This window comes from Haliotis asinina, chromosome 12 (genome assembly GCF_037392515.1).
Source record: "Haliotis asinina isolate JCU_RB_2024 chromosome 12, JCU_Hal_asi_v2, whole genome shotgun sequence".
In the NCBI taxonomy this organism is placed as follows: Eukaryota; Metazoa; Mollusca; class Gastropoda; order Lepetellida; family Haliotidae; genus Haliotis; species Haliotis asinina.
The window spans coordinates 13997268-14069356 of NC_090291.1; the positions used below are offsets into that span (position 1 = coordinate 13997268).

Consider the following 72089-nt stretch of genomic DNA (forward strand, 5'->3'; position numbering starts at 1 on the left):
TCTAAAGCCACTGTCATTGACAAAGAGAGAGAAGTGAAGGGTACTGAATACATGTGGGATCAGACACTGAAAACCTGTAAGCGGGACATCTTGAGAAAGAGGGAGGAATACGATCGAAACTACAGGCAAGAGTCAGAGATGGATTGAGAACAAATCGAGTGTCTGTTTGATGTATGGAAGCCATTTCATACCTAGTTTATTCAAAGTATGTTTCTCAATGCAGAACTACATAATCTTTGCACTGTAATGAATTGGATGTATAGTACATTGTTGTATCTGTTTACACATGACTGTACCACAGTGTGTAGGCTATTTAACCTGCAACCTGACTGAGAAAATTTGAATCCATTTTCGAGACACCATTTATTTATTTTGTTTAAACATATATAACTGTAGTTGTCGTTCAGTAGTGTGCGTATTTTTACCACGACAAGAAATATTAAAATCATCCACGAAAAGTGATCCATCTATTGAATCATTTAAAACCTTTGATAAACTGTTGATCTTAATACTAAACAGTGTGACAGACAAAATACTGCCTTGTGGGACACCCTGACCCTGATTATAATGGTCAAATCAGGTTGAACCCACTCGGACTTGAAACTGTCTATCGTTTAAAAATTTGATATAAATTGAGGCAAACGGCCCCTTAATCCAAAATCTTCTAAGTCTCTTAAAATACCATATTTCCACGTCGTATCGTATGCTTTTTCCAGATCGACACTGCATGTTGTTTATTAATGATGGCATTTTTAACAAAAGATTCTAAACGTATTAAATAATCAATAGTACTTCTGTTTTTACGGAAACCACATTGTATATCAGTGATTAGATTATTGATTCCCAAGTACCAAACTAATCGGTTATTGATCATGCGTTCCATGGTTTTGCAAACACAGCTAGTGAATGAAATTGGTCGAAATTGGAAGGATCGGTATGGTCACGTCCGGGTTTAGGAATTTGAACAATTATAGCATCACGCCATGAAGCAGGAAATTCACCAGATGTCCAAATACTATCAAAAATATTTAAAAGGGTCTCTAAACACGATCCCGGCAAGTGCTTCAAAAGTTGATAATGTATGTTATCAGCTCCTGTAGCAGTATCGTGAGCCTTGTCAAGAGCTGTATGAAGCTCATGTATCGAAAACGTTTCGTTGTAATCTTCCCCATTATCTGAACGGAAATTAATAACCTTCTTTTCTTGCTGATTTTGGTATTTTTGAAATTGGAGTACATAATTTGATGAGGAACAATGTTTTACCAATGTCTCACCATGTTTATTCGCTATGTCTGATTTATTACTCAATACATGGTTCCCATCTTGGAGATGGTGAATGATAGATTTAGAACCCTTACCCTTGATTTTCTGGATCACATTCCACACCTTTGATATCGGTGTGCGTGAATTTAATTTTGATACATAGGTTCGCCAAGAAAGTACGCCTTGCTTTTAGCATTTAAAATTTTGAATTTGTCTAAATCACAGGCAAAGTGTAGCGCAAAATGGGTTGCGCAGCAGAACGAAACTGACCAGTCTTCGTATATGCGAGCGAAGCGAGCAAAGGTTGGCAACAAACTTCCCTGGCTTCGGTCCGAAAAATATTTTTCATGTCAAAATAAAATATCGCCACCATCAAATATAGACACACATTTACTCACACGGTTGTGCCCTCAGATTTCCAACCTCATACCTAACAATTACTCACGTGAAATATATTTTAATCAACGTTTTAAGCGCCGCTGGTGCTCTCACAGAGCGTTCTTCGCCTCCATTACCCCTGCCAGCTTCCGGTTCAGCGGAATGAAGGAACAAGAATAAGCAGAAATTAAGAGGACACATCATATTGACCAAATTTCTCATTAAACTGTTCCAGATTATTTATCTGATATGTTGTGGTTATTGTTAGAATTTTAATAACAGTTATTCTAAAAAGGCTCACTCCTGACGTAGCGAGTGGACGAATGCAAGGGAGGTAATTGCGCAAGTAGTTATTTTTGAGGGAAGTACAAACACAGTAAAATGTGGCCATACGCTGGGACAGATGCCGTCAGCTGGTACGTAATATGAAGTAAAATTAAACATTTCTTTTCTTGTTAAGAAAAAGTGTTCCATGTGATCTAAGTACCGATTTGACGAGAAGCTATTCTTTTCATTTCTTGATCAATTCTTATCAATACAAAATAGTTCCATTACAAAGCAAAAGATCGTTTTCACTGTAAACGAAAACCGTGACACCTCACGACAAATCCACTTGATGACTTGAAATTTAAAAACAAAACATCCATACCTCAAAGTAAATGTGTTTCCTGTCCCGCATCGTCCTGTTATAAGGAGATTGTGGCCTGCCTCAGCAACAGCAATGCAGTTCCTTTGCTCCTCATTCATGGTTAATATGCACGACGACTGTCATCTGCGAACTTTGCGGAGGACATGCGACTCGACAAGTGTTTTCAGAGTTACCTAACCTGTTCCTTCATTCCGCTGAACCGGAAGCTGGCAGGGGTAATGGAGGCGAAGAACGCTCTGTGAGAGCACCAGCGGCGCTTAAAACGTTGATTAAAATATATTTCACGTGAGTAATTGTTAAGTATGAGGTTGGAAATCTAAGAGCACAAACGTGTGAGTAAATTGGTTGTAAACCATGGTTGTCGCACATGTGGAACTGCAGAGGACTTTGGTATACACTCGTCAGCAATATTATTCAATTCATCGGGAAAAAAACATTGTATGGCATCAGGAATATCATTAAAAAGTTCAGGTTTTAGTTTGTCTGCACAGAGTTTTTCATATAAAGGCCAATTAGCTTTTTTAAAATTCCATCTTAATGATGGTGTAACATCAGATGGCATCACAGGGTTTAATATTGTTGGGAAATGGTCACTGCCACAGAGATCGTCGTGGACTGACCATTCAAATTCACTTAATAGGTTGGGATCAGTAATAGACAAATCAAGAGCTGAATATGTACCTGTGCCAGGATGGAAATACGTATTTGAGCCGTCATTATAAATGCATAAATCATTATTTGAAATAATTTCCTCTAGTAATTTACCTTTGGTGTTTGCATTAGTGCCACCCCATAGCGAACTGTGGCCATTTAAATCGCCCATGATTATACAGGGTTTAGGTAGTTGATCATACAGATCTTGCAGATCAGTTGTACAGCCAATGAAGGCGGAATATATAAAGAGCATAAAGTAAAAGCAACTTGTAATGTAAGTCGAACTGAAACAACTTGAAGATTTGTTTTTAGTGGAACTGAGCTATGGATAATATTGTTCCTCACCAGGATTGATGAACCACAAGAAGCTCTATCACCCGGAGGAGAAAAAGAGTGGTATGCATTGAAGTGACGGAGCTCGGAAGTGTATAGTAATGAGCACTGTCAAGGTCATAGTTTTCAAGACACATATCTCTGAACTCTTCAACCACATCGGCCAAAAGTAAAACGTCACTTTTCATGTACAAATCACAGTACTCCCCCATATTTTCAAAATGAAATTTGGACCATACTAGCTGGGCATGAACATAATCTTCATAGGATAATGAACTCTGAGTCAATCGATTGTAAAAATTCATCTTGTTTGGGAAGATGATTCAGCATGAATTTTGATTCGTCATTCATGAAGTCATATGGATACACCCGTTTCTTCAAAAGTAATTTTCTTTGTTCATTTTTGTCAAATTCCCTAAACAAATGTTTGAAATTAGCGCCACATTTATTCAAATTAATAACCTTTGTCTCGTCAATTTCGTCAGAACAATCATTGACCATATTGTTCACCAAGATGTCTAGAGAGGTTTGAAGAAATTTGAAAGAATCAATAAACCTCAGCTTGCCTAAAGAGAAAGAAATGTATTTCTCCAACTTCTGAACAATGCACTGAAGTTTTCCTTTGTAAGTTTTATCTAAATGCTTTAGCAACAGGTGAGAATCATAATTAGTTATTTATGAAAGATAACCGGCAAATGGAATTCATCTTTCTCTTGACCGTTATCGTGACGTTTCTTCTGTTTACGCTTTTTAAACTTGAGCTGAAGATTACACGTTTGATGGGCAGCACCTCGGTAATTACGGGTTTTCATGATCATGATCCGTCACTTTGATCGAATTTGTGAATAGTTTGATGACAGATGTGACATGTATCAGCGGCCTGAAATGCCTTCTCATCAGCCTGTGACACATCTATAGGAAATGATTCACTCAATTTTTCACGTATAGCCTTTTCCTCTTTCAACAAACAATCAATGAAGTGCGCAATGACATTTGGACCCCTGTACTCTACAGACTGTTGGTAATTGTCTGGATCAGAGGACACGACTTTGTAACAAAAGCCGGACGGTTCATGTTTTTGATAGAGAGAGAGTTAAAGGTAGATTTTTTTACCTAACACTCCCTAACCGTTTTGGTGATCGATTCGAAATCAGCATAAATGACAAAGGGTACTCTGACCTGATTTTGAACGTTTTTGAATTTAACCCATGCTTTTCCCCCCTCGGGCATTTTGATTTTTCGCATTTTATGGTCACAGCAAAAGGTTGCATGGTTTTCTAATAAATCCTTTCGGGTGAAGACAATGTCTGCAATAAAATGCAGTTCTTCAATGCTTTGTTCTGTCTCCGATCAGTCTACTGAAGTTTCTGATTACACAAAAATGTATCTTTTCCTCCTGACTCAACAGTAATAGCTCTACAGTTTTGTTACTCATGAAGTTACTCACATGTAATAAGAACACTCCATCCTTCTCATCATAGCCGTACACACTGGCGGAAATATTGTTTTGTTTTTTCAAATGTTGAAATTTGAGAAAGTGGGACCACACATGTTCAATTCTGATTCATAAACAACATATCTTGACAATCTGTTGGCATTGTCCTTGAATGATAACGGGTGCAAAGTTGCAAGGATAGACCACATGAAACATTTTTGGTCATTGTTTTGAATATTCAGAATAGCCTTTTTATTTTTCAAGTAATTTGGTAAAGGAATGTAGCTGGATGCCGACAGGGGAACATACTCTCTCAGCTGTGTTTACTTCCAGGTGTATAATATGGTCTAGGATCAGCCTGAAATTCTTAAGCAGACGAATACAACTTTTGGAAACCCTCGGCTAACTGTCCACCGATTTCTGCTAAGTTTGTTACCCCAGAATGTGTTGTTTTCAGAACGGGCTCAGCCAAACCTTTTCGTCATATCTGATGTATCCAAGCTTGAGTGAGAGGAACCATTTCATACCTTATTTCTCCAACAAAAACGCATGAAGAATATCGATAATATTTGTCTCTTCATCTGCGAGATATTTCAGAATGTCTTTATCGTTTGTGTGGTTTGGAGTAAGTGAGGTCGTCCTCAGCGTTCCCCGTAATGCTGACATTTGACCTCCTCCGTACTGCTTAACGTGCCTGGCTTGATACCTTTCCCGCCGCCTTACACACGAGTCGCATTCGTGAACATTGTTACAGAAAAAACGTTCACCCAAAGGCCTCCGACAGCTTTTACATTCCCTTCCATTATGGGAACAATATTCACAAAATAGTTTCCTCGGCAGTAGGCATTTGAAGTGACCACACCAATTACAGGTGTCAAAACGTGCTGGAGGTGGAATTCCTTCTGACTGCAGACATGGACGTTTAGCTGCAGGCTCTGATGAAGTCTGTTTTCTCTTCAAAGTGGACTGCTGAACATGACGCAAAAGTGATTTATTCTGTGTGAATGTTCTATTACACAGATGACAATGGTGCAGCATGGAATGTGTAGGTTGCTGTTGAGTACATTGCACTGACGTTTTCACACTTCCTGTGTCCAACAGTTCAATGCGTTTTCAGTTCAATTCGGGATCTTTGCACAGTGGTGATTTGAAGCCCATATTTCCAGCTCTTGTAAGGATTTCACATTGTTGAGGAAATCTCGCTTCTCCTCCGTCTGAAATAAATGTAAATCTTTATAAAAAAAAACAACAAACCTTACTCAAACCAATATTATGTAAGTACATTTGAAATATAGAAATTATAGTACTAAGGGATGTAAATATTCAAACAATACAATAAATATGTGTATTCTTACATGCAGTTTAAACTAATCGTAGGAAATAGACTGGCTCTTACCGTTAGGTGAAAGGTATCAGTTGTTTCTGTGAGAGAGCTCTTCAAAAACATCCGAACTGTTTAGCTGTTGGTTACGGAATGGAAGTTTAATCTTACGCCAACACTCGTGGTAAGGGACGAGCTCATGTTATGTAGTTTATATTTGCACACGTCAAATGTAATTTTAAAGATTTAACATTGAGCGGCATAGCTTAAAGAATAAACAAGAAGCAGTATTTTACCCCCTCCCCTTACCAATGTTATCGTCATACTTAGTTCCGACATGTCTCACCTGTTCAAACCAGACCATCGCACATCAATTCAAATTAGGAAATGCATTATAATCTAACACTAATGAGTGAGTCATGTCATAATGAGAATTCCCTTAGAAACTAGGAGCAGGTTTTCTGTGACTCTATTCAAAGATGCATTGCAAACATCAGAGACCGGGTTCTCGCACCGTTTGAACGGGGACACTCTCTCATTTACCATGACCAACCCATCTCGAAGTAGGCTATGGGAACGACCTCCGTATGAGAAATCAACACTTCCATTATTCTCATACAGTCGGGTTTAGAACCAACAGTCAGCCTCCCTAGCCGGTGCCGACAGACCTTATTAAATCATAATCAAATTACCTTGAAGTAAGATACAGTGATTTCCCTTAAACTATCACTTCATTCATTTACTTTTCATAAAAATGTTATTTAGAAAACAAAAACCTGTAAGACATCACCTTAGGCCAAATAGGAAATACATTTTAATCTAACATAATCTAACAGTCACGTCATAATGAGAATTCCCCTAGTCACTGAGAGCTGGTTTCAGGAACTCTATTCAAGATGCATTGCGGACATCAATAGACCAGGTTCTCGCATCATTGGAATGGGGACACTTTCTCATTTACCATGACTTACCCAATTCGAAAAAAATAATTCTCACCCACTAGCAATATATAGTAGCTAAGTGGGAATGTATAACTTAATACATTAGTTTTAAAGCAAAGGAGATAATTCATTCATACCAAGCCGTAACACTACACCTGTCTCTCGCTAACAGTAGGAGAGAAGCTGAGAGCGACAATAAGAATCCCGAGAGCTTGAACAAAAACGTGTCCTGCTCGAACGGCGTCAGCTGATGAAATGACAAACAAGGCACGTTTCCTGATGCAATGTCAGTGCAACAAGTTCACTTCTTACATCCTGCTCGGTGCACGTCTTCAGCTGGAGTGATTTGAAAAGAGCATTACCTTTCACAAAAGCCCTCGAAGGGAAGGTTCATTTCAGCCAGAGGGGTAGCGAGTGTAAGCCTAGTCACCTTAAATGGGTCAATGAATCACCCCTTTGTCATTAACTCGGCCAACCGTTACTCAAAGCTCCGCTCGGTGGAGCCAGTCGGGGCGAGGGTTTTACGCCTCAGCAATTCACTGTCTCTCTGTATATCGGTTTACGAGTTTACGTAAATTATGCTCAATGTTTAATAAGTTTGTAATTTAGTGTGTGAAGATGTATTCATGCATGTGTATTATAGCTTAGTTTATCTTGGACTGATGACAAATAAATTAAAGCAAAGTGAGTTAGCTGTAAGTGAAAGGGTGTGGGCGGTAAGTTTGAAATACACATACATCTTCAACATGTCTCAACTTGTCTAAACCAGATGATCGCTCGTCAATTTCAAATTCAAACAGCTTATTGTCACCTACTTTTTAAAGTACACAAACGTTGTGTTGTAATAATAGTGTATTCATTTTTAACTAATTGTCTTCTCGTGTAAATGTCGATGCTTCTGTGGCTTAGAGAAACTCACTTATGCAGTCTACGACAATACAAAAATCACAATTGACTGATTTTGTAGTCACACTTTTTTAACAGCCACTGGGTACGAGAGGCAAAGCGTAGAGTTATACCATTTTGCCATAACCCTCTATAGCTATTAAACATACACAGGCATATTAGCATGGTCTGACTGTACACCGACAATTGCCTGGCCTGATCTAGATCATGCGTGTAACAAACGGAATACCTAGGCTAGCAGCGGAGTTAGAGATGTTGAAGTTCGTTTCAGTATGACGTTTTCATTAGGCCCTATGACTTTCGATGTATCTAGACTGAGAAGAATATCTCGAAAATCTCCATCAGTTATTGTGATAGATGACATTGGATGACCGATTTCATGCGGTCCAGAATCGGACAGATCGGCGTAAGGATTAGCAACTTGGAATTGTTCAGAGAAAAACAATACTTTCAGAGAACCTACGCATGGTTTGTTTGCCAAGTTTAATCGGTTAGAAAATTTAAAAAGCGAAAGTAAGTTGTGATTGGTTCGCTCAAATTCCCAGCGTAGACACGTGATTGGATAAAAAGCCAGCCAAGGGAGGTAATAAATATATCGGCCGTAGATGCATCCAGGGTATAGTGGAGACTTTTCGGGACGTATACCCTGGAGATATCGAGGATGAGGTTCTATATGTCATTTGAAAATGTTGTTTTTCAAAAGCTTAATGAAGCCACAAAATCAGGTCTAAGTGTTCAGTCACATTTATTATAGATTTTGCCGTTTACAGACATTTTATTACTAGGTGTCAGACTGATTTTGAACAGGTCATGATGACTGTTCAGGTATTACTGGGTTGCTATCTTTTTGAACGGGTCTCTGGCATGGCAAGTCTGTTTTCAAAACTACATCATGAAGCGGGTTTAATTCAACGCTTAATGGGATTAGGGAAATTTATGCAGAGTTAAGTCGATTGCACACCAAGCAGAAGTGATCACTATTACCGTTTGATGGAAAGGCACTGGCATCTTATGCTCCCTACCTACATCAGTAAGCTTCATCCTGACTGCGACTGACAGTGGCAATATCCAAGTGAGGGTTTCTGTGAAACCGTTGATGTGTGGTACTTCCTCAAACCCATCGGGAAAAAGAGTCTGGCGTCTTTCATGTAAAATGTGAGTAAGCGTTGTGGGCTTTCCCAAACTTACACTAACCACTGCATCAGGGAGACGGGCGACCATCCTCACACGGGACATGTTTGCAAGTGCACAGGTCATGACCATGACTGGTCATCAAAGCGGTAGTATCCTTGCTTTTCAGCGAGTATGTAATCGGCCAAAAATGCAGACGAGTCATGGATGATGCCATCCTTCGAATTCAACTAAGGCGTCGACTTCTGACACAAATGCCGACAAAGCCGTAACAAGTTCAAGGGCGGGGGAGACGTCGTTGTTGCCGATAATTCAGGGTACCCTCCAGGAAGGCAACCAGCGTGCTTTCACAGAGGGCCTGGATCTAAACGAGGTGTTCTGAGACTTCTAAGTACCTAACAATCAAGCCAATTTCAGTAATGAACCACACGTCGTTAATGTTTCAGAACTGCACCATTCAGAACGTTAACGTGATAGTACGGAAATGAACACAGTTCGGCAAATAGCTGGTAATGTCAGCTGATCTTTGTTTTGGTGTTGTTTTCCTTTGTGAATACTGAAATCAAAAGGAATGTTCGAATCCTTTGCGTGGATGGGGCTTGTATATCATCCAGTGTCTATAAAACTGTTTCTTCTGCTTGTCAACTTGTATGACTTGTTCTATTGTTAATATGTATTATCAACGTTTTATGTTGTTTATGAAGCGGAAATACAGTCAATATTTCTCCCCGTCGTTGCTGATACTTCAAATCTCAGAGTTCGGCAAATTGTCCAACCAGTCGGTAGGGAAAATATCGCTAGGCCTAATGTAACAACATGAAACATTCGTATACTATTTCAGCGCTGTTTCAAAACATTTCCTTTGACATATTTGGAGGAAATTAGATTGTATAATAAGATGATTATATTAAAATGTTAATATTAGTTTATTAGATGTTTACTCTGACAAACGACTGACGTTTTAGTGATCTTCGTCATAAATTGTATTATTTATTAGTTCCTAAAGAGAATGTTTGGTTTTACATCCACGGTTGGCTGCAATACTGCCGATGTTACTTAGAGCTATTCACTCACTCACTCATACCCAGCTATTGATCAAAAACATGCAGCAGGTTTTCCTTCCAGCTGTAAGAAACATCTGCTTCCTCTGTAAAACCATACCGCTGCCTGCATCTTTGCCACTCTGGACTTGGTGTCATGGCTTTCTTCACACGCTGAAAAGATTAACGCATTCTACACTTATTCACATCATTATATATCATTATAGCTCGAAAATATTCGAAGGTTCTGTCTGATCTATAAATCAAGTCCACCCTATATTATTATTTACGATTAGATAGGAGAGATTCTACAATGGAAGAGAGGAACATGTGTTTGTTATTTCAGTCTTACAGAGCACTGTTTATCACAAACCTCAGCAAAGGAGCCTCTCTGCATCACGATATATATCACCATAGTAACCGGAATAGGAACTACTGGCAGTACAGCAATGCACCAACCAATGGTGACGGCGATTGGTGGGTACTCATAGCCAGCATATGTTGGTGGTTTGTAGGATGCGATGGTTAGTATCATAGATGCCTGTGTAAAACAAAACGCATTATATATAATTCAGCACAGAAACACTAATCCATGATATCTGCATGCAGAATTGTTATAATGAAAAATCAGGTCTCAAAGTGTCGCTGAGGGGTCCATACATGGATCTTGTGGGAGTAGCTATTGGCGTTTTCGTGTTATGAAGTTTATATGATAATTCATGATGCTGAGGGTTTTTTCTTCGGGGTTGTTATAGTGAGAAATATAGAAATGTCTTTGCCTAAAGTCCTTACAATATTTGTAATTATTTGGTTGTGTCGGTCTGAATCGGAGAAGCAACAAAGAAGTTGATACTCTTTGTGATCAATCTGAATCCCTGTACTATTCTTCCACTGGGGAAAGGTATTACACACCAGCAACAGGACAGGAACAACGATGAAGCACATCAGCTTGAAGACAACTGGAAGCCGTTTTCCTAGCATAGCCTCAACGTCAACTGAGAAACGTTTCACACCTTGTACGTGAAAAAAGACACATGTTGGGCGCATATCTTACAACTGCACACAAAACTAAATTTGTGTTCCCAAAATTTCGGATTCTAAGCAGTTATCGTAGATGAATAAACAAAACCTATTCTGTGTTAAGTAACATTAGATAAACGAAAACAACAGTGTAAATAGCAACATAAAATCTGCATATAATGTCTGTGTAATAAAAATGTAACAACGTGACTATTTTGGGAGGTGGAAGGTAATTTGATGACAATTGACATATCTTAGGAAGCTCGTTGGATATAGAGATAACTGGGAATTTAGACAATCGAAAGGTCCCAGAGAGGCATTGACCTCCAGTATTGTCCGATATGGGACAAACAAAACATCGGTTGAAATAATGTTTGCAACATCTTCAAATCCTCTAACAATGGGGCTCATGCTTCTCCTTTATGAGATAGCGCGACCTTCTTAACGCTCAAGTTTGTGTGTTTGAACATGCCCCGAAACTAGGTTCATGTGAACGTTTGCACATTATATTGTCTTTTTATAGGATATGCCTTCATAAAAGCCCGTGAAGTGTTTGCTCGACTCCATCCTTTTTCATAAGCCAATAAATAGATACGTGTACTATGAAACGAAGGATATTCTTTACAGAAAAGAAACGTTGTGAACAGGCTTGACAAGTGGCACATGATGGCTTCTGCGTGTGAAAATAAAGATACAAAAGGAATATGTTCCACAAACCATACAGCCATCCAACAACCAGACATTCCAAAACGGCCACCATTAAGCACGCCACTGCACCCACATACCAGTCTACTAACTGGAACATGTACACCCCGGCCTGAAATGTAAAAGAGTTGGCGATCCAGATACACTACAGTACTTAACAGTTTCATTGGTGGTTAGTCTGATGATCTAGCTTCAAATGCTTGCGATCTATTACCTGTTGTGATGATATATTTTGATTTTCACACTAGTTCTACGATTATGTCTGTGATATTCTAGTTATTTTTACTGTCGTCACTGACAGGTTTTTAAGATTTACGTAAACATATTGGGAAATTTAACACTTGCTTTGGCCACGATATGGCGAATGAGTGAGTTTAAATTTACAAATTTACAACTTCTGGCACTAATTCGGGAATATCGTGACTAAAACAATATATAATTAACAATATTTAAGTTAATTATACAGTCCTGTCAACGAAGGACAGTGAAACAACTCGAATATCACAGATATATATGTAAAACTAGTAATTAAATATAAAACATTTTAACTAAAGGGAACAACACAATATGAAAAAAGGCTATAAACAGATCGCCAAGAATTGAAGTAAGATGAGCATACTCGGAACCATGGAGACTTACAGACTGACAAAAACTTTCCTACCTGCATATAATTTATCGCCGCGCAGCGTAAAACTAAACTCACTAACTTTCGAGAAATGATTAAATGCGATGCTCACATTAGTGGTGAAGATGAGACCAGATAGGAAAACTGCACCCATAAACACGGCAGCCATGACAGTTGGAAGATGCATCTTGTGAAATCGTTTTGGCAGAATGTCCTCCACACACCCAGTTGCTGCCTCGACAGCTCCAAACTGTTCGTATATAAAGGTTGCTCGAAGAGGACATTAACATACAAGTAATAATAACATTTTTTAAATTGCCTTTGGTGTCGATGTCTCTGTCAACTAAGGGCCCTGCAAAACATAAGTATTCGTACTAATTATGGACGTAATGTGGATTGTGGTTATTAAATGTGAACTAGCATTCCCGACTATATTCTGGTCTATTTGACTGACTTTGACAGGCCCGAAACCGCTGTTGTTCACTCTTGATTTAGTTGACGAGGGAAGACAGTGAGAAAAAATGTTCCTCTTTCACTGAAGACATGCCACAGATATTCTTTTTATGTCAATTCCCAATTCCCTCGCGATACGTCCCCATGGACCCTGGTGTGGTGATCTTCCTTCTGGCGCTTTCTGATATGGATTTGTGCTCTTTTATGATATTTCCTTATAATAACATGCTGATTTTACATTACAATTTTGGGATACGGTGGCTTTATTTGACATCGACGACAGGCTTTAATATTCAAAATGTATTCACCTGGAATTAATAAATTGTTCTTGTCAGATATGGATGAAGTATAGCCGATGTGTTGCTGAAAATAACTTACTAAAAAATCGCAAAGAAACACATGAATCAGAGAGAGACTTTTTCAGTTACTTAAGATCAAACAGGCATGAGTTAGGAAATATGCATTATGTCACAATGGACCGTCAGCAGTTACAATATCACAAGTAATTACATTCAAAATATACATACGGCCTTCTGAACCACTCCCGTGAAGATATTCAAAATATATTCTATACCGTTGTGAAATAATCTACAAACATCTACATCAGTAACCTAAGCTGGTCTGCGTGATTCAGTAACAGGTTAGTCTAATAATATACCATGGTGTCGAAGCCCATCATCAGAACTACTAAGAAGAATAGCACCGACCACAACTGAGGAACAGGAAGAAGTGAAACTGCCTCGGGGTACACAACAAATGCAATGCCTGGACCTGCAAAATAGTGTCATGAGGCAAGTGTTATCACATCAACAATAGTCAGCATGATGGAAAGAATCAGAAAAAGTAAATGCACGGGTGATTTTGAGAATATTGGACTCAAAAACAATACAAACATACAATCTCTCTACAAAATGTCATCTCTGATTGTAAACAGATTTAGCGCTAACACGCCTCAGTTTCATGCTTTTCCTCTTCACGTCATCGTGTAAATATGCAAAGCTAAATGCACGTGCAGGTAAATGAGAAGACATGCTCTATCGATCACTGTGAAATGGCAAACGTTATGTTTAATTTTGTCATTCGCCTGGGAAAGAGGAAATCACCATGCCACGTGTGCCCCCAATTGAAACATCGTCATATGCAGCCTTGAAACTGGGACTCACTGTCTGCAGTTGCCATACATTTCAACGTTCATCAAAGCACTTTATCTTTAGAGTCGTTTTCGTTTCCCATTTTAATGTTTCATTACATTTCATGCGTGTTACGCACCTGAAGTGATGACGTCAGCAACAGGAACATCAACATTGTGAGCAAGGAAACCGACCGTTGCGAACACAATAAAACCGGCATAAACACTTGTAAACTCGCCTAATAAAATAACCAATATAGAATCTCTGAAAGCAAGAAAAACAAATTGCGCAAACTAGTAGTACTTATCATCATGAATACTACTACTTGATTGACTGTGTTTCTATTGCGGGCTCTTTTCTGGTATGCTACAGGGTTAATTACGGTCCTAAAGGGTGTGAAATTAGATGCAAATTGATAATATTATTTTCTAGTTGAGAGACATCGTTCGATGTCCAGTCAAGCTCAGCAGCCTGGGCTTCCTATACATCCAAATGTCGAGTGCAGATAGAGTATGGTCTCTTTAAGTCAGTGAAGAATGTTGTTTTTTTCAATGTATTGTATCTGCTGACCGGAAACAAATACAGTCAGTGTCAAAAATGAGTTCACACTCGCATAAGTTGAGTCTATTCAATATTGAAGCACAAGGAGAAGCTACTACCTGTCTTAAATTTCTTCCAAACCTTGCGAAAGTTGATAGCGATGTTTGCCCACGAAACCATAAAAAAATCGTCAAAGGTTGTGACCCCTTTTCTGTGCAAAATATTTTTTTTGCGAATTCACTTTTGGCCACTGACTGTAGTCCCACCGGGAATACAGAACAGAATACCACAGGCAAACTATACAGTTTCAACTATTGTTTTCTACACTACGCACGTTTGCACATATGCGTAAGTATGGACACCATACATTGTTAAGAGAGATTGTTTTCTGTAATTTGTATTGATACTGAATATGTTATAGTTATGATTGTGTCACACAATGTTTAGAATTTTGAGTGATAGCTGTTATGGGTCTCATTTCATATCACCGGTAATTGTGTTTTAGCACCACGCCTTTAAGGTAGCGCTTTAGAGACACCTCCCTTTGGTGTGTTTTGACTTGCTGATCACGGAGGTTCCATACTTCGCTGGAATGCTCAGGAATCAGTGACTGTGTATATAGAAGGCTGGATGTTGTGTTGACACCCATACATACTGACTTATACAGAGAGTTATACAGGAGTTGTGTCATCATCGGCCAAACTACATCTGTCTTCCTCTTCATCTGATTATTAACATCGACCTACATCTAGGACAGGCCGTTTGCTGTGTAACATTTAGTAGAACTATTTCTGACTGAAAATTATGACTTTAGTGAGTTGATATAATGTTGTTTAATTCTGCCTCATTGTACCAGAAACCTCTATTGTCATTCTTTGTATCTTGCTCTTAGGTCAATATATATTACTGAATATTTTAGGACCCGTGAAGGTACGGGGTAGAATAGGTCTTCAGCAACCCATGCTTGCCATAATAGACTATGCTTGTCATAAGAGGCGACTAACGGGATCGGGTGGTCAGGCCCGCTGACTTGGTTGTCATCGGTTCCCAATTGCGCGGATTGGTGCCCATGATTTGATTATTTACAGACTGCCACCATATAGCTGGAATATTGCTGAGTGCGGCGTAAAACTAAACACACTCACTCATTGAATAGTGTAGACTTGCCAGTGTTATACTTTGCTGGTTATTAGGGGATTCCTTATATCGTTTGTCATTGCAAATGTTTAACCGTAACATTATCCATGGAGGACGTGATCCCGTAGATCTAGTGTTTGTCACTTTTCAATGCATTCTCTCGATGTTTGGAAGTTTGATTCTTAAACAGAGTGTGTTTAAAGTGGGCGTGTTTGATGTGTTTCAGCACGTATTTCTCGATCCCTAGTCCAACGTCATACTATGGATGCCCATATTGAGGGAAACCTCATGTCATGTCAGATGTGACCTGTTCGACCTGTTTGATGAAGGATTCAAAGTCGAAGTAGATGATGTAACGTACAGGCATTTGATGTTGGTAGTTGACGAATTTTAAGATGTTGTCGTTATCCTTGGACATGTCGAATCGAAAGGCGATCTGTCCCACTCCATGTTTGATTCAAGTAGGTTGGCTCACGTGAAGCCAAGCAGGAACCATTCGCAAAAAAGATTCATTCTGCTGTGGTTCAACTGGTCATATGACAGTTGACTTCAAACTTTTGATCTCCGCATAGTGATAATTGTTGTCTTCTTTATTGAGAAATAAACTGATTCTGCACAAATCGAGCTGATTGATTTGGTGCATGATGGTCTTATTGCCTTCGTGACCAAACTCATTGATGGCTAAAGGTTTTTGCTTTTCAGATCCCGTCCAGTAGGAGATGGGTGTGACGCATTCTACACCTGTGAAGTCAAACCCAGATGTCTACATCTTGGGGAACGTCTGCATGCATTACCTTTCGTTATCTGAGAGGCAGCTATGACTGTGACCACTGTGCGATAATTAGTAACATCATCGTCTTTGGTTTTGGGATTGATCATAGCTTTTTTCTTCTGGTAAACGTGCAAGTAGTTTGTACTTCACTAACTTGAGATACACAGTGTTGATGTCGGTCACCACTCATCCAGAGCCCAGGTGGGTATTTGTTTCCAATGATGTATCATTTGTAACATGGTATAGATGTTTGAAGGGATAAGAGTTGGATCGGGTTTTGAATTGGTGTTTGCCTGTGAAATATGTTTTGATGTTTTCAGTGCTGCCATCTGACTGAGGTTTGGGGGAGTGACATTTTGATACTGAGCTGATTTTTGATACATTTACGATCATCCAACTCGTCGATCTTGCTAGCGACCAGTGGTTTAAGGTCATTGACGTTGATGTTAGACTGAACAGTTTTCTGCCAGCCTTTCCAATATTTACCCACGAGATGCTTTGTGGGTATGAATTGCAGTTTGACCACCTTGATGTCTTCCAACAACGTTAGCAGTTGAGCTTTCTCATGCCAGAATAACAGATCATGAGTAACTGACATGACCTTCGCACACAGTAGGCAGGCATGTGACAATATTCAGCCGTTTCCACATGTTGTGGGCTTGCCAAGCAATACCCAATTGCAATAGTCAGTTCCACATGTCGACATGTTGGGCACCAGATGCAAAGTCAAATCTCTAAATGACTGTTTAAACACCCATCCGAAATTCTAGTCCATGAGGAAGGGATCTGGGAATTTGGTTGTAAAACTGGTTTGGGTGTCTTCTCGTCAGCCTGTCTGTCGATGTGCTGTGGTCCCAGGTCTTGTAGACCCGTGAAGGTCCCGGGGTAGAATAGGCCTTCAGCAACTCATGCTTGCCACAAAAGACGACTATGCTTGTCGCAAGAGGCGACTAAGGGGATCCAGTGGTCAGGCTCGCTGACTTGGTTGACACATGTCATAGGTTCCCAGTTGCGCAGATCGATGCTCATGATGTTGATCACTGGATTGTCTGGTCCAGACTCGATTATTTACAGACCGCCGCCATATAGGTGGAATATTGCTGAGTGCGGCGTAAAACTAACCTCACTCACTCACTGACTCCAGGTCTTGTAGACGACCTTCCAGAGAAACACGGCAGATAGGAAAAGTTAGGTCCACTTTTGGGTTGATTCAAGCATCTGTTGTACCTCCTGTAGATCCAGATACAACTCTGTTCCTCCCTGATACTTTCTATTTTCCCTCCAAGTTCCTCGTAGTCATCGTCCAGCCTAGACAAGATTTCAATCAACACTGTCACGGTTTGCTCAACAGTAGCTGACAGCAGTTTGTTCCATGCAAGCCCAGAGTCTCCCCAAGCAGTCCTGGATGGCCGGTAACGTTGGCAGTTCTGCAGCAAGCAGTGGTGCTGGAGTTAAGAGCTACCTCGCAGGAAACGTCAACCGTTCTTTGATGGATTTACAGCATTTTGTATATCTTCTTCATCTGTATTCCACATTTTGAGTGACGATACATTTAACTCACTCACTCATTCCACATTTTGCATAGATGACTGGAACCAATTTGGATTGTTTAATTTCTTGTGCCGAAAATTTTTTACATGCATCATGCGAATCTCTTCCACTTGGTCTTGTGATAGGTGTATTTTGGAGGCATGTTGTTTGTACTATATACATCTACACCATTGTCAATGTGGAAAACTAGGTAGAACGTAGGCAAACTAGTTGGAAGTTTGGCAGACCCTAGGTAAACTAGGCATAATCTAGGTACAAGCTGGGCACAGACGAGGTAGAAACTAGGCAAACTAGGTGCAAACACGTGCAAACTAGCCCAACTCCAAGCAAATACTAGCAAACATCAAGAAGGCCCCTAGCTCTACCAAACACCAAGCAATCAAATGTCAAGCAAACACCGATTGTCTGACTCGATATCTGTGTTGTCTGGGCTCTCGAGTCTGTTTAATAAAGAAATGCCTATTTTCCATTGATCGTCGGTCAGTTTTGTCTACCCCTGAATAAACATGCTCCAAGGATGAGGTGCATTGCAGACAGAAATAGCACAAGTACTGCTTGTAGGGTGGATCAAATTTAAAACGATTTCATAAAATTTCTTGTCTAGGAATAAATGGATGAATGTCTGTGAGGACGTTGATAGCCAAACTGTTTTGCTTTTTACTAGGGTGATTAGTAGGTGGTTCGACGTCAGAGCCACTATGTAGTGGAGATACATTGACTTCATTGATGTTAACACTGCTGACTTTGTTTAAGAATCATTTGACATCAGGTTTAACCCAGTTGTATAGTTTTCTTACCTCTATTGTTTTTATCAATGAGTCAATGCGTTCCCCTAACGATGCGTCATGTTTTAGGGTTAAAGGAGCTAGTCTCATAATGTTGCATTGATGAATCATTACAGTTTGTCTGGGCAATGACTGATTGTTTCTAGACTTCCTACGGGATGTAGTTCAGACCTACTGCTCGTGTATCCTGAGGTTTTCGTGATGAAAAGTTTACCAGAAAGTTGATACTTCATTTGTTTGTTGTATGGAATATTTTTGACTCTATCCAGTATTATGTTTTCATTGACTCACATTCTCCAATTTCTGAAGAAGCCTTGCACCATAAGATTTGCTGGTGTGAATATGATCCCTCCTTCTTTCAAAAGTTCTATCACTTAGTCAGATGGGAGTAGCCAACGAAACGTCCTTTTTTAGCTTCAGATTGTAGCTCTTTGATGGGCATCATCTTTATAGTCTTAAACATCGCTCTAATGGTGACTTTTTTAACTAAGTTAGGCTAATTTCATGGGTTTAGGCTAGGGAGCTAGTCTGGACACCGATTAGTAAATAATCAATGTGCATCTAATTTCAGAATTGACACTGAAGCATGCCGTAATGGGGACTGAAATAGAACCATCGCCATAAATACTATTCAAGTCAACAGTTTTTACAACAACCATAGGCAGCTGAAGGCACATTCCAAACCGGATTTCACTGGTCTACTTCATGCACGAACTGACATTGCTCTTTTGTTTGAATTCATGTCAATGGCCCACACGTGTACATAGTACAAACGATATAGCATAGTGAACTAAATATTGACAATTGTAAACCAACAGTGAGTGTTTTCCATAATGTGACTGGTTAATTACCCTCGTCAAATAGTGTTCAACGTTCCTGAAAATAATGGCCTAATAACTGCACATTAATACACTGGGAGTAATGCCGTACAATTTTCGCTGCACCGATTTGCATGATGGTGGAAGAATACCACCTCAGTTTCTAGCGCCGTCGTTTTTAATTTGCAGGAGTTGAATTGCAATGAGTACATTTCACAAACGTAACTATTTATCTTATAAATGGATTGCTTCAGCAGAGTGACAATCCACCTATTCATCCATTACCTGACAATATTATTTCGAGGTGGGTTGTGGCTTGCAATGACAATCAGAGATCCCCAAGCTGGTCCCGCCGAGTAGAATACATGGAGAAGGGCTTCCAACCACACCTAGGAATGAGATTTCAAATGGTTTCAAGTGTGTTATGTCTTTTTATAAATGAAAAGTTCTTAGATTTAGCTTCAAAGTAAGTTCAAACTCTCCGCTATGTTAATCGTAGTATATGTGTCCTTTTAAATGTGTGGCTAAATTGCTAACGACTGAAGGAATGGTGTAAATCCAGCTAGGGTCCATGCAGGTAGCAAAAGTAACGTAAGTTCCCATGGTCCCCTGTATGGTGATCTACCTTTAGTTGTTGGCAATCTGTAGAGTAGTATGGTAAATGGGGTACGGGATCGCAAAGCAAAATCATCCGCAAATTTGCAGGGACTGCTTTTCAGACACTCTACGTCTACTTTTCACCTACAAATTTACATGGAAAACCAGGAAAAGTTCACCCCAATTAGAGATATTGTAGGTATATGGCATAATCAAAATGCCAGGAACCAAACTATGCTGCTGATAGTTACTACACATCTGGTTTCCCATGTAAATCTGTAGGTGCAGTACCTGCAAATTTGCAGACGATTTTGCTTTGCCGGTATTTAACCCCATTGTATATACTCAGACGAACCTGTATTTGGTTTTCCCTGCAAATTTGCAGGCGATCATGCTTTGCAATCCCGTACTCCCATTTACTATGCTACTTATTGCCCATTTATATATGTTATTGTCCTCTATAGTTAAAATGTTTTAGATTTAATTACTAGTCTCAAATGGATATCTGTGATACTTACTAGGGATTTTAATGTTCTAAGTCAACAGGATTTTAGTTTCTTATAGTCATTCATTCATTCTATAGTGTCATTATTACTTGTTCGTGTCACAATATGGCTACAATATTGCCTATGTGACGATAAATATGAACTCACTTACTCTTAAATTGAGCTGACCTGAGCGTTTTGAAGACGCATGAAATTTGGGGTTAGGTAAAATGAAATCCCATCTTCAGCACCTGGCATCATGCATGCCCTCACCAGCAGCATCGTCAACAAAACGTACGGCATCGTCGCAGTCACGTACACCACCTGTGATACACAGGGGTCACTATTTCGTAAAATGTAAAACATAACATGGCTCCCATTCACCTACACTTCGTCAGAACAAACATACACGTTCATGATAACTCATGATGAAAACAAAATATCTTCACTGATAAATGCAGTCGTTATACATTAAGCAATGTTGAACCAAAGTTGAAGAACAAAGAATACCTTTCCAAGAGATTTGACTCCTTTCATCAAGCACAGGAACATGCCCACACAGGTAAGAAACCAGCAAATGACGAGATGCGGCTGCAAGGATCCCACATCACCCAAACTCGAGGAAATGACAAGGACTTTGTACCTTAAACATGTGACATATAAAAAAAGTAAAATGTGATACCTTGCACAGATGCAATTATATCAAACATATAAAAGCATTAGTAAAGAATAACAGAAAACCATCTGTCGATAACATTAGACAAATTTAGAACTTACTGCCAAAACTCCTCTGTTGAGGTGTGACCAAATTCACTTGTAAACTTTCCAGTGAGATTTGAATCTGTCGTTCTTGTGTTGAGACTTAACGTAGCATTCATCGTCGAACTATTAATGTCACGTCTTGACCCTGCAGCAGCCACACATTGTGGTGTGTTCCATGAATTGTCACAACTTGTCCAGGGCAGGACGGCCGAGAAGGAGTTGTGCAGGTAGTAGAGGGCCCAGGCAAACACCATGCTGTAGTAGGGGACGGTCACACAATTTGCTATCAGCAAACCATAACCGATACCTTGAAAACGAAACAGGTAATGCAGCGTATTACCTCCCTCGATTACACATATATGAAAAAAAAGAAATGAATGATCCACATCAGGTGGACCAAATTGTTCACCAAAGTTATTGCCCTGAGAAATATTTCGTCAAGGTATTAGTCATTTGACATTTCATTTACGACTTGTACATTGTGCAATATATACTGACACGTGATCGATTATTTTACAACAATTGGGTATTGTCATTTGTGTAAACTTATGTAACCGTTTATATTTACCCTTCAGTGGCGGACACATTGCCCAAACACGTATGGGACCTTTATGTGAGAACTGACCAAGAGCAACCTCCAGGAAGAAGAGTGGCATAGCCAACACAACGATGAAGATTATGTGAGGTATCAGAAACGCACCTGTAGTTGTGGAATAAAGAGGAGGGATGACTGGATTGTCAGTTGAAGACAATATAGTTTGGTTTGAGGTACTATAGTATCTGTCTCGTTTGGCGCGATCATTGCGATTCCGGTTTGTCTTGTGAGAATAGATGGTGTCAGAGGGGGGGGGGGGGGGGGGGTAATGGACTTCCCACATTGTGCCCATGTGGGGATTCAAACTCGTCTTCGGTGTGACGAGTGAATGCTTTAACCACAGGAATACCCCATCTACCCTTGGGGATGAGGGGCACTCATGAAGAGCCACCTCCTCGTGGTGGGTGCTGGGTAACGCTAAGTGCTCTTCTCCCGTGTGGACCCGGGACAGAATGTGTCCACAGCACCCCATTGCTTGTCGTAAGAGGCGACTAAATTGGGCAACCTGTTTGCCGTGGGTTGCGTCCCGTGTCGGTGGAGGACGGGATCCTGGTGGTTGAGGGCAGATGGGCTTTTAACTGCGTTTCATTTGCCCAACACACCACTTCGGCCCTTACTTCACCTAGACGGGTGGTTGAATGGGCCCGATTCAACCAATCGGCTGGTCATGCCAAGCCCTGTGCATGGATTATACACAAAAGCACAGAATTTTTATTTGGAATTGTTGAACTTATGGTCTTGGCACCCTTATTCTTGGAACAATATTTGACTTGACTTTGATATGTTTATCGTGAACTTTCCCTAGAGTCCTATGCCAGAAGGCGGTGGCTCATGGGCCAATCTGGTAGAATCATTAATCTCTTAATTTTTCTGCTGGAGTATATCACCTGGGTATCCTTGGTGCTGCAAGCTGGAGATCCGCTTGTTTTTAGCATTGTCCTTGTGATACTCCGTGGAGGGTGGGGAGCTCGGGTGATGAACAAATATGTCTTAAACATGGAATACCAAACACCCCCCCAAAAAAACAAAACATCCACTCGATGATGTTGGAGAACAGCGACAAGGTGCTTCTACTGATCATTAGCCACGATTTTTGATAATGGAAACTCCGGATAAGACTCCCTTAAAACCTAATCCTTTTGCGGTTTCTAAAGGTATCAACGGAATAGCTGGAGAGGTACAAAACATCAAACACTTGCGTTCAGGATCCATTCTAATTGAATGTAGCAGAAAACAGCAGGCTATCAACCTTTTATCTACGGATATGTTCGTTGGAGTTCCTGTTATAGTCTCTGCCCATAGAACACTAAATACCAGCAAGGGTATAATCAGAGACAGGGATCGACTGTTGGCTGCTATGTCTGAGTTAGACATTGCTTCTGAAATGAAAGATCAGGGAGTAATATTTGTCAAGCGTTTTACTACCCGCAGAAACAATGAAACCCTTCATACAAATACCTACCTCTTTGCTTTCTCTTCACCGAATGATCCAAAGTCAGTCAAGGTTGGTTACAGCAATATGTCCGTTGACATCTATATCCCAAATCCTTTGAGATGTTTTAGATGTCAAAAATATGGACACGGTGTTAACAACTGTACAAAACCAATAACATGTGGCCACTGCAGTGAAACTAGCCATGTTACAGAAGACTGTACTAGTAACATAAAGAAGTGCACAAACTGTACAGGAAATCATTCTTCCTTTTCAAAAGACTGCCCAATTTGGAAAAAACAAATGGAAATTACTAAAATCAAATTTACCCAAAATATTAGCTTTGTAGATGCCAAAAAGATCGTTGAATCAACAGCACCAAGTGGTTCATATGCATCAGTTTCCAGGACATCTTCGGACACAAACCCACAGGTAAACACCTTATCAGTACCCACCTCTTCAATACATTGTCAGACCGACTTGACATGGGTTAAAACCAACACACCTCAGCTACTCACACCTGAACAGTCTACTCAGCCTGAGAACTCAATAACGTGGTTATCCAGCCAGACATTCCATCACAGTCTTCTAATCAAGATTCTTCATCCGGGGAACACTCATTATCTCAGTCCAACCAACAAACTCGAACTAAAGTCAATTCTAAAAACACTGTTCAAAGTATTCATAAACCAAGAACAGAATCATTGAAAAAAAGTGGCAGACCTCAAAAGGGTTCAGAAAATCCAATCAAGATATACAGTATGGTTCAAAATTATTGAGAATAGCTAAAGCATTTCATATTATTAAACGAGAACAAATCAGATAAAATTGAATGTATTGTGAAAGTGAACTGACCTTTTCATGTTGTGTAGGTAACAATTTAATATTTTATCAAGTCTCCTTGAGCTTCACGGCACAGTCTAAGACGGGTAGGCATACTTCCTATCAGAGAGGTTAGTGTCTCGTGAGTTATGCTGTCCCAGTATCGGACCACTTCTCTCTTCATGTCTTCAATTTTTGTCAACCCCTTTTGATTCACACATTCCTTCATCATCCCCTAAATGTTCTCAATGGGATTTAAGTCAGGACTATATGCAGGAAATGGTATTTCAGTCACATTTTTCTCCTGAAACCACTGCTTGGCATGTTTTGTGGTTTGTTTAGGATCATTATCTTGCTGCAAAATCCAGTCATTTCCATAAAACACATGTGCACTTGGAAGGAGAAAATTATCTAATATGTTAGTGTAGCGTTGACTTGTCAGATTTCCCTCAAACACACACAGCGGGGTCGTTCCTAATAAGGATATCCCTCCCCATACATGAAACTTTGGGCTGTATTTAGGTCGTCGATACAACGGTGCTGACGCAGACTTTGTCCATATTTTCACATTATTGGGATATACCCATATTGAGCTTTCATCAGTAAAAATCACATTTTCCCAGTCAAAGTTTTCATGTGCCAAACACCACTCAACACGACTGTCTTTATGTTCTTGTTTCATGAGAGGAGAAGGAATTCCAGTCTTTTTCTCCCATCCAAGATCAATCAAATTTCTTCTAACTGTAGATTTTGATACAACTGTTGATCCCCTTTCTATCATTTCATACCTGATGTTGGAGATGCTTGCCCTTTGCTTTTTAGACGCTAAAATTCCCAGCCGGACGCGATCTGAGAAGTCCAATTTTCTGGGTCTCTCTGCTCCTTTCTGGTGCCCAAAATCCTTTCCCTCTTTAAAATTCTTCCTAATCCTATACAAAGTAGAAAGAGGAGTTCCTGTTCTCTCTGCCAATGTATTTACATCATCAATTCCTTGATTACACAACTCAAAAATCAACCTTCTTTTATCTTCAGCAGAAATTGTTGACAGTGCTGAGGAAAATGACGTCTGCTACAAATTCAGGGGAGGTAACTCTAATTGTACTATATTCAATAGGCCAAGATGAGTTACCTCCCGTATACCATTACTTAATTTTAAGTATCAGTGAATCAGTTGAGGTGTTAGGATAGCTCAAAGTAAGAAGAAAAATTCTCAATAATTATGAACCAGACTATATAACAAATACGGTTCACTAGAGGACATGGAAGTGTCCGAAAACTCCTGTCCCAGGACACATAGCTTGTCGCCCTCGAAGAAAGTGAGGGGCAGATCCCCCATCATTCCACCTAAAAGATAAGTCAACCTGCTACTATCGTACAGTGGAATTGTAGAGGTCTTAGGACTAATTTTAATGAATTACAGCTATTAGTCCAGGATCTAACACCATCGGTTTTTTGTCTACAAGAAACGTATCTGAAACAGACGGACATTTTTCTTTGCGCCAGTTTACAGCCTATCATTGTTTTTCCCCTCTAGGTGACAGGGCCACTGGAGGATCTTCTATACTTATACGGAGGGATGTTATTCACAGTCCCGTTATACTAACAACTTCGCTCCAAGCTGTGGCAGTACGACTTACTCTCGGTGTTGCATTTACATTATGCTCTCTCTATATTCCACCTTCATCTGCACTTCAACAGACTGATCTTCAATCACTCTATGATCAACTCCCGAGGCCATGCGTTATTATGGGTGATCTCAATGGTCACAACCCACTTTGGGGCAGCACTAACACTAGCACTAAAGGCAAAATACTTGAAGATTTTATTTCCAGTAATGATCTGTGCATATTTAATAATGACTCAAGTACATATCTGCATCCTGCAAGTGGCACTTATTCTTCTCTGGATCTGTCTCTTGCAGATTCTATTTTACTGAATGAATTTGATTGGTCTGTTCATAATGACCTTTGTGGAAGTGATCACTTCCCGACTATTCTCTCAGAACTAACTCCATCTGCTTCTCCATCACATACAAGATGGAACTTTTCGAAGGCTGACTGGCCTTTATTCCAAACTATTTGTAAATCGAAACTGCGACCTGGCTGTTTCAGTGATATAACCGATCCCTTTCAAACCTTTGCTGACATTTTAAATGAAATAGCTGATGAGTGTATACCTAAGTCCTCTACGACTCCACATGTACGAAAGCCATGGTTTAATACAGATTGTAGACAAGCTAGAAAAGCGAGAAAAAAGGCAGAAAATTATTTCCGTTGTCACCCAACTGTCCACAACTTGAATAAATTTAAAATACTCAATGCGAAGGCACGTCGCACCTTCAAACAAAATAAATGGCAATCTTGGAGGAACTATGTGTCCAAACTTAATTCACGTACACCAATATCAAAGGTATGGAACATGGTTCAAAGAATTAAAGGTAAAGGTTCAAAAGCTGCTGTTCACCATCTTAAAGATGGGGATAATTTAATTACTGGCACATCTGAAATTGCAAATAAAATTGGCGAAACTCTTGCCAAGAATTCATCGTCGGCGAATTATGTCCCTGAGTTTCAGAGATATCAGAAACAACAGGAAAAGATAAAGCTTAATTTCGATTCACATAACGGCGAAGATTACAATGAAGTGTTTTCTTTACACGAGCTCCATACGGCTCTTGAGCAAGCTCATGACACTGCAACAGGTGATGATAATATACATTACCAGCTACTAAAACACTTACCTGAATCATGTTTGATGACACTTTTGGATCTATTTGACCAAATATGGACGTCTGGAAAATTTTCTCCTTCATGGAGAAATGCCATTGTAGTTCCAATACCAAAACCTGGTAAGGATCATACAGATCCGTCGAATTATAGACCAATATCGTTAACTAGCTGTGTTTGCAAAACCATGGAACGTATGGTGAATAATAGACTTGTTTGGTATCTTGAAACCAATAACCTTATCACAAATATTCAATGTGGTTTCAGAAAAAATCATAGTACCATTGATCATCTGGTACGTTTAGAATCCTTCGTTAAAAATGCTATAGTCAACAAACAACATGCTGTATCAATTTTCTTTGATTTTGAAAAGGCTTATGATACCACCTGGAAGCATGGCATTTTGAAGGATCTGCATGATTTTGGTTTGAGAGGCCGTTTGCCTCTTTTCATATCACAATTTTTAAAAGACAGGCAATTTCAAGTCCGTGTGGGTTCAACACTGCCTGATCATTATAATCAGGATCAGGGTGTTCCCCAGGGCAGTATTTTGTCGGTGACCTTATTTAGCATTAAGATCAATAGTTTATCCAAGGTTTTAAATGATTCAATTGATGGATCGCTTTTTGTGGATGATTTTAATATTTCCTGCTGTGGTAAAAATATGCATACTATTGAACGGCAATTACAGTTGTGTTTAAATAAAATAAATAAATGGTGTCTTGAAAACGGTTTCAAATTCTCAAAGTCGAAAACTAACTGTCTACACTTTTGTAGGAAATATAAACCGCATAAAGACCCTGAACTATATTTAAGTGGCACTCCCATTAAAGTTGTAAAGGAGGCCAAGTTCTTGGGCCTAGTTTTCGATTCCCATTTAACTTTTTTGCCGCATATTAAATGCCTAAAAGCCAAATGCCTGAAAGCACTCGATCTGTTGAAAGTTGTTTCCAACTCAAAGTGGGGAGGGGATCAAGCTACCCTCCTACAACTATATCGATCACTGGTCCGTTCAAAACTTGATTATGGCTCCATCGTATATGGTGGAGCCTGCAAAAGCAACCTGCAACTATTAGATTCTGTCCACCATCAAGGTCTAAGACTTTGCCTTGGATCTTTCCGAACTTCACCTATTGACAGTCTTTACGTTGAGGCCGATGAACCATCTCTTACACAACGTCGTATAAAATTATCCTTACAATACATGACTAAATTATATTCTAATGAATCTAACCCTGCATATACCTGTGTGTTCAATCCACTTTATGAGGATTTGTACGACAAGAAGTCTTCTCTTGTACCACCTCTAGGGCACAGAATTAAACCCTTTCTTTCTTCGGCCGGCATTGGGCTGGAAAACATAGCTCCCTCCCGTCTTCTTTCTTCTCCTCCTTGGCAATTGGTTAGGCCACAAGTTGACCTAACATTGACTTCATTTAAAAAATCAGAAACTAATGAACTACAATATAAACAAGAATATAATCAATTAAAAACTAAATATAGCAATTACAAACCCTTATATACAGATGGTTCCATGGACGGTGGTGCAGTGGCTTGTGCCACTGTCATTGGATCCAGAACAATATCTTCTAGACTACCAGATAACAGCTCTATTTTTACAGCTGAAGCAAACGCCATACTAACGGTTCTTAAATATATTCAAAGACACCCTAAACGTAAATAATATATAATCTATTCCGACTCTCTTTCTTGCCTTCAGGCTATTAAAAATTTGTCGTGCAAACATCCACTTTTAATTGAAATTATTGAAATGTATAATGATCTTGCAACTGGCCAATACGACATCGTCTTTTGTTGGTTACCTAGCCACGTAGGTATTTCAGGGAATACACTGGCTGACATTGCTGCGAAGGCAGCACTCAACAAATCTGTGACTCCACTTCTTATTCCATACAGTGATTATAAAAGTGCAATTAGATCTTATGTCCGTGATCTGATGCAGAAGAAGTGGGACACCCAAGTGGGTATCAATACATTACATGAAATAAAACCTTACATTGGTTATACCCACTTGGGTTGTCAGTCCAGATTTGAAGAGGTCATTTTGCGACGATGTCGTATTGGTCATACAAGGTTTACCCATGCATACCTGTTGAAGGGTGAAGATCCACCATTTTGCATCCCTTGTGATGAGAGAACCACAGTCAAGCATACCCTGCTTGACTGTGTTGAATTCTCCATCATAAGGGATAAATATTTCAATGTAAAAACACTTTCGGATCTTTTTAACACAGTCAATACTCATTTAATTATTGGATTTTTAAGGGAAATTGATTTCCTTGTTGAATTATAATTGATATGTTCTGTAGATAGTTGTATTTTAATGGTTGGTAGTATATATAAGGAACATTGATCATTAGTGGCTGTACCCTCAACGGGGGTTGAAGTATTGTAAAATAATTGTCCTCCTGAGAGGGTACGTAAGTCCCAAAATTTTCAAAGTCAATTTATACTTTCCAGGACTTTTAAGTGTAGTCTTTGTGTTATTTTAATTTTGGCTAAATTTTCTTACAATTGCCAGCGGCTGAGGGGATGGTGTAAATCCAAACTAGGGACCATGCAGGTAGCAAAGGTACTGTAAGTCCCCATGGTCCCTATTATGGTGTTCTACCTTCTGTTGTTGGCGATCTATAGCCTGTTTTTATATTGTATTGTCCATATAACGATATCAGTTTTACCCTTCCACACTAGTTTTAATGCTAATTGTGATATCCTAGTTGTTTTACTGTCCTTCGTTGACAGGTTTTATAATGGACACAATAGTCGTTTTCATTGATTAATGTTCTCGTCACGATATGGCTGAAATAGTGCCGATGTGACGTTAAATCGTAACTCACTCACTCATTGGGGATGAGGAAGCATGGAGGGAGGGAGGGAAACAGGAAAAGGACACTTTGACGTATGAGCTTTCGAAAGCAAATAGGAACGTATACCAATATCGTCCACGATCAGCACTGGAATCACAAGGAAAACATTGGGTATCAGTGCGGCATATAGCGTAAATCCAAGAGGCAATTTAAAATACTACTGCATCGTGATCAGTATCAGATTTTATTTTATTTTTATTTACGATTTACAAAAAGAATGGCTCATGGAAGGATATAATTTGCAATTTTTACACAAAGTGTAGGGATTTCTAGATTGTGCTAGCACAGTGTGATTCGCACAACTTTCACTGGTAGTTTGACACTTTTAAAAAAGTCTGACCGATCGGATATGTAAATTACCACACCTCCTCCGTTTCTTTGACAGACGTAGGGGAATCTCCAAAGGTTTGCTAGACCCACAGAATATCCAAGCTGAGCAATGACGCCTTGAAACGTGTTTGACCACTGAGCTCTCTCGGTATTTTCTTCACGTGATATCACGTTGGGCTCCTGAAGAGGAACGTTTTCAACCTGCTCCTTACTCATCCCCAGAAGTACAAGTGTTCTGAAAAGAGAAACAAAGTGTTGAATCTAGCAATCATGATACATGAACAAATACAATATAGGCTGTAATCTGCCAACAGCTGGAGGTATATTACTGAAGACCTAGGAAACTTGCAGTATCTTTGCTACCTGCATCGACCCATCAAATGTTTGTGATGTTGATGAAGTTAGTCACGCATTAAGTGAACACTAAAAGCCTAAATATTAAATAAACTTTCAATCACATGTTCTTCAGTCTTCTTTATTAGCGCAAATAGGTTTGGGGACAATGGTAAGATCGGTATATTTAAGTGGCAATATAAAACGTAATTGTTAAGTATAGCTACAAAGTGATTGATTGAGTGAGTGAGTTTAGTTTCACGCTGTAAATTTGTAAATAGTCGAGTCTGGACCAGACAATCCAGTGATCAACAACATGACCATCGATCCTCGCAATTGGGAACTGATGACGCCTCTTACGACAAGCGTAGTCACCTTTTGTGGCACGCGTGGGTTGCTGAAGAAGGTCTATTCTACCCCCGGACCTGCACGGGTCATAGCTACAAAGGAATTCATGGTAGAAACAGTGGTCAGGCGCCCAGGCTCCCAACATGGGCCAAAACTGAACATATGATATCCGTGGCATGGTGTAAGATGATCAATAGAGACATGCACGTGTCCCTAACAAAAGCTAGGAATGTCTGTACTATGCTAAACAAGTTTTTGCTGTTACTGAGGACTGGAAAAAAGAACCAAACAAAAACTATCCTGATGTAGTGTTCGAATCCCGGATGGGACTCAACTAAAACTAAGAGCTAGAATTTGTACTTTACCATGAAAATGTAATCCCAAATATAACATGTGTTACATCTGACCACTTTCTAAATGGCATTGTGTAAGCATAGCTGTCGGTCGTGTGCCAATTAACACTTATCAGAGGGGTACATAAAGCCCGCAGTCTATACTACCAGTTGTCTGGCTTTCAGTTTTTGTGGAAGTCGCGGTGGCTGAGCGGGTTAGGGGGCTGTTTTTGTGTGCTGGCGACTAAGTGTCTTACTCCGAGGTTAGGGCTCGAATCCCGAATGAGACTCAACTCAAACAAGTACTACAATTTGTACTTCAGCAAGAAAATGTATTCCCAAATATAGCATAAGGCATATCCTGATGTAGTCACAGTCATGTACTACTGCCCTTCTACGTAAATAAAATACGTAGGATAAAATTCAAAAGTATTATTACAGTGCCATATAACAACATATGAACATGATCAAACATGCGCGCGGCATGGTATCAGAATAACCATTGGGTGTTTTCGTCGTATAAAATGAAAACAAAAACAGAATCACCTCACAGACGTTCCTGAAAATACTAATGCCCTTACTCTGACGACATATGGTCAGATGTTCATCACAATATGTTAAATGTGCCCTTCCTCAGTTCGGCAAAACATTTTCAATGTTCAGCTACTGATTTCGAGATATCATCTCAAACCAAGGCATCGGCAGATGTTGAAGTCACACCCGACAGTGTTTAAACAAAGTTTCATAGGAGTGATGAAACCGACAATCAAACTTACGATGTAGTTCGCACTTGCTCCTGTCGATGTTCTGGCAGTTTTCTGAAGTGCAAAGTGAGTCCTCGATATCCTGAGTAAAAGTAATGAAGCAACTAATATTCGAATCATACATATGACTTATGCATATCTGTATATATGTATATGCACTCAAATTACAAAGCGGTATTTATATGCAGATTGCAGCAGCTGCAGTCCTACTGACCGATGAATCCAGTTTAGGAATTATCCCCGACTTACGTGATACGAAAACTGCACATCGCCGTATAGTACGTATACACCACTGCGGAGATCCATGTCAATAACTCAACAGAATAGTCTTTCGTGTCTTTGGTTTCAGTCCCATTCGGGATTCGAACCCATAATCTCGGCGTGTGGAACCAAATTGCCAGAATACAAAGTCAGCGATTTTCGCATACAGCAGCTCTTGTTAGCACGCCACGACCTCGCAGCCGGCTCGTTATCAGCTGTCGGGTACGACTTGAAATTTCTCGGCTCGGTCCGTATTTGAGATAATGCAGATTGGGTTTGCTGTTCTTGATGCGGGCTCTGTCGACGTGGTGCATGTTTTTCAGGGACCATATTTGATTGGTAGCATGTTTTCTACTATCTCTCTCAAGCTTGCCATAAACAGAAACTTTTACCTAACAGTGTTTTGATGTGGTCGAATAGCTTTTTTCGTCTATTCCTTCAACTCAAGTCAACAAGTTGAAACTTCAATCAAAACATGTTAGGATTATTTGTAGCTACCACCCTGCATTTCATGCAATTGACACAGCAGTATCGAAGTTGCACTACCGAATGTGAATGTTATAGTCCGGGAAGAGACATAAACGTTTCAAGTATTGGCAGCCGGTTACAGCGTTTCATCATCGACATATTCGAGATCTGGATGACATGCTGAGTTTATCCAGAATACGTGCTACTGGACGCGTGAACACTGATGGTGTGACCGTGCGGTCAGTGTGAAAGTGCACGATTACTTTTTGACCCAGAACGTAAACCTGAAGTGTGCTTCTCATTATATATGAGGTCATCTCGTTTTCCCAGAATAACTGCATTTGAAGTTTTTGCTGTGCAATAACAGGTTTTGCTTTTCGCTAGAAAGACCTCTTCCCAGGTTTTACCTTCTGCAATCATCTTTTCCCTAACTCTATATGAACATAAACATAAAAATAATACATGAGTGTTTGAAAAAAATATCGTTCAAGATTAAGGTCAAAACGCAAATGTGTTCCAAAGCAAGATTGGAACTGCACCTCACTTATCTGATGGCAGACACTCCACCACACAGCCACCTGGGTGTCGTAAGAAATGAGTTTGAATTATCTATATATAGTTACTGTTATGAATTGACTTTACGTACGCTTCAGCTATTGTTATGTAGCTTCGTTAAATGATCATCTACATTGTAATTATCCATCATTGATTGACGTTTTGTATGTAAGACAAATCACAGTTTTGGTAGACAATGTAAAACTTCGTAGGCGTGTTTTCTCCTACATATATTGTGTGGACGAATAAATTGTAAAATATTGCATTGCAAAATTAAAAAAGATAATAGCCGAAGTAGCTGCGGTCGAAAGTATTCTTTTCGTATATGATACCTCCACCTACGCATCTACTTCAGAACTAGATACTGACTTGTCATGATTAGACCATAGTGTGTGTGTGTTAGTGTGAGTGAGTGAGTGAGTGAGTGTGTGTTAATTCTGTTATAGTGTCTACTTCAGGACAGCCATGTCCAAATATATCTAGACCAAAATAAGACCAAAACTATGTAGCTAGACCATATGATATTTAGTTATTATTATTCAATCCGCATTCTTAATCTTTATCACTACCGCAGATCACATTTGTTTTGTCAGCTACCCTTTCCTCATTGACACTCCCATTAATTACCGTATGTGAAACGAATGAATACGTTGACGAAGACGAATGAATACGCTAGCTGACAACGCGTTCATAAGGTTGACGGGAAATAGTTTGGTATTAGATGAAGAATATGTTGAGGATGTTAATGCATATATCAGTTCGAACGTCTTTGGTTGGTTTCACAAAACATGACAAGCAAGTACACTTGAATGCGGTGATTGGACTTCCAGCTCAACCCCAGGGTCTTTCCCGCGAGCGGCATAATCCTGTTCGCGGTCATCCCTTCACAGACAGTCGGAATACGTGACTCCACAGTCACATTCAGTCACATTCAGTCACATTCAGTCTATATATAGAAGATGAAAATTCAAATGGAAAATTAAATGCTAAATTAAAATTTCTAAACATTTAGAATATTTCGCAAAACATGGAGAATGTAAAGAGTTTGGGGACACTGTTAAGAGAGTGAACTGTAAACGCTCGTCTTGTCTTGTAAACGCTATATACATACTTCACAGATTTGTTAAACCCTGCGCATGCCGATGTGAACGACTCATTTGATGAACTTATCTTGGTTGGAATATGTAAGAAACCATTGCGAACATTGTGAGCATTCTCTTGTGAGTGATCTGCTGTCTGATGTAATCACTGATAATGAGATCCTGCAAGCTATAAAACATCTTAAATCTGGTAAGTCTCCTGGTGATGATGGCATACCCACGGAGTTCTTTAAAGCATCTCAACCGTCACTTTTAGCACTTCTGAATCCATTTTTCAACAAAGTTTAGAAACAGGATTGTTTCCAGGTGCGTCGAATGTAGATCTTATATTCAATACTGGATCTGCTCTTGACCCCAATAGCTATAGAGGAATTTCGCTGCTGAATGTGGCGGGGAAAATATTCACATTTGTGCTGGAAACATATTACGAACATGGACTGATTTATATGGAAAAAGCGTTTGATCTGGTAGATAGGGATAAAATGCTTTACTCGATTTTAATTCACGGCTGCCATGGTAAAATATATGATGTTCTGGCTAATATGTATGCTTCAGTCAAAGCATGTGTAAAGGTTGATAACGGGAAAACTGACGCCTCTTTGACAAGTTCTGAAGTACGGCAAGGAAGTACGCTAAGTCCTCTTTTGTTTACTATTTTCATCAACGAATTAGTCACTGAAATCTACCAGACATTCAAACACGGAATCTTTGTTTCTCAGGCCATCGAGTGTATTAAGATGCTCTTATATGTTGATGATGTCAACATGTTTTCGTATACGGTTATTGCTTTGCAACAACACCTAGACGTATTATACCAGTATTGCAAGTCTTGGGGACACTCTGTCAATATCAATAAATCAAGCATAATCGTTTCTCGTAATGGTGAAATTATGCGCAAGGATGAGGAGTCGTTCTATGTGGGCGAACAACGGAAGCGCACAACATACCATAAATAGCTACTGTCCACTATTCTCATCAAGGCTAAAGTGGACAGATGCACGCAATAATTTGGCATTACCGGCATCGAAAGCATTAAGGCCAGTGTACCAGCTATTTAAACGTAATCGTGCAATTCTCCACAGCAATTAATATCTTCGACAGCAAATTTTACCAATCCTCGTGTATGAGATATGGGGAACAATCTACAATGAAGCAATTGAAAAGGTCCATCCTTCATACCTGAAAAATGTGCATCAAACAAAGCAATATTGAGTGAAACAGGTCGCTGCAGTATATCGGTGTATACCAGAATGGGAGTAATCAAATACTGGTTGAAACTGTTGCAAATGGACGCCTTTAGATACGCAAAGCAGAGCTATCTTCTTCTCAAAATTCTAGATGATAATGGACGACATAACAGGGTTACGGAGGTCAGATCTCTTTCTAATGGGTTTTGCTTGGATTTGGTTATCACAACAGGTTGGTAATAAACAGCTATTCATCAGCACTTTCAAACAAAGGTTACAGGATATCGTTTTCCGGGACTGGCATTTATCTATTTCTACCTGACGTTATCTGTCGTTATACTCTGATTGTAACACAGAAAGAGATATTATTGTCTTCAAGACAAGACTTTGGTTCGTGCCTTCTGTAAATTTACAATAGCATTGAACCATCAAAAGGTAAATGCATATAAGCATTGCGAGTATAACATCTGCTGTAAATATTGTATGGATCTCTAGATCGAAGATGAAGTCCACATACCATTTACCTGTCCAAGATATTCTGCACTCTGAATGAAATATTTACCATGGTTAGCCTCGGTTGTGCCAAACAAATGTAACTTAATCCAACTTATTTGTTCACAAAATCTACAAACAATTAAATTGCTATAATTATGCTTAACGCATGTATTTGAAGCATGCCGTTCTTAAGTGTTAATTTTGTTTCTTCATATCAAATCCACGTGGCAAAATAATATGTTGTGGTGTAATTGTACCTTAGGTCACATGGTCTGTAGTATTGAATAAACCAGTCTGAGTCAGTCAGTCTACGTATACAGTTGAATCCAGCTTGCATTATATCGACTTGCACTTTTGAATGCTGATATCGGTACAGTTTTTTTGTACGCCAGATTGTAATCATCCGAAGAAGGGACAAGAAATAGCCCTGACACGTCCTGCTATACAATAAATGACAAGTTGTCATCCATATGCTCCTCTTGTACGTTCATCAACGTGTAAATGCCTTTCAAGAATCGTAGGGAAAATAATACAAATGTAGTATCTGTCAGATCTGGCCTTTTTATCATTGATATGTTTCGTATGACCATCGGAAACAGGAATGTTCAGAAGTTTAGATTAACTTCAAATGTTTTAGATTAACAGTTCTGTTCGAAGACGCTCCAGTCAGGTGCGTCTCCAGTGATGCCATTACTGCTGACGTTGTAAGAGATCTCGCAGATTCCACCGAGGTCTCTGTAGTTGAAAAATGGACAGTAACCATATTCCATGCAGGATGTCGCACATTGAAGGACGGACGTAGCTTGTATCGTATGAGGGTTCGGCAGCACAGCCTTCTTGCCAAGTTGTTTTCCAAACTTTGCATCTGAAAACATTTATCGTTTCATTCATTTGTAGATAGCCTGTTGTTACCTCGTGTTGTCATCTATGATTTAACTGTTTAAGATGTAAATACTATTTTTAAATTCGAGGCTGTGATAATCTAGTTACTTTACTGACCTTCGTTGACAGGGTTTTACAAGTTACCATTACCTATTGTGAATAACATTAATTGTTCCCGTCACAAAGTGGCTGAAATGTTGCCGATGTGACAAAAATTTGTTTGACTCACTCACTCACTCACTCATTCTTATGTTTCTTTCAGAGTGGCGAATGCTGCCTGCAGAGAAATGCATACATAACCTTTTGTACACGTATTTTCATCACTGAGTTTCAGTGATCATTTCCTGGACTTTACACAGTTTACAAGTTGTAATCAACTCTCAGCTCGGACCTCACAGTAATAACTGGAAATTAACCAAACAGACGTGACGATAATGATCACAACATGCAAATGTACAGATTTATTACAAAACGTTACCCCTAACTGTCTCTTCCGGTTCTCCTGATGCGTACACCTCGACCTCGCACAAGAAGATAGGACTGTCCTGGGTAAAGCGCACAATTCGACCTCTTGCTGGCGTGGAGCAGTACACTGTCTCCGCCACAGCTTCGGTGAATCTCCCGTTGTACTGAGCACAAAGTTTAGGGCACTGAGGATCCTCTAAAACATCCAAACGGAAGTTGTTGGGTATGCCATCTGCAAAATAAAATATTTATTAAAAATAGGACACAAGCCCTTATTAGAATCAATAGTTGCTAAGTTTAGCGTATGAACTGGTCAATACTTTCAATCATACCTTGAAAACGTATGGGTGATTGACGTGATGGAAAGAGGAGGCAGAAGGTATGGTAGCCACAAAATAGAAAGCCAGCCACAAAATATATGTATACATAAGTACAGACGTAAACACGGTACTTAGTGAACATATATACATGGGCTATGATCGGCATGGACTCGTTGACCTGCGCGTCTCATTAAATACGTGAATAGTAAAACTGATGGGGGTATGACATGAAAAGCCATTGTAAATCTTTATTTCGTAAATAGGGTACGATATAAAAGCCACTGTAAAGCTTTATTTCGTAAATAACGACTTACAGCGGCAGTTTATATTGTACCCCCATCACATATACAACTATTTGAGCTACATGAACTACGCAACCTTAACGGTCAACGTACCGCAGACGATTTGCTTCTGAATAATTTATGGTAAATGTAATATAGCGCCATGAGTCATGACTACAGAACGTCAAGTGGCTTCCTATTTCAACTGCCATCATAACACCAATTAAGCACAATTCCGACGTTATCACGCGTGCAGACGTCATCACGTCACCAAGATTATACTGAAGCATACGGGTTGACCTGTATGTTGCAGAAGTTCCGGACTATAAATAACCATTAGGCTACACCGTACTGCGGTGACCAGCGCTCAGACAAGGCCAGACACCATTTGAACCATACTTTTTTAAGGGTCTAACCTGCCCTTACGTAACGTCATCAAGAAAACCGTCAAAGGTGATGCTGAAATTACATACAACATCGGTTGTGATAGGAGACTGTTGTGTTTTACAGAAACATTCAGTTTCCATAGTGAAGAACATCAACGTGGATCGCTATGCTCAAGCTTGTGTCATCGACAGACGTCACTTTAGGGGCAGTTTTACGACAGAGACACGTTTGAGCCACTAAGTGGACAAGTGGCAATTCCGTTTCAGCAAGGATTCCCAGTATTGACATTCTGACGATTAATGCTGCTGTGGTTATCCCTTACCAGTAGAGTGTTAATGATCAATAACCGCTTTGACAGCAGATGCACACGATCCAAACTCTTTGCAGTACGTGCGGAATGAAATAAAACGACCACTGCTATATTCGTGTTTGCATTTTGGCAACAGAGTTGTCGTCGATGCAGTGCTGTTGTCGGTGCTCACGGTGGGTATACCAGTGACTGAGTGAGTTAGCGTCATATCGGCAATATCTCAGCCATATCGTTACGAAAACAATTTAAATAATACAAAGTGAAAACATTTTTAAGAGTAAGACATTCCAAGTGAGTGAGTGAGCACTCGGCAGTATTCCAGCTATATGGCGGCTGTCTGTAAACAATCGAGTCTGAACCAGACAACCCAGTGATCAACAACATGAGCATCGATCTGCGCAATTGGGTACCGATGACATGTGTCATCCAAGTCAGCGAGCCTGACCACCCGATCCCGTTAGTCGCCTCTTACGACAAGCATAGTCGTCTTTTATGGCAAGCATGGGTTGCTGAGGGCTATTCTACCCCGGACCTTCAGGGGCCTAAAACCTTCCGCTTATATGTATTCGACGAACGCAGGATGACACATTTATGAGTAATGACCATGACAATTAATACCGTGATCGTTACTTGCCGTAATCAAAATTGCTAATTTCCGTGCCGAGACTTTCTCTCCCTTGTTGCTCAAGTCATCAGAGGCGGAAATGTGGGATGCTGCGGTCAACAGTCATCATTGAGACGGCAATGGAGGACAATAGTCAATTCCTCGTGAAAATGCATTGGGTGCATGATAACGGCCATTGGCCAGTATCAGAAATCGATGCTAGGACTACTTCTATTGTACGTATAGGTGAAAGAATGGCAGTTATTATCAAGCCAATGCTACGATCGATTCGAGTGACGCCACCGTGTCCCCTATAACACTGTCATCATAGAGAAATTCAACGTAAGTTCAAATGTGTCTAAACGTATTTAAAAAACAAACAAACAAAAAACAAAACAAAATATAAGATGCACAAGATATGAGATGTTCACTGAATTCCACAGGGCGTTTTTTGTAGAGAAGTGGATAGAGTATTTTCCCTGTTTCGTAAGGACGGACACGGAGGGTAACCCATATATGCCCCTAGTCACATATGGCGAGGGCATAAATATGCTGTTTCAGTGTCCAAATGTAACTAAAATTTTCACGCATTGCCATACGTACGTGGGTACTCCGCAGGGGTTATCCTGACACGGCCCACTCTGACAGTCACCTGCAGATACACTTGCCACCACCCAGGTCGCGCATACGATCCCCCGACTTCAATATAGGCGCATTTGGGACCGGTAGTATTGAAGCCGTCCACTGCCCGCTCTGGACCTTGATCAGGGTAGTCGATATTCATACTGTCAGTGGCGGGACGCAGAAGGGCGAGGTTATTTTCCCCTGGATAGTCGTGAAAGCATTTAATGAGAAATTACCGTTCTGTGCAAACAATTCCCGACTGTTGTTGAGGAGGAACGGTGTCTAAAAGCGGCCCTAGTACGAGGGGATGTCAAAAAGTAGCGAGCCTAACTATATTCTCGACGTCCAATGTTTGTAAAGTTACCACCTTATTGTGAAGGGATCATTATCAAAGCCATATCCAAAGTTTCACGTATGTGGGTAATGTGGTTCACAAGCTATAAGTCATCACAACACATTGGGGTATAAGATTTGTAAAAACATTGCTGAAAGTGAAAACGACATGTCATTTGGTACCTCTTGTATAATGATATATCCTCAGATAACATCATTTATTCACGGTCGCACTGTTCGCAATATACTGGGAGCTGACACTTGAGTGATCCGTCAGTATTTAGATTAAACCCTTTTCATTATGTAAGAATAATGAAAACATTAGAATCAGGTATGTCCTTATGTTGAAGTCATCTGGAAGGGGCGTTGTGTCTCCAAAACAAGGTCTTTCAGGAACCATGAAGGGAAAAGTCACTTTAAGCATGCGATAGTAGTTTGAAATTGCTTTTTACGCACTTTAACATATAAGGTTGATTTTAGCGGACATCTACCTACCTCAAACATACAAAATTTTTCTTGCATATTTTGTTTTCTAAAGTTTGTGATGCATTCATTTTAGATTTTGCGTCTTAGATGGTACCAAATCAAACAAAATGGGGATCTTGAGGCTGATACATGGCAAACCAATTTGCTTAAGGTTGTCGGATAGTATGTAAAAAATTAAAACATTAAAACAGCTGCATTGATATCAGTGTCCCGGGGAGGCTCACTACTTTTTGACATCCCCTCGTACTGTGGCGTAACTGTTGTTGTTTGTGATCTGAAGCCTGTTCACATGTTGTCTTCTTACATAAATGTGTGTACATGCCTTTCAAATGTGTGAGAACGTGGTAACGGAATTTTGGATATGTCTGAAAATTTCCGCTGATACGTCAAATTTAAACGTGGTCACGTTTAGCGGTTTTGATTAACATCATGATCGGAACTGTGTTATTGTCCAAAGAATGAGGCTATGGCGTCAAAGGTTCAATCAAAGTGACAAGGTTATGACAAACGTTTGTTGACGATTTCGTCAACCGCACAATGTCTCTATGTAGACGATACAGTGCCCTACTACAGTTTCCCGGTCTTTCGTGAATGTTTGTGTTTTTTGTTGTCAGTATCATCTTGTTATAGGACGGCGGCTTGTAACTACACAAGATTGTACTCCCAATTCACTTACTTTCTATATATGATAAAATGTAGAGAGATGAAAATTAGTGATGGAATAACATCCCATAATACACTTCCGATGTATGGTTTAACAAAATTCAGTTTCTCACATTTTTTCGGCATAAAGATTTATAAGAGAAACAATACTTTGACACATATGCTGACAGAAAAAAGTAACTGTGCAGAACATAAAGTTGCATAAAATATCAGTTATTTGAAAACCTATAGAAATAACGCTAAATAAATGTAAAAACACGTTAATTGCAAACTATACGTTATACCCCGGCTTACAAAATATCAGGGTTTCCACGCCGTGGGTTCGCTGGAGACTAGAACATGCGCAAATTATGGGAACACGAGAGACCGTCACGTCAGTCAAATAAGAATATTCGACTAAACCATCTAAGGAACCCATTCCACACTGCCATTGTCACGGCTTGGACCATTCCTGGCTTACGTTCAGTCAGTTCCTGGACGATACTGACTCGCTCGAGGGAGTACAAAATCCAACGGCCTGCTGTATTTCAATGTACAGTCATGGATGTGAACGGTATGCTGACATGTGCCTTGTTCAACTTGGACAGTGTGGTGGAGAAAGTGTTATATGGAACGAGAGGTAATCACATCTTATTATTATGTTCAGACACAATTTGTCATACTCAGTGGTAGTCTGACAGGCCTGCCACACAGGAGCGAGATCACTGGGCATGACATGCAGTCGTTTAGTCAAGGACAGAGACGTCACTCCACGCTTTCGTGAGACAGAAGAACATTCCGGTACTCCTAACCAGCGGGTTCTACAGGACTTGCACACTAGGGACGAAATGGATCGACATCTACGGCAAACCAAAAATTAACCATTGACGTTAGCTTAATTGGGACAAGCGTTGGTCCAGACATGGAGCATCATTCCCCAACCTTCCTTAATCGCTTAGCATCGTCTATGCGTTGTCACTGTCAAGCCTGCATCAACGCAAATGATGGACACATGCAATACCGAATTCGTGGACTGACACTTGACACTTCTCTTCAAGGGCGTGCCACGGGACCTGGTGTCAATTCATACAGATTTCGATATTATTCTATGAACGGCTAAACAAGAGTAAAGCTAAACACTACAAATCACATTATTATCTTTTTGCACTAATATTGGGATAAGATCAAATAATACACAGTTACCTTATCCCAGTCGTATGATCCAGTTAACCGGACGTCTCGCTCTCCGGAGGATTTCCTAAGCTAACCAAAACTTGGTATAAACGGGGACTGTGTATCAGCTCGAAATTACCTTTACTGGTTGGGTAAATCCTTAGAAATCCCATAACGAACGTCTGTCAAAGAAAGTCAAAAAACCACTAGAATGTCTTTTGAGAACACAAGGCTAATTAAGAACTCGTAATGACTGCTAGAACACTGACAAATAAGGGCGGTGCAAAAATATAAATACCAGAACTAGCTATTCCAAGCAAACTGTAGCGCAAATGGATATAGGAAACTAGGTTGGCCTAGAGCAGTCGCAAGAGCGATCCGAAGAAAATTGCGTCACCGAGCATCATTTTTGTGATGTCACATATGCATATTCCACGAAGTTAAGTATCTTGATTTGAGGCAATTGAAGTAGCATATTTTTCTAAATGCCACGACTCATAAAATACAACATTCCTAGTACATAATGTTAAGCATCCATAAACACACTCGCTTGTCAACCAATATTTTCCAACAAATGAGTGAGTCAGTGTCACATCGGCAATATTGCAGCCACATCGTGACGAGATCAATTAATAATGACATTGTAGATCAAGAATATTTGAAACTAACACCCTCTTGACGGAGAAGCATAAAACCACCAGCACATGACAGATATCCATTTAAAACTAGTTATTAACTCTGAAAGAGTTCAACTATATAGGACAATGCAAAATAAAAACGGGCTCTAGATTGCCAACAACCCATCAAATCATCAATACAAAAGCATGTATCTATCGTACAGTGTGAATTCTGTGAGGTGTAACGACTGACTCAGAGATCGATAATGCATCACTCGCAGCTCAACAAAGAATTGTGATAAGAAGCCAACGACCGAGTGTAGCTGGTGTTTCGGATATATTTGATCATCACTTAAATTGAATTCTGAACAAATACACAGAATGTACAGTTAATGTTTCAGTTCCTTTGTGTTTCCCTCATCTTCAATAAATATAAAGACAAACTATATTTTATATTTTTATCTGATTAACAAATTGCAGAAAATATGAAGTTTTCGGAAAATAATTTAACGTTAATGGACACAAGTCAGATAGTCATTGCAAGAATATAACCAAGCTGTGATGTTCACGATGTATACTTACCTGTAACGATCCCCACCATAAGGACGATTAAACATACAGCACCCTGCATACGTATTTGTGGACAAGAACAACTGTTTGAATGAGGCAGACAGGTCTATCCAGACTGGATTTCACACGAGTACAAATTTCAAAATCACAAGAAGACATCTGCGGTATTGAGTAAAAACGATTCCAAACACTTTCCACACTTGCGTCTGTACTTACATTATTCATGGATCAGAATACCGTGAAGGAAATCTTTGGAACCACACAGAATATATGAATAGAGGAACCTACGGAAGCGTATTAGGGCCACGGTGAAAACTTTTTTGGTGTCACAGCCTCCTACAGGAGTCTCTCACAGGACTCACTATCTCTTACGTAGGACTCACTATCTCCTACGTAGGAGATATCAAGTCCTACGTAGGAGATAGTAAGTTCTACGTAGGAGATGTTAAGTACTGAGTCCTACGTAGGAGATACTAAGTGCTACGTAGGAGACAGTACGTCCTACGTAGGAGACTGTCACCAAAAAAAGTTTTCACCGTGGCCCTAATACGCTTCTGTAGGTTCCTTTATTCACAAATTCTGTGTGGTTCCAAAGACTTACTATCTCTGATAGTAAGTTCTACGTAGGAGATGTTAAGTACTGAGTCCTACGTAGGAGATACTAAGTGCTACGTAGGAGATAGTAAGTCCTACGTGGGAGATCGTGACATCAAAAAACTTTTCCACCGTGGCCCTGATACGCCGCCGTAGGAACCCGCCCTTTCGGTAACATTTACATTCAGTATGAATACACTGCATGAATAAATCTGCATACAAATATGAAGATGCTCCACTGTCTGTGAAAGAAGTGTGCTGGCATTTCTTTGACATCTCATTGACGTACTTTCCGAATCAGAGGGCAACAGTGACAAACAATGACCTATCCAATGTAACCCGCCCAACAGATGAAAGGGTATTCCTACTGATGCACTCCTGCATCAGTTCCGAATGCTTTACCTGGGTAGATAAATCAAACATAAGCCTTCTATAGCAAATGTGATATTGCGGATTACAGTTTCTCATTGTACAGATTCTTGAACTTCTGAGTCCCACCCTGGATTCGAACCCTCACTGAAGCACCTAACCGCCAGCACTCAAAGTCAGTAATCTAATTCACTCAGCCTCTGTTCGTATATGATGACTGTCTTCACTGGAAGGATCTTGGTCTATATTATGTCTTCTGCAGGGCATACCCCAAATCCTTCTCGACTCACGCTCATACCTTGCTCGATAACTGTGTTCGAAACTACATAACATCGCTCCGCACTGTACATATTTAGACGTTGTTCATTCATATGTTTTATTTTTACTGGAAGCGCGTTTATAGTATTAAAATCTTCAAAACAGTCAGAGGCAATAGCTGAGTACAACTGTCAGCCGAACTTGAATACATTAATAAGGAAAACAATGAGTGAAGATACTCTTTTGTTACATTCCCCTCACACTGACGTGAAACAACCTCATAGGTTTATTAATATTCAGTTGTTGCGTATTGTAGCCAATTCATTATCAGTGGTATCTGAGGAAAATTAACATACCAGGTTAGATTACTGAGAAATTAGCAAGTGTCAGTGTTAGGGTGAGTGGGTTTAGTTTTACACCGCACTCAGCAATATTCAAGCTATATGGCGGCGGTCTGTGAGCAATCGAGTCTGGACCAGACAATCCAGTGATCATCAGCACGAGCATCGATCTGCGTAACTGGGAAGCAATGACATGTGTCAACCAAGTCAGCGAGCCTGATCCCCCGATCCCGTTAGTCGCCTCTTACGACAAGGATAGTCCTCTTTCACGGCAAACGTAGGTTGCTGAAAGCCTATTCTACCCCGGACCTTCAGGGGTCGGCAGTGTTAGTGCGAGTGTTGGAAGTGAAGTGTTCCGTGTAAGAGTCAATCTATGAGACAAACCATGCCATTAAAGAAATTCATTTCCAACTTCATCCTGTTTTATCGTAGTCAGGTCTGTAAATGGAAGTTCTATGTTTACGCAGGTGTTGCCACCATCTATTATAGATTCGATATGTTAAACCCACACGCTTGCATCGAATATCACGTTTCCATACAACCGTGAACATGGTTCATCACATAGCTAAGCTTCAGTTAATCAGCGGATGCCCTGAAGAATACTATTGTTTCAGCTTTGTGGAACTATGAACCGGTTAGCCAGGGACAGCTAGGTTTGTTGTCCCAGGCAACACAAAGCAATGTGCCAGGAAGGCAATGGCGGCCAGAAAATGATACAGTCTGAATCATACTAAGCAGTGACTGGTGTACGGACGGACGATATACATCAACAGGGAAATCGATATCAAACACTTTAATGATACCAATACATCCAGGCTAATTATGAAATGCCCTTGTAGGTATTGAAAGAGACATATTGACACCTTCCTTGTTAACAGTTTTCTTTAGTCATTAAGGTACGGGCTAGAATAATTTATTGGTTTTCTCTATTATGCTATAACGATATCTGTGTTGCGCAGCATCGTGTACTTGCTTCTGCTAGACAGGTGGTTGAATGGGCCCGGTTGAGACTGTCATGCCATGGCCAAGCCCTGTGCATAGTTTGTTTCTTTTTTTTGTAGCTGCATACAGTTTGATTTGGAAATGAATATTTTGTTTTATCTTGGCACGCTTTGTTTATATAACAACACTTGACATATTTATTATTACCTTTGCCTAGAAGGCGGTGGCTCATGCACCCATCTGGTAGAAGAATTATTACTTAAGTCTTTTTAAGACTTGTACTCTAGAGACCCTGAATTAACCCTGAATTACTCTGAAACTAAGTTTCTAGTATGGTGATCTGTAGCCCGTGTTTTATAGTGTATTGTCTGCTTTAATTACTAGAATTCTCTCAACCACCTCCGTATAAAAGTATCTTTACAATACATTACAAAATTAGCTTCTAACGAGTCTAATCCTGCATTTAAGTGTGTCTTTAACCCTCTTTATGAGGATTTGAATAACAAAAGGTCTTCTCTTTTTCCTCCTCTTGGGCTCAGAACTAAGCCATTTCTTGCTGCCTCTAGCACTGAGCTGGAAAAATATAGCTCCTTCCAGACTTCTTTCTTCTCCTCCTTGGCAATTGGTTAGGCCTCAAGTTGACCTAACATTGACCACATTTAAAAAATCAGAAACGAATGAATTCCAATATAGACAAGAATAAAATGAATTAACCATAAATGTAGCAATTATCAATCCTTATTTACAGATGGGTCCAAGGACGGTGGCGCAGTGGCTTGTGCCAATGTCACTGGATCCAGAACAATATCGTCTAGATTACCAGAAAACAGTTTGATTACCAGACAACTATTTTTACAGCTGAAGCTAAAGCCATATTAACAACTCTTAAATATATTCAAAGACACCCTAAACGTAAACAACATATAATCTATTCCAACAACATGACAACATGATCATCGATCTGCGCAACTGGGAACCGATAAAATGTGTCAACCGAAGTCAGCGAACCTGACCACCCGATACGGTTAGTCGCCTCTTACGACAAGCATAGTCGCCTTTCATGGCAAGCATGGGTTGCTGAAGGCTTATTCTACCCCGGGACATTCAAGGGTCCCTTGTGAATATTAAGAGGAGGAATTACAACGTGGCGACTGTACTAAGACAATACCTTAGGGAAAAAACAGCAAGATGCAAGTTTGGAATCGTTAGATCCGCACAGGTTGATTGAAGTATATGATGCGTGATACCCATGCTGCAAACAGTCCAAAATTAACATCTTCGGAACCTGGGAACATAAAGAATTATCGAGGGTACATAAACCCATGCCCCGCTCGTAACTAGTGAACAACCTATGCTGTCATCCTCACAAGGTCCGTGTGCCATGACCTATCGGATTATGACTGTCTGTCTCTTTGTGTTACTGAACACAGTGCGTAAAGAGATCGTAAAATCTATAAATGAGTATACAAATGAGCGTGTCCACTCGGGGATGTGTATTTGTACCAAAACTTCACAAATATTTTTTGGAAATTGCTGACTCATACTCTTATGTTTTAATGTTATATTTGACTGCTCACAATTACATTCAACGATCTTAACAATCACAGCTCCAGTCTTGAGCATAGATTTTCAAATGTCGTTTCGACATTCTGCTTTGGTGTACGTAGCACAGTTGCAATGGTGAAATAAATGTCTTACAGTTTCATCAGATGAAATGTCAATGCTATAATAAATGTGTTTCCCTGCAGGTGTTTTCTTTGTTGCCTTTTCCTTTTCTGGGTTTCCCTAAATCCTTTTCATTGCTAAATGTTTTCCTTGTGAGTTTCCCTGACGGGGTTCCTTTATTTCCGGTTTTCTTTGAGGGTTTCCCTGTAGGTAATCCTTATTTCCCGGTATTTCGTGGGGGTTCCCGACATGTGCCCCTCTAATGCCGTTTGCCATCGTGGCTTTCCCAGTAGGAGTTTCTTTTTTGGGCCGTCTCCTCTTGTGCGTTGTGCAGGTGCTTCTTGTTGTCGTTGATCCTCGGACGTTTCCCAACGGGTCACTTCTCCTTGTGGGTTTTCATGCAAGTTGTCAACTCATACTTCTTGTCATTGTGAGTTTCCCTGTAGGCGATCCTTTGTTGCCATTTATCCTTGTGGGCTTCCATACATGTGTTACTTTGTTGTTATTTCACTTGTGGCTTTTCCTGCAGATGCTTTTCTTTTGCCGTAACGGTTTCTCCTCGTAGGTTCTCCGTCTAGGTATTCTCTTCTTGACATTTCTCCACGACTGGCCAAGGCAGCACTCAACACATCTGTGACACCACTTCTTATTCCATACACTGATTACAAAGCTACCATTAGATCCTATATACGTGATCTGATGCAAAAGAAGTGGGACATCCAGGTAGACATCAATAAATTACATGAAACAAAACTCTATATCGGTTATAACTACTTGAGTTGTCAGTCCAGATTTGAAGAGGTCATTATGAGACGATGTCGTATTGGTCACGCCACATATACATATAAATACCTACTGAAAGGTGAGGATCCTCTATTTTGTATCCCTTGTGATGAAAGAATCACGGTCAAGCATGTCTTGATTGTCTTGTCTTGATGTTGAATATTCCATCACAAGGGATACCTATTTTAAATCACGTAGTATGAAGGACCCTGCTACTAATATCAGTTCTCGTTTAACTATTGCATTTTTAAAAGAATTGGATTTATTGAAAGAATTGTAAATAGATAATTTGTTTTTATTATTGGTAGTCTAAATTAGTAACGGAGACTGTTACTGGTTGTACCCTCAAAGGGTGTTGAAGTATTGTAAAATTATTGTCCTCCTGAGAGGGTACATAAGTCCCAAAATGTTCGATATAATTTCAAGTCTACCAAGTTTTCAATCGTATTATTCTTGTTGGTTTACCTTTGGCCTCATGTTTTACAGTCGCCAGCGGCTGAGGGGATGGTGCAAATCCAACTAGGGTCCATGCAGGTAGCAAAGGTACTGTAAGTCCCCATGGTCCCAAGTATGGTGATCTACCTTCGGTTGTTGGCGATCTATAGCCTGTTTTTTAATATTGTATTGTCTACGCTAGTTTCAATGTTAATTGTGATATTCTAGTTGTTTTACTGTCCTTCGTCAACAGGTTTTTATAGTAGACATATATTTCTTTTCAGTATTAAATGTTCCCGTCACGACATGGCTGAGATATTGCCGATGTGACGTTAAATATGAACTCACTCACTCTCGTCAACGGTTTCTATGCATGGTTTTCTTCGTTGGTGTTTCTTCACATGTGCGTCCCTGCACATCCTGTTGATGGTCCTGTAGGGTTTCCCTGGACGTGTTCATTTGTTGCAGTTTCTCCTTGTGGGATTCTCTGCAAGTGTTCCTTTCTCACTGTTTGTCCGTGTAGGTTATGCTTTGTTACCATTTTGCCTTGTTAGTCTCCATGCACGTTTTCCTTCCATGTCGTTTCATGTTGCAGGTCTTGCCACATCGTCAAGTAAGTTCAAGAAGATCAGTGGCTCTTCTAACTGGCACTTTGGATGGGGTGGAGAGTATGGTGATTTTGAAATACGGTAATATAGATATGACCGACGGGTGTTTTTGTTTTGTTTACAGTGTCTGAGCAATCATTGTCCTAAGACAGATTGTGTTCACAGCATTCATGTTCTGGTCGTGAAAAGCGACATCATCGGGCAACCTGTTTGCAGTGCGTTTACCTGATCTACCTTCAGTTGTTAGCAATCTATAGCCAGCTTTTATTTTCCTTTTCAAATGTGATATTAGTTTTAAGTTTCCATGCAAGTTTTAGTTGTAATTTTGATATCCTAGTTGTTTTGCTGTCCTTTGATTATATATTTTTATATCATATATATTTTACATTATATTATACACATTATCTCCCATTTCAGTATCAAATATGTTCTCGTCACGATATAGCTGACATACTGACGGTGTGACGTTACATAACTCACTCACTCACTATAAGACAAATGTGCACGAAGAAAGGGCGCCAGATTTGGAACAGTTTAGAGGTGTAACATTTGTCATTCAAAATGGGCTTTTATTAGGCAATTCAGTACATTGTTACTCTGTATAAGGTACACAGGGATCTTACAACATCACGATATGCCATACGTCTTGCGCCCGTGCATTATTCAATCCAGCCTAGTGTTTCTGCCAATGGCAAACTATCAGAAACGCCTTGTAATTACGATCTGCTGAAAGGTGCATTGCTAATATACACAAAGAAATTAGTTAACACTCACGTTTTTGCAATGATGTTTTTTTTTCAACACGAACATAAAACTTTCGAGGTGATCACAGTGGAGAAAAAATGTCTTTTTCCGAACTGTATGACCCTTTGACTCACGATTTTCTAAGACAGTACCTTTGTTGCAATATGGGTCTGAAGTTTAGGTCTTTAGTAACCAGACGTTGGTAAATGTTAATTAGGAATAGAGAGGAATTCTCCAGTCAAGCTGTATGTGGGGAATGTGGAGGTTTCACTGAAGTATAAGAGAATAATTAAACTGAAGGTACGAATTGTATCTCTTCAAGAAAATATGTATATATATTAGCATATGATATGTGATTAAAATTAGAGTGACTGAGTGAGTTAATATTTAACGTCACATCGGCAATATCTCAGCCATATCGTGACGAGAACATTTAATATTGAAAAGGAACATATGTCTACTATAAAAACCTGTCAACGAAGGACAATAAAACAACTAGAGTATCACAAACGGAATTAAAACTAGCGTGGAACGTTAAAACTAATATACTAATACAACGCAAAAACAGGCTATAGATTGCAAACAACTGAAGGTAGATCACCATACGAGGGACGATGGGGAATTACAGTACCTCTGCTTCCTGCATGGACCCTAGTTGGATTTACACCATCCCTTAATTCAGCTGTTAGCAATTTAGTCACATCTAGCCACAAATTACAAATACACATATACTACGATTAAAAACAGTGGAAAGTCTAAATGTACTTAGAACGTTTTGGGACTTACGTACCCTCTCAGGAGGACAATACTTTTACAATACTTCAACCCCCTTTGAGGGTACATCCACCAACAATTCAAGTTGCTAATCCAAACTACCAATCATTAAAATACATCTATTTACAGAACATATTATTCAAAATTCAACCAAAAAATCAACCAATCATTAAAATACATCTATTTACAGAACATATTATTAAAAATTCAACCAAAAAATCAATTTCATTTAAAAACCAATAATTAAATGAGAAGTAACGCTGGTAAATAGATCCTCCATTGTTTTAACTGTAAAATACTTATGCCTTGTGATGGAGAATTCAACACAGTCAAGCAAAATATGCTTGACCGTGACTCTCTCTTCACAAGGGATACAAAACGGAGGATCCTCACCTTTCAATAGGTATGCATGAGTATATACAGTATGGCCAATACGACATCGTCGTAAAATAACCTCTCCAAATCAGGACTGACAGCCCATGTAGGTATAACCGATATTATAAGTTATCACATCGTGTCGAGGGAAATACGGGGTTTTGTCAGTCCTGAGTAAGGTTCGGGGAATGCAACCTTACAAGTAAGGTTGGAGTAAGGTAATACAACCTTACGAGGGACTGATAAAACCCTGTATTTCCCGAGATACGATGTGATAACGCATTTATCTAGCTGAATGTTTTCACTAAATCAAAACAAAACAACACGCATCGAATCGACTAGCTGCCATGTGGACACCAGCTGATCGGGTGACCTCAATGCACCGCGCTTTACTAAAGGCTTGTCGATGCACGCTTTTCTCACTTCGCGTCGTCACCGAGGCGTAGCGGGGTGATATGACTTTCGTAGCGGGAAACCATGGTCAAGTTTTGACCGGACAAGTGATCTATAGAAGAGGACGAGGGTAGCGTGATCCCCTCCCCACTTTGAATTAGAAACAACTTTTAATAAATCCAGCACCTTCAGGCATTTATTTTTTAGGGACGATATGAGGGAGAAAAGTTAACTGGCAGTCGAAAATCAGACCCAAGAACTTTGCCTCCAACACGACTGTTTGGGAGTGATATTTAAAAAAAAACAATTCTGGGTCTTCATGCGGTTTGTATTTTCTACAGACATGTATACAATTGGATGTTGATTTAGAAAATTTAAAGCCGTTTTCCAGACACCATTTGTATATTTTGTTTAAGCACAATTGCAGTTGCCGTTCAATAGTATGCATATTTTTCCCACAAGAAATATTAAATCATCCACAAAAAGTGATCCATCGATTGAATCATGTAAAACCTTGGATAAACTGTTTATCTTGATACTAAAGCGTGTAACAGACAAAATACTGCCTTGTGTAACACCTTGATCCTGATTAAAATGGTCAGAGTTTTGAAGCTACTCGGATTTTAAATTGCCGGTCTTTGTGTGAAAAACAGCTTAACAACCCGTTACACCGAAGTCATGTAAATCCTGTAAAATGACATGCTTCCTGGTGGTATCGTATGCTTTCTCGAGATCAAAGAAAATCGATACTGCATGTTGTTTATTTTCTAAAGCATTTTTAACAAAGAGTTCTAATGGTACCAGATGATCGATGGTACTACGATTTTTTTCTGAAACCACGTTGGATATTTGTTATAAGATTATTGGTTTCCAGGTACCGTGTTAGTCTATTGTTTATCATTCGCTCCATGGTTTTACAGACACAACTGGTTAAAGAGATTGGTCTGTAGTTAGAAGGATCAGTATGATCCCGACCAGGGGACCAGGGACTAGAGTAGCATTACGCCAAGAAGGTGGGAATTCCCTGAAGTCCATATTTGATCAAACATTTCTAGAAGGATTTCTAAACATGATCCAGGCAAATGCTTCAGGAACTGATAATGAATGTTATCAGCCCCCGCTGCTGTATCATGAGCTTGCTGAAGGGCGGTATGGAGTTCATTTAACGAATAATTCGTTATAATCTTAACCGTTGTCTGAGTTGAAATTGATTTTTTTGTTCTCCTGTTGTTTTTGATACTCGTGAAACTCAGGAACATAATTAGATGATGAAGAATGTTTGGCAAGTGTTATGTGCTATGTCACCTTTATTAGTTAATACATTATCACCATCCTTCAGATGCTGAACAGTAGATTTTGATCCTTTGCCTTTCATCCTTTGGATCATGTTCCACACCTTTGAAATTGGTGTGCGAGAGTATATTTGGGGAACATAGTTCCTCCAAGACTGACGCTTATTCAGTTTAAAGGCACGTCTAGCACGTCATTGCAACTTTTAACTTTGCCTAAATAATGGACTGCCGGATGTTTGCGAAAATATTTTTCGGCTTTCTTTCTACTCTTTTGGGCCTGTTTACACTCATTATTAAAGCATGGTTTGCGAATGTGTGGTGTTGCCGACTGTGGAATTGTTCTGTCATCAATGTCATGTAGAATATCTGAAAACGACTGTATAGGATCTTTCAGTGTTCCTGAAAAGGTCACGTTTCAAGTGTTCAAGACACAGCGTCTCAGTCAAATAATGACCAATCAGACCTGGCGAAGTTCCTTCTTGATACAGGTGGATCATCAACAGGGTGGATTGTTTTGAGAATGGTTGGGAAGTGATCACTCCCGAGGAGGTCATCATGGACCATCGATACAAATTCAGTCTATAAGGTTGAATCGGTAAGTGACAGATCCAGGGAAGATTGTGGTCCCGTAGCTGGATGTAAATGCTGAATCGTCATTAAAAATAGATAAATTATTATCGGAAATAAATTCTTCAAGGGTTTTACCTTTATTATTAGTGTGGTCACTTCCCCAAAGTGGGTTGTGTCCATTGAAGTCACCCATAATGAGGCATGGCTTCGGAAGTTGATCATAAACAAAGTTTGGAGCTCTGACTGATGGATATTAGTAGAAGGTGGAAAGTACAAGCTGCACAGTGTTATTGCAATGTGTAGCGTTAAACGAACAGCTACAGCCTGAAGATTAGTAGTAAGAATGACAGGGCTATAAATGATATTCTCTCGTACTAACATGGAAGCGCCCCCTGTTGCTCTATCCCCAGGTGGAGAATAAAAATGGTAATCACTATACCGTCTCAAATTAAAGGTATCTATATCTTTTAGGTGTGTCTCTTGCAGACATAGCGCTGACGGGCTTAAAATCTTGTAGCAATAAGTGAAGCTCATTTACGTTATGCTGCAATCATCTGCAATTCCACTGCATTAAAGTGGACATTTGAGTCACGATGGCTCAATTGGCGAACGTTCACATGCATTTTGGAGAGGAACCTCCGAAGGTGAAGTGAGAGTAGGTTGGGTTCTATTCAGTTTTTTTCCTTTCTTCTTTTTGGATTGATCCTTTGCTGGTTGGGAAATATCTGATTTCAACGCAGAATCTTGTGATGTCACAGGAAGAATTTCAGTCTGAGACCCTGACGTAGGGTGACTAACTGGGGATGCAGGTTTTGAGCTTGAAGGCACCGGTTGTGTTGACGTGACCCACGTTAAGTCAGTCTGACATGAGGCGGAGGACACCGCAACAGAGCAAGCGACTACGGAAGAATAAGTGATATTTGAGGCAAGTAGCGACTGATCTATGAACAGGTTCTTGGCTTTGAGGTAAGAAATATTTTTTCACATTATTTTAATTTTCATAATTTTGGATTCCCGTCGAAACTCAGGATAGGACCTGGATGAGGCAGGATGTGAGCCTTCGCAGTTAGCTCATTTGTAGTTTTTTTCACAATCTGTATTTTCATGGTGGTCACCACAACGATGACATATCATAGAATTACGACAAGAATGAGAACCATGTCCAAAGCGTTGGCATTTGTAACACCGGAACGGATTAGGGACATACACATCCACCCCGATACTAAAATAACCTGCTGTTTTGCCACCTTTTTAAATAGTGAAACGTTTCACTGCTGTAACAGCATGTTCTTCCAGTTCTGCAGCTATGTCCTCCTCTGACACTGTCTCGTATGATACCACGACAGGAATTGTGAGTTTTGTGCACGGACACAACCACCTCAACATTAGCAGATGTTTTAATAGATAAGAGATTAAGCAATTGCAGTCTCCGTGCACACTCTACCACAAGTGAACCACTACGGAGACGAGTGACGTTTTTAACTTCATCGCATACACCATCTATAGCTTTGGAAACAGCAAATGGGTTTAGTTTAATGGGTAGAAAGTCAGGAGCCTCAATCACTAACAATCTAGGCCAGTTTGATGGATTTGTTTCAGTTGGATGATCTAGGTCATCCAGGCGTCTCTTTTTTCATAGCGAGATGAACCAGCTTGTGGGGTTGCCATATTGAAAGGAAAAGAATTCAGCATCCCTACTCCCGACCCACCACGGAGTGTCAACGAGGACGATGTCAAATAGCACCGGATCTCCAAGATGCCGACAACAGAGATACAGGGATGCCATACTCCAGCAAAAGTGGAGCAATATTTGCAGACCAAATAAAATGCAAGGGTGGCTCTGCCCATGACAAGTAATTTGACACATATTGAATTTGGAGGTCAATATTGCCAGAATGGCCCATGAGGCACCGCCTTCTGGCATAGGACTCGAGGCAGTTTCAAGTTATCAATAATTTATCAAAATGTCCTAGACCCAAATATAGTGTAAATGTGATTGATAGAACCGAGCCAGTTCTGCTACCCGTCTAGGTGAAGTCAGAGCCAAAGTGGTGTGTTGAGCAACAGGAACACGGTTCTAAGCCCCTGTTACCCTCAACCACCAGGATCCCCTCCTCCACCGACACAGGGCCGCAACCCACGGCAAACGGGTTGGTGGACCAAAGATGCCCCCGGATCCACATTGAGGGTTGGCGAGCACTTAACGTTACCCAGCACCCACCTCAAGGAGGTGGCTTGCCACGGGTGCCCATTAAAATTAGAGTGAGTGAGTTTAGTTTTACGCCACACTCAGCAATATTCCAGCTATATGGCGGCGGTCTGTAAATAATCGAGTCTGGACCAGACAGTCCAGTGATCAACAACACGAGCATCGATCTGCGCAATTGGGAACCGATGACATGCGTCAACCAAGTCAGCGAGCCTGACCACCCGATCCCGTTAGTCGCCTCTTACGACAAGTTTAGTTGCCTTTTATGGCAAGCATGGGTTGCTGAAGGTCTATTCTACCCCGGGACCTTCACGGGTACATTAAAATTAGAAGACGCTGGTAAAGTAACCTGGGTATCTAATATTAACCATCTGACATTCTGTAGATTTGGCTATATTTGAGACGGCAGCCTATTAGTAACAGTCAAAACATTTCTTTTAAGGGTTCGATTCTAGATTAAAAGTTTGCTATGAGCAAAAGGGGCACTCTTTTGTCTTTGAAAGTTACCTTAAACAAACTCATATATGCTTTTTATGGCTAGTCTCAGGCGAGGATTATACCTAAGCTGTGTTTAAATAAAGATTTTTAGGATAATTATGGCAAGATTTATGTGTGACTCTCAAGCCGTATAATTGGAATTGGTAGATATAAAGAGCAGTCTGATAGGAGAATGTGTGAATATTGTAACAATGTATTGAAAATGAATACCATTGATATCAGTGTGTGATTATTATAATGACTTATGGAGTAGATATATTGCAGCAACGTTTTACAAGTATTCATCTTTACGTATGTGTAAGATGCTAATATCATCAACAATTATTGAAGTTGTACAAATATCGTCACATATGTTAACTATTCAAATGTAAAACGTTCTGCACCCTAATGATTGTACATCCCAAAATATTTGTTATGTATTTCCAAGGGAAAGCTTGCAAACTTTGTCAAAACTATGGACAACATTACAGAACAGGAATAAAGACTTAACGATAAAGAAAAATCAATTGACTTCCATGTTCATTTTATTATGATAATTGTTCATTTAAAAAAGAAAGAAAGAAAAACAAGTCTAACTTGTGGTATGTTTAGAAGTTTGTGAGTCGGATTAGGACAAACGTTATGGATGACAAGTTCTTTATTATTCTTCCGAACAAAGAGTTTTTTTCATCCATGAATTATGTGCTTATACAACGAGGTCTGTACACGCGAGGACCTGGAATATTTAATGCTGTAATACTGCAACCTTCATGTGACTGTATGACAGCCAACAATCTCCCCCTAATACTTCCTGACAGCTTTCTGATCGTTCGGAGGGACGGTCTACGCCATTCATCGTGTAACGCAGCTTCCCCTTGAGCCAGGATCTGTATATGAGGATCCCTTTGTTGCACACGACGACCAACCTTGGCCCAGATATGCTTCAATGGGGCTTATTCACTCGTGACATTGTGGGTTACTCAACTAACTTCTTTAATAAATGTGTATGAGTACTTACCCATAGCGCGTTCTCCTAGTTTTCATTTCTCAACTTTCTCTCGTGTATCTGAGCACAGGTTAAACCAGTTATGTTTTTGCAAATGCAGTTTCCTATTTTAAGCAAGTGAGCAGTTTATCTGGAAGCCTAAATGCATCAACACATTGTACAAATACCAACTCTCCGTTCCATATTTTTGCTACCCTGTGGAGAAATGTGGAAGGTAAGAGCAAATGGAGATCACACAAGTACACAAGACGTGCATGGGTGCTCATGTGTTTTATAGTACAGCGTTACCGCAGCTTTTTCTCACTGCACTAAATCAAACAGTGAGTTAAAATGTATGGTCACACCGTGACTAAAACAGGCAATACGGTAACAATAGATAATACTAGATTATAATATCTGTCGCTAAATGGTAAAACAGCTAGAATATCACAATTTAATATATTAAAATTAGCGTTTAACTCCAAATTGTATGACCATTTAGGGCAATACAGTATGAAACACTGGCGGTAGATCGCCAACAACTGAAGCTGGATCACCACATTTGGGCCCATGTGGACTTACAGCACCTTTGCTACCTGCATGGACCCAAGCTGGATTTACACAGTTGGCGAATGTAATCAGTCATAGCCATAATTTTGAAATTAAAAAAATACCATGTTTTAAAAATCTCGCGAATACAAATTTGCGGAATGTTTTCGCGACGTACGTATCCTCTCAGGGGTACAATAATTTTACAGTACTTCAATCTCCCCTCGAGGAACACTTTCTAAGGTGTTTGTTTTTCTCCAAAATAATAAAAGCGACAAACATTTCCCTCATACATAAGAAATCTCATTTGCACTCCGTTGCTGACTATATTTATTGAGCACCGCATGCAACTATATTTCAGCTCTTTGACAGTGGTCTTTCATGCGATAAGATGTCAAAGGTTTACGGATCGGAGCTCTTAACTTTGACGCAACCCTGTTTTTACAATGTGTGATGCGGCCAAGCGATAAACCCGGCATAACAATGAAAAGAAAATTGTTTTTTTCCTAAGAACCTGAGCTCAATGCATAAACACGGCTATGGTTTTATCCTTTATGATTTGATGAGATTTCATTTTATTTACACACAATCTTACGAACGTATATATCAATTCACAAGCCTATAAGATTGGCCACAGAATCTGCATATTGAATTTGAGTTTTCACAGCCAGAAGAGAGTCTTCCCGTTGGAGGCCTTGATCTAATTGTCTCAGTTTAAGTAAAGTTAGCCTTAGTACTTATGGTTACACACCACTACTGAGTCTAGCAAAACCATTTGAGGGATTGCGTAAGGGTAACCCCTGAGATTGACCAATCACAACACAGCTTACCAAATCGCGAAAGTGGACATTGGCACATACCTTTTGAACTTTTTATCTCGAAAAGGTTCGAACCCGAAAGAGTCCGAATGCTTTTTAGCGTACTCTCGCTTCCGGGTGATGCACACAGCGCTCATTAGAACCATGACAACAGTCACTGAAAATTGTGGTTGTGGCCATATTCAAGGATGTCATCTTGCGGAAATATTAGCTAATGGTAACCATGTCAGCAGAAACCCCCAAGCGTACATACTGCAGGTCAAATACTTGTGTTAGATGCGGATTTTTGTTTGTGGAGAGATCTATTTTGTAAGTCCCTCCGATCCCTAAATAGTACCCGTTGTCTGATTAGTTAAATCTAGTTAACCGTCTCGCGTTTGATTGGTCATAGGTTGCTCGAACGTTACCTGACGCGACCTTCTGGTCCATGGGGACTTACAGTACCTTTGCTACCTGCATGGACCCTACTTGGATTTACACCATCCCCTCAGCCCCTTTCGATTGTAGGGAAGTTTAGTAAAATTTTGAAAGAACAGTTACACTGCGTTTAAAATGGGGTAACTGAAAGTTTTGGGACTTATGTACCCTCTCAGGAGGACTGATCTTTCAGGATTATTAAAAAGGTACATAACGTACCTATTCTATACACATACCACTTAATTCTAAAAGTTCTTCACTGAAGAAACAAAATTGTCGATAGCAATCTTAGTGGTATCGGGTTCATGATTGTGGATTGTACTAGAGACCATGGGGACATTATTATTATTATGTTTTGCAGATTAAGATAGATATGCAGCAGAGAGGGTTTGGGTGATCCTGGCACAGTCAGGCCGGTAAGGCCCATCCTCTGTTCAGGGCCCTCGCCCCTTCTACACTCAGCCCAGACAGCGAATGGGACTTCTCCCAGGAAACACTGCCTAGTCGAACCCACCAAGAACTTTCCGGAGAATATGAAGGCTCTCCAACACTGCAGCCTTCTGCATTACCCAGATTGTCAGAAGGGATGTGCTCCCGGTGGAGAAGCCGGGCATTCTCCTGATTTTCGCCAAGAGATCAGGAGGTACCAAACCAAGGGCACCGAGAACAAAGGGGAGCCTGGCGACTGTGTACTTGGGATGTAGGCGAAACATTTCAAAGGCGAGGTCCGCATATTTATCATGCTTTTCCTGAATCTTGGTAATCACATTGCTGTCGACAGGGACAGAAAATTCAATGATATAAATTCATGGGTTTTATCAAAAAGGACAAGATCAGGTTTGTTGGCAGGAATTCGTCTCAGGTTGCATATTGGCCTATTCCAGCAGCATTTTCCAGGACGGCCTGGACATGTTCAGAGTCGTGCCATGGATGGACCTCGGGGTCAAAGCCACAGACATGGCGGAGACGATAGTAAAAACAGAGAGCCATGTCATCATGTATTTTAAGATATGCATAAGGAAGGACATCCACTGACAAGGTGTTGGGCAGTCACTGTGAATTCATTGCAAAGACGACATTTCGATTAAGAGTCACATTTTGACACATGTACACACGATGCAATGGCTTCTCAGACAGCTTCTGTACAAAGGACCGACTTTGTAAAGGACGTCACCTGGTTTACTCCCATCCCTGTACCGTGCAGCAGTACATCGCCATCAACAAAATTAACCTCAAATGTCAGACTGTCAGCAAATCTAGCCATGCAGTAAAAGAACACTTAATCTACGATTAAAAACGTGGAATAATTAAATTTACATCACATGTTTTGGGACTTAAGTACCCTCTCAGGAGGACAATTATTTTATAGTACTTCAACCCCCTTTGAGGTACAGTCATTAACGAGTGAGTGAGTGAGTTTAGTTTTACGCCGCACTCAGCAATATTCCAGCTATATGGCGGCGGTCTGTAAATAATCCAGTGATCAGCAACATGAGCATCAATCTGCGCAATAGTCACTAACGATTTGAGTTACTAATTTAATCTTTCAATTATAAAATATTTTTCTATTTACAATTCATTCAACAAATCTAATTCCTTTAAAATGCAATAATTAAACGAGGACTAACACTGCTACACAGATCCTATATAGTTCGTGAATTAAAATACTGATCCCTTATGATGACGCAACACAGTAAAGCAGAATATGCATCACAAGGGATACAAAACGGTAGATCCTCTCCTTTAAGCAAATATTCACTTGTATATCTTGTGTGGTCAATGCGACATCGTCGCATGATGACCTCTTCAAATCTGGACCGACAACCCAAGTAGGTGTTGCCAATGTAGGGTTTTATAGCATGTAATTTATTGATTCCTACTTGAGTGTCCAACTTCTTTTGCATCAAATGACGGATGTAAGTTCTAATGCTGGCTTTGTAATCAGAGTATAGAAAAGGAAGTGGTGTCACAGATTGGTTGAGTGCTGCCTTGGCAGCAAGAGCGGCCATTGTATTCCCAGAAATGCCAACGTGGCTGGGTAACCAACAAAAGACGATGTGGTATTGGCCAGTAGCAAGATCATGATATAATTCAATAATTTCTATTAAATGTGGATGCTTGCAAGAAAGATTTTTTATAGCCTGAAGGCAAGAAAGCGAGTCTGAATAGATTATAAATTGTTTATGTTTGGGGTGACTTTCAATATTTTTAAGAGCCGTTAATATGGCGTTAGCTTCAGCTGTAAAAATAGAGCTGTTTACCCGGTAATCTAGAAGATATTGTTTTGGATCCAATGACAGTGGCACACGCCACCGCCCTTGGATCCGTCTATAAATATGGATTTGTAATTGCTATATTTATGTTTTAATTGATTATATTATTGTTTATATTGTAATTCATTTGTTTCTGATTTTTTAATGTAGTTAATGGTAGGTCCACTTGTAGCCTAACCAAGGAGGTTTGAATGCAGCTGTGTGTGAATAACATGGTTCATGTGTAACAATTACTCTAAAGCTGCAGTAATATTAAACAGCAATCTCATCGTTGTGATAATATAATGTAAATGTCATCTATTAAACAATGGATAATGTTATATTAAACAAAGATAGTTCATCGTAATATCATGTAAGTATCAGTTATTAAACAATGTATAAAGCTTCAAGAGTATGGTATGTTTTGAAACTTTTTTGTGTGTCAGCTCAATATTTTAGTTGAGATGATATGAGATTTTAAAACAGAAAAAAATGTTAAAAAATATAAGTCCGAACATAACATTATGGCCTATGAGACACTTCGATAGATAAAATCGTAGATAACAATAAAACACGTTTATGCCAGTGAACGTATTGTGTATGTTCTTGCTCTATGACATCGACATCATGGCAGCCCGACGCAAATCCCGCAGTTCAGTGGCTCTAAGAGAAATGTGTGCCAGCAGGTTGCTGACTTATGGTAGGTTAAGGCCAAGGTCGTCAAAGGCGAACGAGCACGACACAATCCTTTTTGCGATGAATAAATGTACGTATTCATACGAAAAGTATGGCGAGTAGCGCGGTGACAGGTACAATAAGTTCAACATGTTTTGGTGCACATCGTTTGACTCACTGTGAAATAAACAAGAAATTAGGTGAGCTACCGCTACAAATTATAAGCTGGGATTTTGTTCGGAATCAAGAAATCGCGATTTTTCGACCTTCGGAATTCCCTAGCCCCCAAAGCACTGCTTCGTTTTTTTGTGCTGTATAATTAAAGGAGTTGGCTCGAAATGTCTGCATACTTTTAATTGGATAAATGCAGTAATCATTGTTGAATTAGCCCTGACTGGAAACGGGTGTGTTGGCCTTCTTTCCTTTTATATTGTATAATGACCCCGTTAGTGACAGTACATACCTTGACGCAGTTATTAGCGTTACAAGCCAGTGGGTAACACAACCCATTGTCAGTGAGTGGTGTGCAGTCAAGTATAAATTTGTTTTGATAAGGGTGGAGGCGAAATCAGGACAGGTCTTTCAGGGTAGGGTTTATTACCGTGAAGTAGACATCTGTGACGCTTATATCAAGACTAACGATAAAAGCAAGGAATTCCACAGCTATTTTACGTTGTGGAACAGAATCTGAAATTTAAGGTATATTTTGCTGATGGCGATGTACTGCTAGACGGTACAGGGATGGGAGTAGACCAGGTGAAGTTGTTCACCAAGTCTGCTCTGAGACGGTCCATTGTAGAGAAGTTTTCTGAGACGCCACTGCATCACGTGCACATGCAGTACGTGGAACAGAATAGCAATCCAACCGACCCCTTCGCCTGGATGTAGTCGGCTGAGCGGCTGAACTTACGGCTTCCCTTTTCTATGCTCTTGGATCAGTCACTTCCCACTCGTCAAAGTGTGAAACTTAATCAAAATATTAAGATGATATGGACAGTGTGATGAATTTACAGATACTTTCCAACACCTCGTCAGAGGATATCTTAAAAGACATGACGACATGGCTCGCTGTTTTTATTATCGTCTACGCCATGACTGTGGCCTTTGACTCCGAGGTCTATCCAACGACCCTGAACGACGCCTCGAAAATGATGCTTACAAACTCCTTTGGAATAGGCTTATATACAGCCTATAAAAAATGCGGCCAACAAACCTGACCTGGTCCTTTTTTATCCCGTCCGTAATCATTTTGTTTCCGGAGCATAACTCAAAAACCTTTCAATATATTTAGACCAAAACTGATGGCTATAATAAACTGAACGTATGGTTATGGCTTTTTACAGATTCTTGGCATTTTTGTTTTTCATTTATTTATTTATTTATTTATTTATTTATTTATTTATTTATTTATTTATTTTTATTGTCAGTCTAATTGGAGGGGTGGGCTCGTTTCCGGAGCATAACTCATAAACCGTTCAATATTTTTCTGCGAAATTTGGTAGATATATATGTGATTTATGATTTTCTCGGTTTTCATGGATACGTTTCGGATTTAGTCTCCAAAGTGAAAGGTGTGTTTCGTTTTCAGGACAGAACTCGAAAATGAATTGGTGCCTTTTGCTGTTTAAAGATATGTGGCATTTATATATTTCATGATTTCCATAGAAGCGATTCACACTTAGTCTACAGAAAGTCAAGTAACTGTCAGATGATTTGTTCTTTCAAACATGTGGGGGCCGGGGGGATATGTCATCTGATAGTCAACAAAATGTGAAAAGTAAACCGAAACCAAAGCCTGATGCGGATCATCCATTTCTAGTCAGACAAAACGTTATTCAAAGCCCTGTTCCACTTCTTACCAATATGCAGGCTGTTGCAGTGAGAATTACTTTACATGTAGCGTTTACGCTATGCTCTGTCTATATTTCGCCTTCTTCGACGTTTGCCAAAACTACTCTTCATGTTACCTTCACAGTATGCTCGTTGTATATTCCGCTCTCTATGACCAACTCCCAAAGCCCTGTATTATAATGGGAGATTTAAATGGGCACAACCCATCCTGGGGTAGTGTAAATACAAACACTAAAGGTAAATTGTTGGAGGACTTTTGTTCTGACAATGATTTATGTATTTATAATGATGGTTCCAACACATATTTACCCCCAGGTACAGGGACTTATTCTGCTCTCGACTTGCCACTGACAAATTCAGAACTACTTAATGAGTACGAATGGTCAGTCCACGGTGACCTCTGTGGAAGTTACCATTTTCCTACTATATTAAAAGCTGTAACTGATGTCTGATGTTCCTCCATCATCAAGCGTATTTTAAAAAAGGCTAATTGGGATTTATATGAAACACTGTGTGCTGAAAAACTTAAAACTGAACGTTTTATTGACGTTCCTGATGCTATTAAATGTCTTTCTGATGAACTGAATTCCATAGCTGATGAGTGTATACCAAAGTCCTCTGCAGTTCCACACATTCGAAATTCATGGTTCAGCGATGACTGCAAACAAGCTAGGAAGGCAAGGAAAAAAAGAGAACATTATTTCCGTCGTCATCCTATGGTGCATCATTTAAATAAATTTAAAATTTTAAATGCTAAAGCACGGCGTACTTTTGAACAGAACAAACGCCAATCTTGACAAAACTATGTATCCAAAATAGATTCTCGGACACCCGTGTCCAAGGTATTGATTATGGTCCAGAAAATTAAAGGTAAAGGTACTAAATCTACTGTCCATCATCTTAAATATGGAGATCAATTACTTAATGATAAATCAGATATTGCTAATAAACTGGGTGAAACTCTCGAGAAACATTCTTCCTCTTCTAATTGTACACCTAAATTTCAGCAATATCAAAAACAACAAGAAAAGAAGACTATTAATTTCAATTCTGATATCGGAGAAATTATAAATAAACGTTTTCTATTCATGAACGCCATACTGCTCTTGATCAAGCTCACGACACTGCTACAGGAGCTGATAACATACATTATCAACTTCTGAAGCACTTACCAGAATCCTGTTTCGAGACATTTCTTCATATTTTTGATGATATTTGGACTTCGGGAAATTTCCTTCTTCATGGCGTGACGCCATAATAGTACCAATACCTAAACCTGGACTTGATCATACGGATCCATCCAATCATCGTCCGATTTCATTAACTAGCTGTGTTTGCAAGACCATGGAACGCATGATAAATAATCGACTGGTTTGATACTTGGAAACAAATAACCTTATAACAGATAAACACAGAAGTACTGTCGATCATTTAGTGCGCTTAGAATCATTTGTGAAAAACGCCCAGATTAAAAAACAACACGCACAACGTGGAAATATGGCATTTTGAGAGATTTACATGATATCGGTTTGCGAGGTCGTTTGCCTAATTCATAACCAACGTTTTAAATAACACACAATTTCAAGTCGGCGTGGGTTCTACCCTGTCTGGTCATTATGATCAGGATCAGGGTATTCAACAAGGCAGTGGCACCCGTGAACGGCCACCTCCTCATGGTGGGTGCTGGATAACGCCAAGAGCCGTTCACCCCCGATGTGGACCGGGTGGGGGGGGGGGGGGGATATTTGGTCCACCAATCCGTTTGCCGTGGGTTTCGGCCCTGTGTCGGCGGAGAAAGGGATCCTGGTGGTTGAGGGCAATAGGGGCCTGTCACCGTGTTCCTGTTGCTCAACACACCACTTTGGCCCTGACTTCGCCTAGACGGGTGGTTGAATTGGCCCGATTCACTCAATCGGCTGGTCACGCCAAGCCCTGTGTGTGTACATTGTTTTGCACATATTTGATGACACGTTACAAATTTCCTTAAAAGTCTTGGTTAAATGTTACAGCGCACAGAACACCAGCAAATTTATCATAAGGGATAGAGATCGTTTGTTGCCGGAAATGTCAGAATTGGACATTGCTTCCGAAATGAAACATCAGGGTGTGACATATGTAAAGAGATTTACCGCCCGCAGAAATAAGCACATCATTCCAACATACACTTATATTTACCTCTTTTCGTTCTCTTCACCAGCTCTTCCTAAATCTGTCAAGGTTGGTTATTGTAATATTTCAGTCAATGTCTACATCCCAAATGCCTTGAGATGTTTCAGATGCCAAAAAAAATGGTGTCACGGTGTCAACACCTGCACACAGCCAATAACGTCTGCTCACTGTAGCGAGACTTCACATGTAACTGAGTATTGCGAAAGTACCGTTGAAAATGCACAAATTGTTCAGGTAGTCATTCATCCCTTTCTAAAGACTGTACAATTTGGAAAAAAAACAATTTGAAGTAAACAAAATCAAAATTAATATACTCTAAACATTAGCTTCGCTGATGCTAAAAAGCTTGTTGATCTACAGTACGAAATGATTCCTATGCATCAGTTGTCAGTACACCCCCCGAAAGCTTGTCGAAAGTAAATTTAGCAGTATCACGTTGTTCCACTGAATGTCAAACAGATTTGACATTGGTTACAAGCGATACCCCTCAACTTCTTACACCAGAAGAACAGTCTACTCAGACTTTAGAGTCATGTGTAAACAGTCGGAAGTTAGCCAAAGTTCAGGGTGACGTGCAATTGTTGTCACAGTACACTCAGAAGACTCGTTCAGAAACAGTTTCAAAGACAGTAGTTAAAACTACAGCCAAACAAAGGACGGAGAATGTAAAAAAAGGTGGCAGAACCTCTAACGGTTCAGAAAATCAAATACAGCTATCGAACAAATATGGTTCACTCGAGGATATGGATGTGTCTGAAAACATCAATCACATGGCACATAGTTTGTCGCCCTCGAAGAAAGTGAGGGCCAGATCCCCTATGAAACCACCTAGGTCATTTTAGTAACATCGTGCAGTGGAATTGTACAGGTCTCACAATCAGTTATAATGAATTACAGCTACTGGTCCAGAATCTAACACCATCGGAATTCTGTCTGCAAGAGACATATCTGAAAAAGACAGATAATTTCAATTTACGTTAGTTTGAAGCATATCACTATTTTGCCCCTCCAGGTGATAGGGCTACTGGAGGTTCTACTATCCTTATACGACGGGATGTTATTCACAGCCCTATTACACTTAACACTAATCTCCAAGCTGCTGCAGTGCGACTGACTCTGGGAGTAGCATTTACATTATGCTCTCTGTATCTTTCACCTTCTTTAACACTTCAGCAGACTGATCTCCAATCACTCCCGAAGCCATGTATTATTATGGGTGACCTAAACGGTCACAACCCATTATGGGACAGTACTAACACTAATGATAAAGGCAAAATACTTGAAGATTTCATTTCAAATAATGACCTGTGCATATTTAATGATGATTCAAACACATATCTGCATACTGCAACTGGCACTTACTCTTCTCTAGATTTGTCTCTTGCAGATTCTAACCTCTTAAATGAATTTGATTGGTCTGTTCATAATGACCTTTGTGTAAGTGACCACTTCCCAACTATCCTCTCAGAAATTACTCCATCTGATTCTCCATCGTTTACAAGATGGAATGTTTCGAAGGCTAACTGGTCTTTATGTCAAACTATGTGTGAATCAAAACTGCGACCTGAATATTTCAGTGATATAACTGATCCCATTCAAACTTTTGCTGACATTCTAAATATAATAGCTGATTAGTGTATACCAAAGTCCTCTACGACTCCACATGTACGTACACCACGGTTCAATGGAGACTGTAGACAGGCCAGAAAAGCGATGAAAAAGGCAGAACATTATTTTCGCTGTCCACAATTTCAATAAATTGAGGTAATCACGTGGCGATGTCGTATTGGCCACACAAGATATACACGTAAATATTTGCTTAAAGGTGAGGGTCCTCCTGCTTGACTGTGTTGAGTATTCCATCACAAGGGATCAGTATTGTAATTCCCAAACTATGAAGGGTCTTTTTAATAAAACAAGTTCTCATTTAATTATCGCATTTTTAAAGGAATTAGATTTATTAACTGAATTGTAAATCTTATTGGAAGTTTAAAATTCGTAACTGTGCTTGTTAGTGACAGTATCCTCGAAGGGGGTTGAAGTACAGTAAAATCATTGTCCACCTGAGGGGGTACGTAAGTCCATAAACATTCAAAGTACATTTTAACTTTCCAGGTTTTTAATCGTAGAATAAGTGTCTTTATATTGTATGGCTAGATTTCCCAAATTGCTGACGGCTGGGGGGATGATGTAAATCCGACTATGGTACGTTCGTACGTAAATCCACAATCATTCAAAGTAAATTCAAACTCTCTGCTATTTTAATCGTAATATATGTGTCCTTGTAAATGTACGGCTAGACGTGCCTAAATTGCTAACAACTGAGGGGATGGTGTAAATCCAGCTAGGGACCATGCAGGTAGCAAAAGTAATGTAAGTCCCTATGGTCCCTAGTATGGTGATCTACCTTCAGTTGTTAGCAATCTATATACAATTTATATTGTATTGTCCTCTATAGATAAATTGTTTTAGGTATAGTTACTAGTTTTACATTCTGTCTGTGATATTCTAGTCCTAGTAGATTTACTGTCCCTTGCTGACTGTTTTTTATGATACACATATATTCCATTTCAGTGTTTTTTCCCGTCAAGATATGGCTGAGACATTGCCGACGTGACGTTTAGTATTAACTCACTCACTCACTCACTCATTCTAGTGTTTTACTGTCCATCGTCGACAGGTTTTTATAATATACATATATTCCATTTTAGTGTTAAATGTTCTCGTTACGATATCGCTGAAATATTGCCGATATGACGTTGAATATGAACTCACTCACTCAAATATAGAGCTGTTATCCGGTAATCTAGAAAATATTGTTCTGGATTCAGTGGCAAGTGCCCATTTGACCTATCTGTAAATAAGGATTACTGCTATCTTTACTTTTCAATTGATTGTATTCTGGTTTATATTGTAATCCATTAGTTTTTGATGTTTGAAAAGTAGTTGATGTTACTTGGATAAACTGTTAATTCTCAAACTAAATAAAATCACAGACAAAATACTGGCTTGTGGGGCACCTTGATCCTGAGCGTAATGACCAGACAGGGAAGAATTGATTTCAAGAAGTTGGATTTTACGTCTCATCGGCATTATTCCAGCCACATAGTAACGAGATCAAGTTTGCATCCGTTGCCGTTTCAAGTCCATGGTCCAAAAGGGTTTTGTGAAAAATATATGTTTTCATTTCACTACCTTTTAAAAACAGAAAATGTCATAGCACCAAAAACCAAAGCAAGCAGTTCGTTATTCTCATCAGAAAACTACAATCTACGATAGAGGTCAGCTTCCCCCAGGTAATCTATGATCAGATGCCTACTTACGGGAAAACAAATCTTTCAGATTTCTCGCAACAAAATAGGAGTTCCTTGCAGTAGAAACGTTATATAGAATATGTTTGATGGTGAACACTTCATGGCAGGAGACTGACATAGGAGGTCCATACCAGTCGTGAGTGAAACGGATATGGCCAATACGACATCATCGCAAAACCATCTGATCACGTCTTGACTGACAACCCAAGTAGGAATATAACCAATTGATGGCTTCAGTTCATGAAGTTTATTTTCTTCCTACCCGGGTGTCCAGGGGATCTTTTTGGCGTAGGGTCCCAAATATTAACTTCGAAGTGGGTTCGAGGGCACCGTACGGGATCAGCAGTGAAGAGGGCTTGTCAAGAGCTGCTTTAGGTGCAGACAGAGTTGAACCCACTCGGACTTGAAATTGCCTGTCCTTTAAAAACTGTGATATGAAAAGAGCTAGGCGACCCTTTAAACCAAAACCATGTAAATCCTTTAGAATACCATATTCCAGGTCGCATCATAACCTTTCCCATGATCAAAGAAGATGGATACAACATGTTGTTTATTTACTATAGTATTTTTGACAAAGGATTCTAATCTTCCCAAATGATCAATGGCACTGCGGTTTTTCCTGAAACCACATTGTATATTGGTAATAAGGTTACTGGTTTCAGGATACCAAGTCTGTTGTTTCGAATCATTTGTTCCATGGTTTTACAGACGCAGTTCGTTAAGGATATTGATCTGTAATTTGATGGATCTGCATGATCCCGGCCAGGCTTTGGAATAGGCACAAATATAGCATTACGCCATGGAGTTCGGAAAGTCCCTGAAGTCCATATTCTGTCAAAAATATTTAGCAGCGTTTCCAAAAATGATTTAGGTAGATGCTTCAGGAGCTGATAATGAATACGTGCCGTCATGTGATACAGCCTGTGCCACAGCGATAACATACTGCAGGATTACGACATGAGTAAGTCCCATGACCAAAATGTTGTTATTTATGACACCGGAGTAGACTGGGGTCCACCCGATATTAAGACAACCTGCCTTAATTGACTGGTAAAGATGCTCTGGCAAATGATAGGAGATAGGTATTTGTTTGAGTTACAATTCCATCCTCTATAATGGTGAAACGTTTCACTGCTGTAAACCCCCTGAGGTCAGTAGCAATATCCTGTTCACTCATGTCATACAGACAGCGTGCCCTGTCACGTATGATGGCACGGCAAGGATTGAGAGTTTTGTGCAACAGCAACCTCTATATTGGCAAATGTTTTCAACAGGTGTAAGATTTAGCGATAGGAGTGAACCATTACGGAGACGGGTGACATTTTTCACCTCCCCACAAATCCCATAGATAGCTTTTGACACGGCAAATGGGTTGAGTTTGATGGGCATAAAATCAGGTGCTGCAAATCACTAAAAATCTAGCCCAGGAGTCAATGTTTGAATTAATGTCGGATGGACGATCTAGGTCGTCCAGACGTCGCTTTTTACATGTCGAGTTGAACCAGCTTGTTGGAAAGTCGTGACAAAAGGAAAATCATTCGCCATTCCTGCTCCCCACCCTCCTTGGAGTGTCAACAAGGACGGTGTCCAATAGTAACGGGTATCCAAGATAATGACACCAGGGATACAGGCATGGTATACTCCAGAGAACATGACACGAATAGCTGTATTTGTCTACCAATTCAATGCCAGACTGGTTGAGCCCTCATTCGGATGTCAGCATCACTACATTGGCCCACGAGCCACTGCCTTCTGGCATAGGACTCTAGACAAATTATTATAGTAAACGTTCATTGTCAAACATGCACAATAATTGCTGAGGAATTTGTCCATGCACAGGGCATGATTGATAGAACCGGGCCAGTTCCACCACCCGTCTAGGTGAAGTCAGGGCCGAAGTGGAACTAATTGTGGCACTGTCAGTGTATCGAGTACATCACACAGATCTCAGCAATGCATTAATATCAGTTTTACCATCTAACCTTTTTTTGTTCTTTTATAGTGCCTGAAGAAAGATTGTGAATCTTTGTTTTGACTCAGTATATTTGAACGTAGTTGATTTTGCTTCTATTTATCCTGTTCGTCCCATACAGCAGTGTACTTTATCCACGTCTCCTCAAAAACCACTGCACAACACTCAGTCATCTCACACATGTTCTTTATAGAGACTCTATAAGGTGTGCATCTCTGAGTTTGTTTTTGTATTTTATAGGTATTTTTTGTATGTTTAAGGCGAGGGGTGGGGTTGTCTTGTCTGCGTGCTTGCTTTGGTAAGTCCGTGTTTGTTGCGTTTGATTATTGTTAATATGCGCTGTTGTTTTTTTTGGACAGGTGTTTTAGTTGGCAGTGTGGCCGTGAATGTTGCAGTTTATATGTGCAATCTTCTATTGTATGTATTTCCCAGGACAAAACTGTGGTGATACGCATGTGTCTGTGGTGTGAGTGTAGAAACATCATCTGCATTATGTG

At 39.9% G+C, this 72089-nt stretch overlaps 1 protein-coding gene and 1 pseudogene across 1 annotated transcript; both read right to left on the reverse strand.

The window, feature by feature from the left end:
- Window positions 1-4604: 4604 nt before the first annotated feature.
- Window positions 4605-6397, reverse strand: LOC137257378 (uncharacterized; annotated as a pseudogene).
- A 2147-nt stretch (window positions 6398-8544) lies between these two features.
- LOC137258478 (sodium- and chloride-dependent glycine transporter 1-like) lies at window positions 8545-32077 on the reverse strand. The gene is made up of 15 exons (XM_067796163.1): window positions 32014-32077; window positions 30260-30459; window positions 22000-22131; window positions 21447-21738; window positions 21180-21312; window positions 20859-20993; window positions 19873-19976; window positions 14124-14248; window positions 13513-13625; window positions 12514-12651; window positions 11789-11888; window positions 10964-11064; window positions 10425-10592; window positions 10096-10225; window positions 8545-9814 (listed from the first exon to the last, which is right to left on the reverse strand). Exons 2-14 carry the CDS (start codon window positions 30438-30440, stop codon window positions 10100-10102), a joined length of 1848 nt encoding a protein of 615 aa, XP_067652264.1. The 5' UTR covers window positions 30441-30459; window positions 32014-32077; the 3' UTR covers window positions 8545-9814; window positions 10096-10099.
- Window positions 32078-72089: the final 40012 nt, after the last annotated feature.

Bases quoted from the DNA above. Each gene is read 5' to 3' on its own strand.
- LOC137258478 (XM_067796163.1), bottom strand. From the start codon at position 30,440: ATGAGTAAGGAGCAGGTTGAAAACGTTCCTCTTCAGGAGCCCAACGTG. The intron at 11,889-12,513 runs GTGAGCATCGCA...TTTACATTTCAG, and splicing joins GTCTCATCTTCACCACTAAT to GCCGGGGTGTACATGTTCCA. The intron at 11,065-11,788 runs GTTTGTGGAACA...TTCACGTACAAG, and splicing joins GGTTGTTGGATGGCTGTATG to GTGTGAAACGTTTCTCAGTT.